This window comes from Biomphalaria glabrata, chromosome 14 (assembly GCF_947242115.1).
Source record: "Biomphalaria glabrata chromosome 14, xgBioGlab47.1, whole genome shotgun sequence".
In the NCBI taxonomy this organism is placed as follows: domain Eukaryota; kingdom Metazoa; phylum Mollusca; class Gastropoda; family Planorbidae; genus Biomphalaria; species Biomphalaria glabrata.
In genome coordinates, this window is record NC_074724.1 from 22,603,792 (window position 1) to 22,664,450 (window position 60,659).

General features: G+C 37.7%; 2 protein-coding genes across 3 annotated transcripts; both read right to left on the minus strand.

The window, feature by feature from the left end:
• Positions 1-23,222: 23,222 nt before the first annotated feature.
• On the minus strand, positions 23,223-23,834 carry LOC129922699 (protein PF3D7_1417600-like). The gene has a single exon (XM_056009632.1). The coding sequence runs from the start codon at positions 23,832-23,834 to the stop codon at positions 23,223-23,225; it is 612 nt and encodes a 203-aa protein (XP_055865607.1).
• A 10,321-nt stretch (positions 23,835-34,155) lies between these two features.
• Positions 34,156-52,866, minus strand: LOC106059695 (glutamate receptor ionotropic, kainate 2-like). 2 transcript variants are annotated; one of them, XM_056009311.1, is made up of 5 exons: positions 52,659-52,866; positions 49,554-51,327; positions 46,827-46,950; positions 42,413-42,589; positions 34,156-36,178 (listed from the first exon to the last, which is right to left on the minus strand). In XM_056009311.1, exons 2-5 carry the CDS (start codon positions 50,599-50,601, stop codon positions 35,401-35,403), a joined length of 2,127 nt encoding a protein of 708 aa, XP_055865286.1. In that variant the 5' UTR covers positions 50,602-51,327; positions 52,659-52,866; the 3' UTR covers positions 34,156-35,400. The 2 variants fall into 2 exon arrangements, with proteins under 2 accessions (XP_055865286.1, XP_055865287.1); XM_056009312.1 differs by lacking the exon at positions 52,659-52,866 and having other exon boundaries at positions 49,554-51,742.
• Positions 52,867-60,659: the final 7,793 nt, after the last annotated feature.

A 60,659-nucleotide genomic window follows, 5' to 3' on the forward strand; every position in this document is an offset into this window, starting at 1 on the left:
ACAACTGCATTTACATTCCCCAACTAATGTTAGGCACCTATTAGAGTAGGGTCCTAATTGTCCCGAAATTCAAAACCTAATTCTTGTCCTCAGGAAGGCAATGTCCACCACTCCGCCTACATGTCATCTGTAGGCCTATATCTTTGTTTATGTTCGATTGGATACGTCTGCCGAGTTGTCCTGTAATCAATGCCTTTGTTAAACATATGTAGGCCTTACCTGGCATACTTATCTAAGTTAATAGATAACCAAGTTTCAAGTACACTTTAAATATTTGATGGACTCTCTCTCTCTATCGTTAATAGCAAACAAAAAAAAAATAACTATTCGAACACGCCAGCAGGACGTTAGTCAGTGCGCATGCCATAAAAATCAATTCGTTCGCTCATTGGCTTTCTCGTAATCACATGACCAAGAAAAACAAGCACGCGCACTTCACTCATCTGACCGGTGGTGTCACAAAGCTGACAGCAGTGTCACGTTTCTGGCGGAATTGTCACAAAGCTGACACTGTCATTTGTGTATACATTTTATCTCATGAACAAGAAAGCGTCAGAAAAACAAACGTCACAGCATGAGTCATGAAACGAAAGTCATTTAGTTGAGATACTGGAAGCTTGTACAGCCATAAATTGTATATCATACGATGGGCCTCAAATTATAGGCCTACTTGTCCTCAAAATCCTAATGTTAAGTTTGATAACGTATCAATAACTGTACACTTAGAGCTATATCTTTATAAGAAATATAGGTCTTATGTTGCTTTTTCATCGCTAAGTGTGTCGGCCCTAAAAGGATGAAGCCTACTGTCTACGGATGTAGGCTATTACATTAAACCGGGAAATGTGTTAAATTAAACTAGTATTAGGACCTACAATGTTGAGTCTGTAAACGATTTTTTCTCTTACTTTTAAAAGAGAATATTATAAAACCTTTAACAATTTAATGCGTGCCATAGTGGCATTCACGAGGTCCTTTAGGTGACCATACCGGCCCATTTAGGTACCGGTCCACCTGGCTTTTGCCCGAAAGCCAATATAGCCTAAAAGCGAATCTAGAGGGCAAGCTAGACTACATAGTTACGCTATAGACTGAGACATCAAAGAGAGTGAAGACTTGACTTGGACAACATCTAGAAACAGGCAGAATTTCTAGACTTCATCCCGTTTTTGAGATTTAACACTTAATTCTCCCTCTTCCTCTCCTGCTCGTTCTCTCTTTCTCTCTCTCTCTCTCTCTCTCTTTCGTTCTCTTTGTCTCTCTTCTTGATGTATAAAGCATACACTGCTTCAATCAATCCGAAGTGATCGATGCTAGTTCTTCAATCGATCACATTACTTTTATACAACAAGGACTTGGAGAAATAAATTCCGCTTCAATTGGTTCAAAATGAAATTTCTTGAACAGAAACATGTTCAGAATTAGATTTGTGAGGGAGAATCAACAACTTCACTAAGTTTCTAACCAAAGAATCAATATTTTTACCGCACAGATGCTGAACTATCAATTTCTTTTCTGCCTCTATAGAGAACAACATAGGACAGAAAAGTTAGCCTCGTGGCCCAAACATCCTTTGTTTTAACTTGGTCCGGCAGGGCTATATATGTATCTTCATTGTATTCTCTGTCGCACAGTGTCGTTACACTGCCAAGGGGTCACAGGGGCGTCGCTACTCTACAGTTGTCCCAGGTGGAGGGTGCTATCAAAATATAGCTCCGCGAATGTCTTCCACTTCACTGGGACGACCATCCACGACACCGCCCACCTTCCTGACTTAGTCCTTCAACTCTCTACTGGCCTGCCCATGCGAGACTAATCGTTATAGAATGCTTGAACAATGACCTACAACGTCACAACCTTTAGGTAGTTTAGACCAATAGCTCATTGCCACGTCACAGGTCTCTAGGACGTCACAACGAGCTATTGGTCTAAGCTGCCCACAGGTTGTGACGTTGTCAGTGTTGAGGCCTTCTAGAACGAATGGTCTGGGTCCATCACGAAGGTCTCTTCTCGTTCTGCTGCTGCTGGGCATGGTACGTGCAGAAGTTTGATCTGATCAAATATAGACTTGATGTAGGAAACAAATGGAGTCAACTATACGAAGTTTGTATTAACCTACCTTCATATATTTTATCTTAGAACTTTGTTTCCATTATCAGCCCCCTCCCCCTCCTTTTTTCCCCTTTTCATATAACCCGTCTCCTCCCCTCCACTAAGGTCTGCTCGCCTTACATGATGACGTCACATAAGTAAACAAGAAAATCACCGATTCACCTCCCTCCTCATGTCTGACTATTCCTGCTGGATATGCCGTTCGCCATCCATCGGTGAATCTCATTTACACTCCACTGATTTACAGACCTCAAATTTACGAGCCTGCAAACGAGACACACACACACATGCACGCACACATTTACATACATGGGAAACCTGATCCGACTTCTGAGCATGCGCAGGAAACATGGAACTAAAAAAAAACAAAACAGGGGGAGGGGAGAGGAACATAATTAACGGGAGCAGACATCAAGGGCAGGTAAGTCTCAAGTGCTGAATAGCTTAGAGTTCGAGTAGTCCAAGGGAGTGAACTAATCTTTCCTCTAACGACTGGAATACATTTCTAAGCCAGCGTATCCGCGAAGTAATTGATTGTCGCTCATTGGTTCCCCATATGTCATTTCTCTTTTCCGAGATGAACATTGCTCATAGCGTGCTTTTAATGCCTTCAACTGATACTACCCACAATTCACCGGATATACGAAATGGCTCTAGAAACACGTGCGCAGAGCGGGGTTTTATTTTTTTTTCAAGTTTTCCTGATATACATTTAATATTATTTTTGTAGCGATATAAATGGAACCGTTTGAGGAGACACATTAACAGGCACACATACACACACACGTCACACACACATATACACAAGCACACACACTAGCACGGGATGTGAAGAAATCTGGCGCAATACTTTCAGTTAGCACTATTTATTAAAACAAATAGTGGTTTGAATTTTTTTTTTCTAAATTAAGTGCTCTGGTGCTGTCCAATTCCTGCGTCCAGGGCCAAATCATGAGTCCCCGTCTTACTCCAGTGTCCAGGGCCAAATCATGAGTCCCTGTCTTACTCCAGTGTCCAGGGCCAAATCATGAAACCCATCTTATTTATGTGTCCAGGGCAAAATCATGAGTCCCTGTCTTACTCCAGTGTCCAGGGCCAAATCATGAGTCCCATCTTATTCCCGTGTCCAGGGTCAAATCATGAGTCCCTGTCTTACTCCAGTGTCCAGGGCTAAATCATGAGTCCCATCTTATTCCCGTGTCCAGGGTCAAATCATGAGTCCCTGTCTTACTCCAGTGTCCAGGGCTAAATCATAAGTCCCATCTTATTCCCGTGTGCAGTTTCAAATCATGAGTCCCTGTCTTACTCCAGTGTCCAGGGCCAAATCATGAGTCCCATCTTATTCCCGTGTCCAGGGTCAAATCATGAGTCCCTGTCTAATTCTGACGTCCTTGTCGTGTCCACCAGGTCTTATTCCTACGTAACGGTACAATTTATTTATTGTGCCTTTATTTATTGAAGTTGACAAACTATTCAATCCTTGGTCAAAGCAGAACCATTATGATAACAAGGTTACAAAGACAGTGGTCCACCCAAGCAGGTAAAAAGGCAGGTTTCAATATTTTCAGAGAGAACATCAGAATGAAATTCTATCAAAGACAAATGACAGAGAAGAATGGATAAAGAAGGTTGACAGATCTTGTGTGGTGCCCCAGCGGTCCAGCAGACCAAAGGATAGGTGAAAGTGAATGTGAAGTTAGATGTGAACCTGGCCTAACTGATGTCTTATAATGAATATCTAATTAATCTAGTTGTTTTGTAAAGGGTCAATCTCTTATTCAAATCCTCAGGGAAAAAAAACATTTCCGTAATAAAAAATATAAAAAAATAGCAAAGTATACTACTACAGCGAGGGAGCACTGCAGTTCACGTAATAAAATGAAAAACTACTTATTAATTGTTGTTTTAAATTATGTCCAACTAAATAGATTTTTTCACGTAAAAAAAAATAGAAAACTTTTCTTGTGTAAATGTAGTAGTCATACACTTATATATTATATCTAGTCTGGGAAGAGTGGAAAAAAATTCTTATCCGCGATTGAGTGCTTCACAGATATATATATTATGTACGTAACTCGTTTTCAAGATCGAAGGAAAGTTGCCCCGATCCATCTTTTCTGTCTTAGAAAAGTAATAATGTTTCAAATATAGATAGAAATAACTCATGTCTGTTGATTTTAATCATATTATGTACTATTAAATATATTGATTACCTAGATCTTTCTAGATTATGTGTCTAAAAATTGAAAAATAATAATTATGAGACCAAAGTACTCTTATTTTTGATGTTCAATTACTAGATCTAGATCTAAAAACTAAATTATATGATACATAGGTTAGAGTATAAAAAAAAAAAAACAGTATTTCTTATCACTACTTTACAAAGCAACGCCTTGTTTAAACTTTTTAATTTTTTTTTTTTTTTTTACATTTTTGTAGTGTTAAAAAAATCTCCATGTCCAGTCTAGATATAGTATATATACTTCTATGGTAGTAGTTAATATGACAGAACTTACCTAACTTAGCAATACAAATGTAATAAAAAAAAATGACAAAAAATCTAAAACTATTTGCATAAATATGTAAAAAAAAAATGGTAATGGTTATCTCCCCTTCTTTAGAGCATTTCGTGTTTGTTACGATTAATAGTGAATAGTTGTAAAAGTGGTGTATTTTTATGAAAAAACTGCTTGCACTAGTGATTTTAAAAATGAGATTTTTCGCTTTCAGAAAAGAAAAAATTAGCCCTTGCATCAGAAATTTGAAAGGTCTAAATATTATGGTGTCAGATTTTCACTATCTTTTCTAGCTTATGAGATCTAAACGGGACGGACGGACAGACGGACAGACATTCAACACAAAACAAATAGCGACTTTTCCCATTTCGGGGGCCGCTAAAAAGGAACAAAGACAGCAGAAAGCGTTGCCGGTAAAAATAAAATGACAATGTCATAATACATATTACATGTCGATACACTCTAGAAATGTTAAGATGAGAGGTTTCTGACATTGCAGATTGGAATACCCTGGTCGCATACATCATCATAAAACCTTTATTGACTCAAGCTATACCCCCCCCCTTTTTGTCTTCTTTTTTTTTCTTCCAAAAAAAAAAGTGGCAAAGGCATGTTAAATTCTTTTTTAAGTTTATTTTGTCCTGACCACACTGCGCCATAGTAGACCGTTAGCCCTAGAGACTTGTATAACCTTTAAAACATCTTCAGTAAGGAAACTCGATCCTTTTCAAATGCGTTTCAGATGTTCAGTTATTTTTAAACTTCCCTCATTAGTTCCCGAATGGTGTATGATTTCTCTGGTCCTAACCCAGACATTTGAACATCATTCTGACCTCGTGTTATTATGCAACTAGCCTCACTGTGTCATATGAACAGATGGCCACATTACTTTGATATCAGCGTGAAACAGTAAGTGAAATCAAAAACAGATAAAATCCAGTCAATAGGGAAACCAGGGCAAGTTTACGGAGAAAGGCGCTAAAAGGGAGATAGGGGTGAAAGGGGGTGGGGTAGTCTATTTAAAACATATTCTGCCATATGTTCAAACTTACATTCACAACCAAGCAATAAAAAAAAAAATAAGAAACGAGAATTATCATTAATGGTTGTTCAAGTAATCAGTCAGTGGAGTTAACTACTAGTTTTTTTTTTTTTTCATCGGTTTCATTTATGTAAGTTCTCACTAGAGCTCGATGTTCACATCAGATAGTTTAGCTCTGCGTTGTAAGTGGCTACATTCAGTGTTGAATTACACCCAAAGCATAGTAAACACGTGCGCACTAGGAGCCAACTTAAATGTATCGCTCGGAAACCAGCTTAACGCCAAACTTGGACACCATTAGACGTAGTCCTGGTGTTGTCAGGATACGCTCACATCTCCGCGCCACATCTCCGCGCCACATCTTAACCCAGGTTGGAAGAAAAACAAATGAGACATTTTGTATTGGTAAAGTTTTCTGAGACTGCGAACACACGCACACACATTTAAAACTCATCGGCCAAGTGTTCAAGCAGAAGTAGCAGGCCGACGTTACGAAATAGTTTCGACACGAGTGCCAATTAATGATGTAACGTCTTGATGCACTCAGCATGATGTAGAGTTTCTAAGTTTCATTTAGAATTTCCCATTTCCCAGAGCTATTGCATTTGATGTGTACTCAAGTAGCATTGGTCAAGATAAGGAAGAGTTACTTTAACGATTTGGAGTCCTGTTCAAATTTGCTCCACTCTTGTCACATTTCCAATATTTTTCCTGGAAACCAGTCCCCGGAATCTGAGGTTTTTTTTTTTTTTTGGTTTCTTCTACAATCATTTTGTATGATTTTGTGTTCTTTTTTACCGTCTACACAATCTTATTACAGGACAACCCGAAGAGAAACTTTTATACAAGACTTCCAAATAACACAAGAGTAACTAGCGTTTTATGAATAAAACTTTACCCCTGTAAACCTCTGATGTTGAAACTTTGATGAGTCTTATACAAGACTTCCAAATAACACAAGAGTAACTAGCGTTTTATGAATAAAACTTTATTTCTTTATTTCTTATATCTCAACATGTACATCCTATTAACCAAGCTTCCTATTCTGTGACGGATTATGTCAAGGGCTGTGATTTGAACATGGACTATAGGTTAAAATAGCTGACAGGAAATGTGGTTCATGCTTCATAATGGCGTCAATCTCTTCAACTATTTTAAAGTTTTGTCTGTGACCTCATAATGGTCATTTGTGAAGGAACGTTTCAAACTGAAAAGTCAAATCTCCTGTCAGTAAAAGTCAAATCTCCTGTCAGTAAAAGTCAAATCTCCTGTCAGTAAAAGTCAAATCTCCTGTCAGTAAAAGTAAAACCTCCTGTCAGTAAAAGTCAAATCTCCAGTCAGTAAAAGTCAAATCTCCTGTCAGTAAAAGTCAAATCTCCTGTCAGTAAAAGTCAAATCTCCTGTCAGTAAAAGTCAAATCTCCTGTCAGTAAAAGTAAAACCTCCTGTCAGTAAAAGTCAAATCTCCTGTCAGTAAAAGTCAAATCTCCTGTCAGTAAAAGTCAAATCTCCTGTCAGTAAAAGTCAAATCTCCTGTCAGTAAAAGTAAAACCTCCTGTCAGTAAAAGTCAAATCTCCAGTCAGTAAAAGTCAAATCTCCTGTCAGTAAAAGTCAAATCTCCTGTCAGTAAAAGTCAAATCTCCTGTCAGTAAAAGTCAAATCTCCTGTCAGTAAAAGTAAAACCTCCTGTCAGTAAAAGTCAAATCTCCTGTCAGTAAAAGTCAAATCTCCTGTCAGTAAAAGCCAAATCTCCTGTCAGTAAAAGTCAAATCCCCTGTCAGTGTAAAAGTCAAATCTCCTGTCAGTAAAAATCAAATATCCTATCAGTAAAAGTCAAATCCCCTGTCAGTGAAAGTCAAATCTCCTGTCTGTAAAAGTCAAATCTCCTGTCAGTAAAAGTCAAATCTCCTGTCAGTAAAAGTCAAATCTCCTGTCAGTAAAAGTCAAATCTCCTGTCAGTAAAAGTCAAATCTCCAGTCAGTAAAAGTCAAATTTCCTGTCAGTAAAAGTCAAATCTCCTGTCAGTAAAAGTCAAATCTCCTGTCAGTAAAAGCCAAATCTCCTGTCAGTAAAAGTCAAATCCCCTGTCAGTGTAAAAGTCAAATCTCCCGTCAGTAAAAATCAAATATCCTATCATTAAAAGTCAAATCCCCTGTCAGTGAAAGTCAAATCTCCTGTCTGTAAAAGTCAAATCCCCTGTCAGTAAAAGTCAAATCTCCTGTCAGTAAAAATCAAATCTCCTGTCAGTAAAACTCAAATCTCTTGCTAGTAAAAGTCAAATCTCCTGTCAGTAAACGTCAAATCTCCTGTCAGAAGTTTAGTCAAGGAGCATAGATGCATTCAATGGAATTCAGACTTCTATGGGACATATTCAGGAATATATCTACCGGCGGTCAGGTGACCTGTAGGTAGTCCACTAGTAAGAGATACTGATGTCTGCTATAAGTGTGACATGAAGCACTTCAAGAAAACACAACCTAGACCCACATAGAAGGCCAACATCAAGGAGAGGTGCAGAAGTAAAAGACTGAAAAAGTTTCTGTCTCTGGTGTACAGCTTGTGACTGTCTTTGTTTCGTGGATTGGTAGAGGAAAGAAATGGTCTCTTAAAATTTATAAGAAATAGATATTCAAAGGAAACAGAGTAGAGCCTAGAGAAATACTTATAATACTTTATTTCTGAAATGTTCTGTTTATGAGCAGTTAAAAGTTAACTAGGCTGTCCATCACAAAGGCCAACCGATAGTGTTTTATTGAACAACTGACAGAATTGAGTGGACGCAGTGACCACAAAAATCCCGAATGAACGTTTCTCAGTCTTCACTCGGATTTGAACCAGGGATCCTCAATTTGGCATCGAAGCACTTAACGCATCACCAGCGTTCTTTTCAATGTTGATAAAGCTTACAGAAAAATGTTTACATAAGAACTTAGGATTTAATTCTTCCCTCTGGTCAACCATCTTCTCTAAACTTTTCCAACAACAACAACAACAACAAAACTAAAAAAAAATTTAAAAAAAAATATATTATTCAAACAAAAAAGAATGTCTGGAGACACTATGATAAGCAGATGATATCCAAACTGACAGTCACGTGACTCTATCCAGATAGTCATGGACTTTGTTTCGGTTTTTCAGAACGTGTCAGCCCATTTCCAAAGAGATGAAGTTTTTGTTTAGCTCAGCCATGCACCTCACTACCAAAGAGATGAAGTTTTTGTTTAGCTCAGTCATGCACCTCACTACCAAAGAGATAAAGTTTTTGTTTAGCTCAGCCATGCACCTCACTACCAAAGAGATGAAGTTTTTGTTTAGCTCAGTCATGCACCTCACTACCAAAGAGATGACGTTTTTGTTTAGCTCAGCCATGCACCTCACTACCAAAGAGATGAAGTTTTTGTTTAGCTCAGTCATGCACCTCACTACCAAAGAGATGAAGTTTTTGTTTAGCTCAGCCATGCACCTCACTACCAAAGAGATGAAGTTTTTGTTTAGCTCAGCCATGCACCTCACTACCAAAGAGATGAAGTTTTTGTTTAGCTCAGCCATGCACCTCACTACCAAAGAGTTGAAGTTTTTGTTTAGCTCAGCCATACACCTCACTACCAAAGAGATGAAGTTTTTGTTTAGCTCAGCCATGCACCTCACTACCAAAGAGATGAAGTTTTCGTTTAGCTCAGCCATGCACCTCACTACCAAAGAGATGAAGTTTTCGTTTAGCTCAGCCATGCACCTCACTACCAAAGAGATGACGTTTTTGTTTAGCTCAGCCATGCACCTCACTACCAAAGAGATGAAGTTTTTGTTTAGCTCAGCCATGCACCTCACTACCAAAGAGATGAAGTTTTTGTTTAGCTCAGCCATACACCTCACTACCAAAGAGATGAAGTTTTTGTTTAGCTCAGCCATGCACCTCACTACCAAAGAGATGAAGTTTTTGTTTAGCTCAGCCATGCACCTCACTACCAAAGAGATGAAGTTTTTGTTTAGCTCAGCCATGCACCTCACTACCAAAGAGTTGAAGTTTTTGTTTAGCTCAGCCATACACCTCACTACCAAAGAGATGAAGTTTTTGTTTAGCTCAGCCATGCACCTCACTACCAAAGAGATGAAGTTTTTGTTTAGCTCAGCCATGCACCTCACTACCAAAGAGATGAAGTTTTTGTTTAGCTCAGCCATGCACCTCACTACCAAAGAGATGAAGTTTTTGTTTAGCTCAGCCATACACCTCACTACCAAAGTAAATAATACTTATGTTCCTGAGCTACCCGGGGGAGTCAGTAGTGGACACTGGCTACAAAGAGACGCGGTTGATACCTGGACCAACCATTCATTGTTCCCACTCAATGGATGACATATTAATAGGAAAGGCTTTGTTTGCTGGCCGTCAGCTCTGGACCTCAATGGAAGACTCTAGGGCTCTACGTACCAGGGGTTATCTCTATGTTATGTCAATCGAGTGTTGTTTTTTCAGCCCTCTCCTGGACTCCTCGATAATTGATGTCTTTACATCAAGTGAGCAAACATGTGATTGACAAGACTCATGCTAAACATAAGTTTAGAGCCTTTATTAGCCTGAACGCTTGCAAGTTAGTCTTGAACTAATGTGTTGAAACAAATCAATTGGTCTGGCTAAATAAATACTCTAACTGAATAAAAAAAGACTTCGTTTTTTTTCCCACCTGTTATATCCAAGGCCTTTGGACTATGATGATGCTGAACATATTTCGATTGTAGCGTAGCATAGATATGTATGCTGCTGCCCTTGTGACCATAACAAACTTTCATAAGGATCGAAAAGACGTCTAGGTCTTAGTCTTATAGATAGTTAATAAATAGAAACTGAGAAATATCGACCTTCTTTCTATGGTTCCTTCAGTCTCGGAAGACAATGGATGCACCCAGATGAGTCACTGGTCTTGGTTTCGTTTTGAGATGAGGCAGAATCTGGAGTGACTGATCAAGCCAATTCTGGAGCGGCAGAGTTTGCCATGGTTTGTACATGTATATGTATCTTTCCTAGGGCTAACTGACAAGGCAGCTTTCTTTTTCTTTCTCTTGACTATGGCCGCTTCGTTTATTTGGCTCTCGGCGAGGATCGTACTAGCACGTACAGTCTGTCTCCATTCTGTTTGGTCTTGGGCTATCTCCTCCCATCTACTTTCGTTGATGCCTGTGGTTCTCAAGTCTCTCTTGCAGGCATCTCTGTAGGTTAGTCTTGGGCTATCTCCTCCCATATATTTTCGTTGATGCCTGTGGTTCTCAAGTCTCTCTTGCAGGCATCTCTGTAGGTTAGTCTTGGGCTATCTCCTCCCATACATTTTCGTTGATGCCTGTGGTTCTCAAGTCTCTCTTGCAGGCATCTCTGTAGGTTAGTCTTGGGCTATCTCCTCCCATATATTTTCGTTGATGCCTGTGGTTCTCAAGTCTCGCTTGCAGGCATCTCTGTATGTTAGTCTTGGGCTATCTCCTCCCATATATTTTCGTTGATGCCTGTGGTTCTCGTCTCTCTTGCAGGCATCTCTGTAGGTTAGTCTTGGGCTATCTCCTCCCATATATTTTCGTTGATGCCTGTGGTTCTCAAGTCTCTCTTGCAGGCATCTCTGTAGGTTAGTCTTGGGCTATCTCCTCCCATATATTTTCGTTGATGCCTGTGGTTCTCAAGTCTCTCTTGCAGGCATCTCTGTATGTTAGTCTTGGGCTATCTCCTCCCATATACTTTCGTTGATGCCTGTGGTTCTCAAGTCTCTCTTGCAGGCATCTCTGTAGGTTAGTCTTGGGCTATCTCCTCCCATATATTTTCGTTGATGCCTGTGGTTCTCAAGTCTCTCTTGCAGGCATCTCTGTAGGTTAGTCTTGGGCTATCTCCTCCCATATATTTTCGTTGATGCCTGTGGTTCTCAAGTCTCTCTTGCAGGCATCTCTATAGGTTAGTCTTGGGCTATCTCCTCCCATATACTTTCGTTGATGCCTGTGGTTCTCAAGTCTCTCTTGCAGGCATCTCTATAGGTCAGTAATTTCATTAAACAATAAAATACTAAAAGAGAGAAATAAAGAATAAGCGACCTGAAGAAATGTGGTAATGATATAACGGAAGCTAGAGAAAAATGTCGGAAAATAAAAATAGCTTAGATTACAAACATAAACATCCTTTAAATAGATTACACCAGAAGACTAAACATTGCTTACACAGCTTACAGCCCATGTCTCCTGCACATTCCTTTCCTAGTTATAATAACATTATGTAATGGTTTCTATACTAACATTTTCAACCTGTAAACTTTTCAAATGATCAGATTCCTGACATCAAAACCTGATATGAAACAGGCGTATAGAATTTGTTGTACGCTATCAAGTCAGTTCCAAACAAAAATTGTTGAAACCCTATCGATCTTGAACATTAGTCTGTCGTTACACTATTTGAGTTGAAAGTAAATAACCAATATGTCCGATGATGGAATCGATTGGTTTAAGTCAACAGATTCAAACATTAAACCATCATAATAATAGTTGTCTGGATTGTTTGACTCCATAGTCACTGAGGTCACGAGAAAATTGTATCTGCTTCAAGACTCAATTCGCCTAAAGGCATTTAAGAGTCAATGTGTAGTGCGTTAATGTTTTGTTCTGTATGTATTGGACATAGATATAAAATTATAAAGTGTTGAAGCTCATCGTAAAACACACACAAGAAGTAAATCTAAATGTCAGATTTTCATTGGCATTGATCTAGAAATGTGAACACGGGCTTCATGAGAGATTACAATGCAGTGATTTCCTTCTGTGGGATATATCATTTGTGTTACAAGACATTAATCTTAAAATTAATTTTAATATTGTGGCCTATTGCATGTACACTGTGTATAAACTGAGACATTTTCCACTCAACTAATATAGGCTGTTAAACCTTCAAAGTGTTGAGTAGTGCTGAGTATGTTAAGTAAACTATCCTAAAACTTGAAACTAGCAAGACATAAAGTTCATATAAAAATTAGTTTGATCAGTGCCGATGTATTCAATTCATCAAAGAAAAGAGAATGCCCACTATCGTCGCAGTCGCTATAAGGAAAAAAAACAACATTTAGTCAAAAAACCAATACTTCTAAATATCCCAATAGAGCTGCCAAAGACGATGCTATCTTTTCAAATAACATCTATTTCATATCTATTTCCTATTCCAGTTTTTTAATTACGTCACAGTCGCTCGTAAAGGTCACTACTAAAGACAGAAACACAAGCAAACCCACAATTTACGCGCCAAATTGAATATTATTTCTCAAAAGGATCTAGATCTATTTAGTTCAAGCTGCGAACGACTTTTTAAACCGACATTACCACAAAGTCCGTTTCTTTGTCTTCAAATATCTTAGTTAATTCCCTTTCTTTCTATCGTTTTCAGATATTAGAAAAATTTAAAATATATGTAAGTTGTGTTGTTTTTAGATTGATAAAAATACAAACAACAATTCAATCAAGTGTTTCTAATTGAAATGTTAGTTTCATTAAGTGTTCTATCCTAAAATTATTTATTATTATTATTTATTATTTACTAAAAAAAATTGTATTGCCGATTTGTATAGGAAATAACAGAAATCTGGTCATGTTTCTGAGGCTTCAATATTGCAGTTTAATTTTGACTTTGTGCATAATCAAGGGACATCTCAATTTCAACATATCATTTAATAATTATGATGACAATGTTGGATGGCCACGTCTCATCAAACAGGCGGTTAGAGTATACACAATCATCGACACACATCCAATCAATACTAAGCTTAGAAGAACTCCAGACCCAAGAATTAGTCTGGTATTGTTTCAAGATCGGACGAATCTTCAGCGGGTAATCCTCGAGCAGGAATTGTTCCGTCAAGTGGAAAACCTCATTCTGATAACCTGCAAACTTCCAGGCAATCTCTCTAATGACATCCTGGCGTCAAAATTATTGGAAGTGAGTAGTTCCTGGCACATAGAAGTAGCACTTGTCTTGAGTGAGACTTCAGAATTCGTCTCCGAAATTCTGAAAACGCTAGCCAAAGAAACACTATTCAAGTGGACTTCACTAAAGCACACAACTGAGTGGATAGTGGTCAGTTTGTCCGAAACATTAACGGACAATCTTAAAAAAGAATCGAACAAAGGTGTGGACTTCATGACATTGATATATATGTCAGAGTCGGGACACATCAAAGTTGCGCAAAAGTCTAGAAAAGAAAAATTTCATAACGTGATTGTCATCCCCCCCCGGAGATAAATTTTGCCTTGATTTCTGTGTTTCAAAATATAAAGACATAAAGAGAATCGATCATTTGGCTAAGTTTCGGAAATCTGCTTTACATTTTCTGAAAGACCAAAAGTCGGTACTTGACGGACTTGTACTTCCGGTGGCGGTACTTAAGGAGACAGAGGACAAAGTCTTCACTTATTCCAGACAAAGAAATGTTACCGAGTATGACGGATACAGCATGATCTTGCTGGACACGCTGGCCGAGTCCATGGGCTTCTGCTACACTGTGGTCACTGTGGACGATGAAGGTTACTATGGCGATGTGTTGGACAACGGAGATGTCATTGGAATCACAGGTTAAAATGTTTGAAAAATGTTTTACATGTTTCAGATGTTCCTTTAGAGTTGAAGATACTTTAATTCTTAGTCCAAACCTCCCGCAGGACGACGGGGAATGGAAGCGGGGCCATCGACATATCCGAACGACAGTCCAGCGCGCATACCGGACAACCAGGCAGCCACCCAGGCAGCCAGGTAATATGACGAGACTTCATGTGTTTAGTGTTTGTCGCCATGTCATCTTTTAAATTAGTTTAAATTTATAACTACTAGAGTTAAAGTCATTTTTATCTGACGAAAGTCAAGGTTATTTATAACTACTTTGTAGCAAAATAAACTTCTAGAGTTCAAAATTTGTCAGAGTAGGACTTAGTCTTTGTGTAGCCTAGTAGCGGCATAATGATCAAGATGTTCCCATCACGCTTTGGTTTGTTTTATTTTTACTATTTTCGAATTTTCCATCAAAATTGAAGATTATTACATCATATCCCAAGGCCGGGTTTGGCGTCCAGCAGGATTTAAACCCGAAACCATTGAGAGGACAGGCAGATACCCTGGCCACACTTTTCTCTATAACTAACAATTTGTTTGTTTTCTAAATAATAGTTGTTGTTCCTTTTTTCCACTCAACATATGCTTTGAAATAATACATAATTAAAACTCAAATGAAAGACTGTGCTGAGATAATAGAAAAAAAACAGCCTCTATCGCCAGGTCTTTTGGCCAGAAGAGAAGCAGCACTGACTACACTACCATTTAGCATAACCGAATCAAGACGTACCAAGGTTGACAATGTTTATACACCAATAATTGTGGAGAATGTCAACATTATCTACAGGTGAATAGTGTGTCTGCGCGTGAGCATAGTTATTTGGTTAAGCTGGTAAGCTATATCAGGTCCATAGCCACATCATTTATTAGCACATCATTTTTCAGAACATCATACATCTATCTAAAGCCAGTGATTCTCAAAATCTTTGTTTGTGACACGGTCAGTAACGAAACGTTAGTTCAACTTTTCACAATTTGTTCCCAGACTTCCAAGTGAGAAAGACCAACTGGATCTGACCTACTTAGACGTCATACAGGCCGAGTTCTTTCTCTACCTGATTGGACCAATGATTGCTGTTGGGATCATTGGAGCCGCCATTCACGTCTTGACCAACTCATGCTACAACCCAGGACCTGAAGAATTCAAGAAAGACAACCTGAGGTACGACCTTAGATAAGTATAGACTAGTAGTACACATCGGCAACGCCCGCTGATTTGTTCCCAGGCTTTATATTGTTTTAATATGGCCGGAACACCCCTTTCTTTTTATTTTTTATTTTAATAATTAGGACACATTTTAACTAGCATCCTAATATACTTTCTTAGCCCGTAAATGAGTGTGTCTGTTACAATTTAGAACCCACTCTCTCTTTTCTTCTCTGTATCGCTCTCTCTCTCTCCCTCTTTCTCTCTCTCTCTCTCTTTGGAGCCCCAATTATTATTTATTTTAACCTGCGCATCGTAATTTCTCCGACATAGACTTTTGACTTGATTAGGAAAGACCCGCTTCACTATTGCACCCCCGACTCATACACGCTCTCATATTTTGGACAATTTAATTTAGCACTTTCACTTATCTGCCGTGGACCCCTCCCCCCCCACTTTTTTTTTTGGTTAAGTTTACTTTTTTTTTTTTTCAATTTCCAAAGCCCACAATTGAAAGCCACATCCGGTTTCCCTTTCTACCATTTGTTTATATTTTGTTCTCTAAATGAAAAGAAATATATCTATTTGGTTTTATTTATTCAATTATTGCAATTGTTTATCTCACCCCTTTTCAAAATTATGTCTCTTTTGAATGTATCGAAATGACAATAGATCTAGATTTATCTTTTTAATGCTACCGGTATCAAGTCTAAAGGTGTTTGTATAATGTAGGCGTAATATTACAAAGTACCATATTCCTATCTCTCTATCTCTCTTTCTCTCTCTCTCTTACTTTCTCTCGGGAGAGAGAAAAAGAATCTGTCTATTTTACTAATGCTATTAGGATTTGGTTTCGTCTAGCTCTACAACGTTTAGGTGCCTACATCAATATCCGGCCAAGGTCTCTGTTTTTTTTTTTTTTTTTTTGTTTTTTTTTTTAGTTCTTATTTATTGTTCTTATAAAGCGGTGTGTACGCTAGAGAATGTCTGTATATTCTGTTAGTAAATGTATGATGTCTTAAATAGATCTGTTGTAGGATGTCAGTCCCAATTTCTAGGAATAGTCACTTTTATGGTCGAACAATGCAGTAATCGTCACCCTAATGCTGGTAGCAAAAACTTGTCTGTGCAGATCCAATGGTAAATATTATTTATTTATTTTTCAATAAGTAGGACTAGAGGCTACTTAACCAGAGTCCTGCCTACAAGTTCCTCAATGTTTTTGATAATTCTGAATGTCACCCATCCAAGAAGATCGAAGTCCGATAGTCCGAGGATTTTCTTCATATTTCTGTTATGTGACTGCCATTTTCCTTGGAAGAACTTCCAATGTGCCTTTTCTGACAGACCCCCCCCCTCTGGAACAAATTGTCTGTAAATGGGCTATCAGAGCTTTGTTTGCTTTCCCACCACTGATAGTATTGCCTTGAATTCTTTAGTTCTCAACTCCCGGAGTTCGTTGTTCGACTATCCGATTCCATTGTGGCCCAGACATCCCTTGGATTAATGGTTACCTTCAGCGAGTAGACTAACTGTTGCTAACAGACAAACTAGGTATATCATATTCAAAGCTAAGTATCCTCGGTTTAAAAAACACTCATATGATGTTTGTAATTGTTTTAAAAGCAATGACCAGAAGACATTAGACGAATGAAAAAATGCGAGCAAATTATGTTTGTATCTTTTCCAGTTTGCTGTCTTCATTCCCTGAACACATTTGCTTTCACTCTGACCGATCTTACAAAGTCCAGTCTGGACAGATCCTTCGAACATCGTGGGCTTTATTCTGGTTCATCCTCAGCTCGGCCTACTCTGCTTACTTAGTGACTAGTTACACGGTCAAACCGCCTGAACTGGTCATCAGCACGTTCCAGCAGCTTCTTGACCACAAGGAATACGCCCTGGGAATGACGAAAATGGACACTGCCCTGATATCTTATCTCAAGAGCTCCAAAGATGAAGTCCTCAGTCAAATCTGGCTCAGGTTGGTACAGCAAAACAAAACTGACCCGGCGACGTTTAATCCTAATATATCTTTTCATTGCAAAAGAGTTCTGGGAGGGTATTACGCCTACATTATACAAACACCTTTAGACTTGATGCCGGTAGAGGACTACCCTGACGTGAGAACTTATCCTCAAAAACATTTCACGTCCATCAGGGAAGTCTACATAGGCACACCCAAGAACACATTTTATCAACAAGACTTCTCTAGAGTGATGCATTCTCTGGAAGAATCTGGAATCCTGCAAAATCTTAAAGCGCAATCTTTTAACAGTCGGACAAGAGCTCCAGCCAGCAGCAAGGTAAACTCCAACAAGAGCGTCTCTTTGAGTAGAATCCTACTTTCGGTGTACTGTGCATTGTGCGGTGTGGGGTTAAGCATTGTTTCTCTTGTGTTTGAAATTGGTGTCTATAATGTAATTCTCAGGAGATACAGAACTGGAAGTTAAAAGAGGAAAATATGTTTGTGAAGAACGAAAACAATTGACCTCATTTACCAATCGTAAACAAACAACATTTAGTCACGTGATAATATTGATAAAACAATGAAAAGAACGTAAGGTATCAAGTGACAGCCTTTATGGATTAAGTAATTTGTATAGAAGAGATAGAGAATCACGTGGCTAAATGTTTGTTTACGATTGGTGAATGAGGTAAGAGCGAAACATGAAATTTTCTTTTGATCGAAACAAAAGAAGAAAACAATTGCTGGTTTAAATATATATATATATCATGGGCGTAGCCAGGATTTTTTTTCGGGGGGGGGGGTTCATAAATGTATTTGTGTGTACATAATCTTTATTGCATTCTGACCCTTCATTCTTTCGGAAGACGTTTATTGTGCCCTAGAATAGGTTCTTCCATGAGTTAGTGGAAAAAGTGTAGATTCCCCGCCAATACTAGCAAAGCACTATTTCTGATATTGAAAGCCAACAAAATGCATATTCTGAGGTATCTACAGTGCATTTTCCTGCTATTAAAAAGTTTTATTTCAAAAACCTAATGTGCTATTCTTACTGACTTAGACCCTACCGCGCCGTTCGGAGCATTAGACGTCAAGCTGTTTCCATAAAATTCTGTCACTGGTAAAGTCTGAAGCCTCTTCCCACCTGCCATGAGGACCTCCATGAATGAGTGGCGTCTAGTTGTACTAGGATATCATTGCAACTCTTCTTATGCGTAATTCATTTTGTCGGAGAACATGTCCCGCAAACCTCATTCGTTCGGCATAGGATTTCCTTGATTTAAACCCGATCTCTATTACTGACTCCTAAAATCTGTCTTAGCCATCTTTGTTGAGCCACATTTAGTGTTTTTCAATTTCGGCAGATGACTATTCACTGCAGTTTATTAAGGGAGCCCTGCCATTGGTAAAAATGTGTAACCTCTCTTGAATACGCTCTTGGAATTAAGTGACTGTAGTTTGCTTTAGATTTTATATCGAAAAGAGAAGTTTTATAGTCAAAATCATCTGTTGGGGGTTTTCCAACACAAAATCCTCAGTAGGGGGATCTTAAACTCAAAACCATCTGGAGGGGTTTTAAACTTTAAACAAACTCCATCTGTAGAAGAACCCCCGATTGGATTGGCTACGCTTAAATAATTTTAGTGTGTAATTTGCTTTTTTTTTATATTGAAGAGGTATTTTTTAGCATTAAACCCCTTTGAATGGGGGTTTAAACTCAAAACCCCTTTCGGCAAAGCTCATAGCATTTTGAGTGCGTAATTTGCTTTTTTCTTACACTGAAGATGTATTTTTTAGCCTCAAACCCCCCTAGCGGGGGGTTTAAACTCAAAACCCCTTTGGCTGCGCTCATAGATTTTAGATTGAGTAATTTGCTTTTATTTATATTGAAGAGGTACTTTTTAGCTTCAAACTCTACTGGAGGGGAGTTTAAACTTAAAACCCATTTGACTACACTCATAACATTTTGAGTGTATAATTTCCTTTGTTTTTATTATTAAAGAGGTATTTTTTACCTTCAAACCCCGCTGAAGTGGGGTTTAAACTCAAAACTATGTCAAAACCCATTTAGCTACGCTCATAACATTTTGAGTGCCTAATTAGCTTTTTTTTTATATTGAAGAGGGGGTTTATCGTAAATTTTGCAGGGGGTTTTAAAATCAAAATCTCCCTTAACTGTGCTCTTGGAATTAGGGGATTTTCGTTTGCATTTTTTTTTTGTTTTGTTTTATGTTAACATCAGTTAACAGCAAAAACCCCAAGTAAGCGGTTTAAAACTCAAAACCCCTAGTAGGGGGTTTTAAACTCAAAACTCCTGGTAGGGGTTTTTAAACTCGAACCCCCTGGTAGGGGGTTTTAAAATCAAAACCCCATTGTTTGTGCTGGGGCAAGTGATGGTTTAGTATTAAAATCTCACCTAAAATAAACAAAATCAAAGCAAAAAATCATTCACTAAATTCCGATCCCCCCCCCCCCCAAGGGAGGGGGATTTCATTTCGGGGGGGGGGTTGAACCCCAACCCCCCCCCCCTGGCTACGCCCATGATATATATTGTATTTACTTTACCAGCTGGACCTATGCAAAGTTATGTTAATACAGAAACGAAAAAATTCCAGGTCCAACAAAATATGTAGTTGCGTAGTTAAAAATAAAGGTATCAGGTAGCCAGCACAATGGCAGCAGAGCTTCGATCTTTATGTAACTGGTTCAAATAATGCCTTAAATGTAAGATACAGTCTGAAGTAATTGTATGCACATTTTTAGCTAGTTCTATCAGTTTTATTCTTGGGGAAGGGGGGGGGGGCGGATTGGTGTCCAGTTGTTACCCAATATCATTTTAAAAATACACAGTATCCATTTTCGTGTTTACTTGTAAAAATGATTGTAGGAGTCAATAGTACTTTGCTAATCTGATGGCATGCGATTTTAATTTTTAAAATAAGGTATTGCATACGCATGCATAAATTATATTTAAAACAAGATTAAGATAGCAGTAGTATTATCTAATAGTGGTACTATATATATACATTTAAATTAATTATTTTTAATTCGACATTTTCTTCTATTCCGAAGATTAAGAATAAATACAGTATTTCACTTGACCGCGCAAGGTAATTGTTATAAATGCATTTACCATTGACTGTTGTCTAAAGTAATTTGTAATTTATTTCAATAAATTTCTTCTAAATTTTTATTTTATAGCAGAAGTTCAAATTTTTTTTAGCAATGAAAATGTTAGCTATTGAGAAGGCAGATTCCTAAACTATGAAGCTACTTTAGTGACACCATGACTTTCAAACAATAATTGATGACATCATTTTTCTTAGAGATCAACTCACTAAAAAAAATATTAACTAAACGAGCAATAACGATTTTTTTAAAAAGTTGTTATCGTATGGTCTCTGGAGCAAATTTCATGCTCAGATCGATATGGTTTAATCTCAAGTTGTGGACCAGTGGGGGAGAGGGGGGGTATCTGTGTGAAGGTTACCGTGCTGGCATTATGCGCTCAGCCAACTCGAGTTGGGATTCAAACTCGAGCCCTATTGATAGGAAGCGAAGTGTGTTTAATTTGTATCATATGCCATACATTCCTAACGATCTCACGTGACACGAAACGCACTATAAGAACTAGACGTAGAAACAGGTCAGCTACGATCTAATCACTTCATTCAAGTGTAATGCCAAATTCGAGTATTTAGTTGTATATTTTAATTCAACAGGAAAGTAAAATTAACCATAACAAAATAAAATCTGCCAAGAAACAAAAAAATTAACTGATAACAAAGTTGTATTACATTAATGAGTTTCTTTTTAATAATAATAAAACCAGAAAATTCCTCAGAGGAAACAAATAAAGGGACTACAATGAATTTTGTTTCTCATTTACGAATAATAATAACGCTAACCAATAGTTATGTATCATGACAGAAAATGTGTCTTACAATTGTGCAGTTTCCAGTTGTCTAGAATAAGGCTGTCCAACTAAGCTGACCAGTGACATCAGCGCATGGAGCACACATTGGAGATGACTTACGCTCATCTGCCAGATGGTTAAATTCCTGCGGTGGACAGTGAAATACCTAGTTATGACCGCTCCTAGACGTGTGGGATGGCCCAAACAGGCTGGTTATGGGCAGCGTAGACGACACGTGGGTTGTCTTGATCGTAATTGATTGGACAGATTTATAGCAAGTCCTTGATCTTTGAGTCGAGCAAGGGTGAGAAGAGGCTTCACTGACTCGTCTTTGTTAGCTTTCATGTTGATAGGATTGTTCGTGTTGATATGATGACGTTGTTTTAATATGATTGTTTGTGAGGATTTAATTGTTTGTTTTGATGTGATTGCTTGTGTTGATATGATACTTTGTGTTGGTGTAATGTCGATGTGTTGATATGATACTTTGTGTTGGTGTAATGTCGATGTGTTGATATGATACTTTGTGTTGGTGTAATGTCGATGTGTTGATATGATACTTTGTGTTGGTGTAATGTCGATGTGTTGATATGATTGTATTGATATAGAGACGGTGTGTTGATATGATGACGTAGCGCTGATTGTTTGTGTTGATATGATTGTTTCTATTGATATAATTGAATATATTCTTATTATGTCGATATCATTGAGTTGGTATGATACGTTGATGTCATTGAGTGGATATGATACGTTGAAAATAAAAAGAAATGAGTGATGTAAATGTAGACGCCTACATGGCATAATAAAAAGGTTACACCTGGGACATTACATAATGAAAATGTTACACCTGGGACATTACATAATAAAAATGTTACACCTGGGACATTACATAATGAAAATGTTACACCTGGGACATTACATAATAAAAATGCTACACCTGGGACATTACATAATAAAAATGTTACACCTGGGACATTACATAGTAAAAATGTTACACCTGGGACATTACATAATAAAAATGCTACACCTGGGACATTACATAGTAAAAATGTTACACCTGGGAAATTACATAATAAAAATGTTACACCTGGGACATTACATAATAAAAATGTTACAACTGGGACATTACATAATAAAAATGTTACACCTGGGACATTACATAGTAAAAATGTTACACCTGGGACATTACATAATAAAAATGTTACACCTGGGACATTACATAATAAAAATGTTACACCTGGGACATTACATAATAAAAATGTTACACATGGGACATTACATAATAAAAAGGTTACACCTAGGACATTACATAATAAAAATGTTACACCTAGGACATTACATAATAAAAATGTTACACCTGGGACATTACATAATAAAGACATTACACATGGGACATTACATAATAAAAATGTTACATCTGGGACATCACACATAAAAAGTTTGTCGCTCACGTATAAAAAAAATAAAATCATGATACAATCACGTGACCAGAGCTTGATCGTGGGAGGTATTACCTTGTCAGTACGCTACTTACAGCTGCCCAAAGCAGTCTGCTAATTTGACGTTAAAATGACAGCGGAGTGTCACATGGAACTGTTAAGCTGCCAATGGTTTGGACAGCACCCAATGACACGTCCATGTAGTCACGAGACGGACTTTGTTTTTTTTTTATCTTTCCACTATCTTCTGTGCCGTGATCTTCTCTCTTCTCTCTCTCTCTCTCTTTCTCTCTTTTCTTTCACTTCACTGAATGCCGAAGATTGATAGCGGTGGTGTGGTGATGGAACAGTTGTCATGACAATAAACAGGCCAGCAAGTTGGACGAACAAGAAACAGCGTCACATTTATATTTGGTGTGGTCACACAGTGATGTCAGTGACTCTCATTTCATTTACATTTGGTGTAGTCACACAGTGATGTCAGTGACTCTCATTTCATTTATATTTGGTGTAGTCACAGTGATGTCAGTGACTCTCATTTCATTTATATTTGGTGTAGTCACAGTGATGTCAGTGACTCTCATTTCATTTATATTTGGTGTAGTCACAGTGATGTCAGTGACTCTCATTTCATTTATATTTGGTGTAGTCACAGTGATGTCAGTGACTCTCATTTCATTTATATTTGGTGTAGTGACAGTGATGTCAGTGACTCTCATTTCATTTATATTTGGTGTAGTCACAGTGATGTCAGTGACTCTCATTTCATTTATATTTGGTGTAGTCACAGTGATGTCAGTGACTCTCATTTCATTTATATTTGGTGTAGTCACAGTGATGTCAGTGACTCTCATTTCATTTATATTTGGTGTAGTCACAGTGATGTCAGTGACTCTCATTTCATTTATATTTGGTGTAGTCACAGTGATGTCAGTGACTCTCATTTCATTTATATTTGGTGTAGTCACAGTGATGTCAGTGACTCTCATTTCATTTATATTTGGTGTAGTCACAGTGATGTCAGTGACTCTCATTTCATTTATATTTGGTGTAGTCACAGTGATGTCAGTGACTCTCATTTAAAACTACATTCTCCCACCTCCCAGTTTTTAAATTTAGAAAATCCTTCTTTTGATGGTCTTCAAAGCCAGGTCCTCATAGTCAGGTCTTCACAGCAAGGTCTTCAAAGCAGGTCTTCAAAGCAAGGTCTTCAAAGCAAGGTCTTCATAGCAGGTCTTCATAGCCAGGTCTTCAAAGCCAGGTCTTCAAAGCCAGGTCTTCAAAGCAAGGTCTTCATAGCAGGTCTTCATAGCCAGGTCTTCAAAGCCAGGTCTTCAAAGCCAGGTCTTCAAAGCAAGGTCTTCATAGCAGGTCTTCATAGCCAGGTCTTCATAGCAGGTCTTCAAAGCCAGGTCTTCAAAGCCAGGTCTTCAAAGCAAGGTCTTCATAGCAGGTCTTCATAGCCAGGTCTTCATAGCAGGTCTTCAAAGCCAGGTCTTCAAAGCCAGGTCTTCAAAGCCAGGTCTTCATAGCAGGTCTTCATAGCAGGTCTTCAAAGCCAGGTCTTCAAAGCCAGGTCTTCATAGCAGGTCTTCAAAGCCAGGTCTTCATATCCAGGTCTTCATAGCCAGGTCCTCATAGTCAGGTCTTCACAGCAAGGTCCTCATAGCCAGTATTCATAGCCAGGTCTTCATAGTCAGGTGTTCATAGCCAGGTCTTCATAGTCAGGTGTTCATAACCAGGTCTTCATAGCCAGGTATTCATAGCCAGGTCTTCATAGTCAGGTGTTCATAGCCAGGTCTTCATAGCCAAGTATTTTTGACAAGTTCTGTATCAAAAACCTTTGTACTAATCGCTTTTAATTGTAACTGCTCAATAGGTACCTGATATTAATTGGGAAAAAGTAAAGACGATTGGTCGTTGTGATGGCCATATGACAACTTTTTTAACAGTGGGCCAGAAAAACAGATGACGTTTACATCATCTGCCCTATGGATCGCAAGGTCTAAAAGGGAAACTACTTTTAAACGCAACCATGTGAATGACATATATATTAGGAGCATCGGCTCATTAAATGTTGACAAAGCAATAGATCTCTTATTGTAATGAAATCAATTACTGATATGTCTTATGATACAGGATTATAGGAATTCACTTTTTCATTCTGATTCTAATATGGTTAGGCAATTAAACCATAGGGGAACACAAATAACACACTATGACATGTATGTTGTGAGAAATAGAAAACAATAGTAAAAACATGACCTATAGAGAACAATAACAGTTAGTGAACAATGACTCTCATCTCATCTGTCCCTTGACAGTTCGCGTAACCAAATCTCTCCATTATTCTCTGTCAGCAGCTGTTCTTAGTAGGCTATCAAGTGAGAGGTTGGTCCACATTGTCCAGCCAGCTTTTCTTTGGGAGACCGCTTCTTCGTGCTCCCTCCAGTGTACTTTGAAGGGCAGTGTGTCATGTTTAATAATATGACAATGATTAGCATTGATGAATTACATCATCGCGTAAAAGCGAATAACTTATTATAGTAATTCTGCTCCTACATCGACTTATGTGGTTCGTACCAGGGCGCTATTAGACACTAAACACAGAGGATTCCAATTCCCGTTTCGTCAAAGGAAAAAAATCAACTACGTCACACGGCCTAGTTAGACTGAAAAATGCCTTCATCAATACGAGCCAGTTATCGAGGGATCATAGACATTGGTGCACCGAGTAAGTTCTTTTAGCATTTCATTTAAATAACTAATTCCTTATGACGTCAAAGGAAAGAAATCCACTATGTCACACGGCTTAGTTAGACTACAAAATGGGTTCATCAATACAAGCCAGTTATCGAGGGTTCATAGACATTGGTGCATAGAGTGTTTTTTTAGCATTACATTTAAATAATTCATTCATATGACGTTAAAGGAAAACAATCCACTACGTCACAATGGGCTAGTCACAAAAAATGTTTTTATTAACACGAGAGATTTAACGATGGTGCATAGTGTGCTCTGCAATGAGTTCTAATCGCAATCATTTAAAGATATTATAAATAATATATATATATATATATATATATATATATATATATATATATATGTATATATATATATATATATATATATATATATATATATATATATATTAGGATTAAAGCCTCATTTTTTGTGCATTTTGTCTGTCAGTCTGTCTGTTCGTCATGTTAATATCGAAAAATAAAAACAACTAAAACTGTTTAAAATTTGATTAAACTTTAATTTTCCTTCCGAAAAATCGCAATAGTTTTACGTATGTATAATAGATTGTTTCTGATGTTTGTATATATAGTGAGAGAAAACGAAAATTCGAGATAAATCTAAAACCGTTAATTACATTTTTGGAATGGTCTCGTATGAAAATTAGATTTACCATAGCCTTCCGGAGAGATTTTCATACCATACTTTGGTGTTAGGAAGTTGTTTTCCTTTAAAATCGGAACATAATATTAACGATAATTAGATTTTAAAACGTTTAGCTAGAAAATTAACTGTAATGTACGACAGAAGTACGATTTGACATAAATAGAGTTAGAATGTTTTTCATAAAAATCTGGAACAACCGACATTCGTTAATGAGAAGAAGAATATTTGTTTTATTTATTAGAAGAAGGATTTCAAACAGTTGTTTGTGTTAGTAGATTTTTTATATAAAATTCGGAACAACTTTGGAGACGATTTGTTAAAAAATGTAAGCAATGTAGGTTGATTTCTTTTTCAAAATCAAATCCGGAACATTCTTTAAAGATAAAAAAAAACAAACTCTGTTATGTTTCAGCAAGAAAATGCAATGTAAAATAAGTCTAAAAAGTGTTTTTCAATAATCGCTTCTAGTAAATTACTTTCTTATTTTAAAATCCTGAACAACCTATTGTCGATATTTTTGAAAAAAAAGGGCATTTGACATAAATTTGTTTTAAGTTGAAAAAACAGAACAATTGGATATCGATAATTAGACTTTAGTGACTTATTGTCGAATAATATAAGGGTAATGTACGTCAATGTTGCTATTTCAAATAATCGTTTAACATAATTTTTTTTAAACAATATTCGGAACAACTTCATAGTTCTTCTTTCAGAGCACGGAAATTACCTGTAATATAAGTTAGAAGAGCAAATAAACATTCGTTAGCATTGATTTGTTTTTCCACAAAAACATCCGGAACAATTTATTATAGATACTGAAAACTATTGCAATGTTTTGGAAGGAACATTAAAGGTTAAATCAGATTTTCAATAGCGTTTAGTGTTGTTTTTTTTTATATATAAACGTGACGGATAGACCGACTAACAGACAAAACGCACAAAAATAAGCGACTTTTATCCTGATGGAGGCACTAAACAAAAAATAAAATCTGATTATTAAAAAATGTTTAAGGAATTAGTTTAGCACCATATCATGTAGCGGCGTTACGCTACTGCACGAAAGTCGCTGCATAAAAAGTCCATTTAAAAAATGTGATATTTACATACAAAGAGAATTCTTAGCCTTTATAAACAAACATAAATGTTTTCTTTCAATTTTAGCGACTAGTTGACCAGAAAACACCTTTAACTCTTTCTCTCCGCAATTATTTTTCCACGTTTTGAAGGAATTCTTCATTTGCTCATTACTATTTCCCTACCCCTGTTATGATTGGTCTTCAATAGCTTTGTTGTTTGTTATCAGAAAATGTTGTAATTGGTATAGAAATAAAGGGAAATGCATGCTCTTTTTATATAATTCAAAGTCAAGTTTAAAAAATTAAACATTAATTTAATTTAATGAGGTCAAAATCAACGATGCTATTGTCGATTGGGAGAGAAACAGTTAACTAATATTTACATTTGTTGTGAACATTTATTGTAAATTTTATAAATATATTTGACTTCGTGATACATCGCAATCAATCCACATCGCGTGGTGAAATAATATTTTTCATTTCTTTTCTAGTTTTCGAGATTTTAGTTTGACAGACGGACAGACTGATATTTTGCACAAACCTAATAGCGGCTTTTCCCCTTACGGAGGCCGCTTAAAAAACAATGAAAATCTCCCAAGTCTGGAGGTGATGAAGAAGCTATGCTAAAGACCTTGTTATTCTGCGTGTTTGTGATGTCCTGTCAATAAACACCTGTCTGTTTGAGCTGCCTTCTTTAAGTTCTTACAATATAGAATCTGAATCGAAACCTCTGCTGTCTGATGGATAAACTCAAAGACCAAAAAGTATTTGGATTCAACACAGAGAGAAAAAAAAATCTGGAGTCTTTGACCCTTGGGGGTCTTGTAGTACAATGTTCTAGACTCTGGCAAATCCTGCAATCCAAACTGTATCAGCTATTGCGTTCCTTTGGACTTAACAACTGCGTGGAGTGGGGTAAACCACTGTGATGTTCCGTCTGGTTTTTATAATTGAGGTCAGACAAGGCGTGGAAGCACGACCATGTCCAGACTTAGGATTGGCCACACCTACATCACACACTCTTTTGTGTGAGTACTGTTACTCTTATCTCGCCGTGGAACATATCCTTCTTGATCGCCCCAGATACAAGGACAAAAATGTTTTGGAGCGGACAACTTAAAAACACTGTTTGGTAATGTTGACCATGGGAAAAATACTGGGCTTTATCCGGGAGGTGGGGTTGACTACGAAAATTTGATTTGAGATTGGGAAAAGTAATTACAAATTTTTTGTATATACATATTTACAACAGATTTGTATCAAAATATATACATTTTTACTATTTTTACTATATGAGCTTTGAATGGATCTCATTTTTAATAACTTTACTTTCAACTCTTGAGCTATAAAGGGGAAGTAACCCTTGAGGGATTATGGGCAATACATGGCCTAAATTGTGCCGATGTGTCAAAAAACCAAAAATATCAAAAGTAATTCGAGTCTGTTTTGTTTAGATCTATACATAGGTTATATAAGCCCAACCTGCGATCGCAGCTGTGTATCAAGGATTGGCCTCTTTAGTCACACAAGAAGTTGCAAAGGGAAAAGATCGTCTCTCAAGACGTAAAATGCCACAGATACATAGGTTTTTACTCGTAGCTTAAAATGTCACTTTACTAATGAAAATGATCACGTTTATAGAAACTTTCTGTAGGACTTCGGGAAATGACGACGCTATGGGCTCGAACTAAGATCCATCGTGGCGACAGCCCAAAAGCGCATTCCTCAAGGCAAACAACCAAACTGCTGATAACCTTTTTCTTGTGTCCCTAGTTAACAGTAACGAGGACGAACTACTGTATTTGATCTACGTGAGTGCTCTAAACGTGGTCGATAACTGAACTCCCAAAGCACGTCCCTTAAAACCCCCAATTTATGTTTATAAAACCTAAAGTCTACAAACGGACATTCATCTTGCCCCCCCCCCCCAAGACAATCCTCTCAATTTTTTTGTTCCTTTTTGTTTTATCCAGTCCTTTGGTGGGTGTTGACTGGACGAACACTTTCACGTATTAAATGGCCGTAAACTCAGATTTAAATTGACACCTCGACAACCCGACCCGTGACGATTTATGGCCGACATAACGGTTGCTTTCAGTTTGGAGAGAGAGAGAGAGAGAGAGAGATAGGGATTTAAGAAAAGGGGAGGGGTGAACGAGGCGTGACAAGGGGGGGGGAAGCTTACGGTTTGTTAGAACGACAAAGATAAACAGCCGATAACTTTGAAGCGTCCGGCTAGAGCCCTTGTCGAGTGTTTTATCACCATTGCTAGATCCTAGTGTGATCCTGGTGTCTGAAAGAATAGAGGCAGCTGCTGCGGAATCCAAAAACAAAATAAGGATTAATACAAAGGCGAACTTCCTGTTTGAATAAGATCAAAAGAAAGACACTGGGCACGTGACATAAGACTGCTAATGACGAAACAGAGAAGACAAAAAAACAACAACCTATTATGTTTGTGTGAGGTGGGTGTAGAGCTATACAATTGGTAAACAATATAAACTCAATAAGTAGCAATGGACTTGTAGCTAAGTAACTATAAAAAATTGCACAAGAAACGTATTTTTTTTTGTCCCAAAACTTTGTACACTTTCGTTTGTAAACGAGTTTCCTGGTATGTAAACATAAATTGACGTTCTTGATTTTCTTGGAGATCAAAAAAAAATTTGTTTAACAACTATCCTTAGTGTTTAACACGAGGTCAACAACTATCTTCAGTGTTTAACACGTGGTCAACAACTATCTTCAGTGTTTAACACGTGGTCAACAACTATCTTCAGTGTTTAACACGTGGTCAACAACTATCTTCAGTGTTTAACACATGGTCAACAGCTATCCTTAGTGTTTAACACGTGGTCAACAACTATCTTCAGTGTTTAACACGTGGTCAACAACTATCTTCAGTGTTTAACACGTGGTCAACAACTATCTTCAGTGTTTAACACGTGGTCAACAGCTATCCTAGTGTTTAACACGTGGTCAACAACTATCTTCAGTGTTTAACACGTGGTCAACAACTATCTTCAGTGTTTAACACGTGGTCAACAACTATCCTTAGTGTTTAACACGTGGTCAACAACTATCTTCAGTGTTTAACACGTGGTCAACAACTATCTTCAGTGTTTAACACGTGGTCAACAACTATCCTTAGTGTTTAACACGTGGTCAACAACTATCATTAGTGTTTAACACGTGGTCAGCAAGTATCTCCAGTGTTTAACACGTGGTCAACAACTATCCTTAGTGTTTAACACGTGGTCAACAACTATCCTTAGTGTTTAACACGTGGTCAGCAAGTATCTCCAGTGTTTAACACGTGGTCAACAACTATCTTCAGTGTTTAACACGTGGTCAACAACTATCCTTAGTGTTTAACACGTAGTCAACAGCTATCTCCAGTGTTTAACACGTGGTCAGCAACTATCTCCAGTGTTTAACACGTGGTCAGCAACTATTTCCAGTTTAACACGTGGTCAACAACTATCTCCAGTGTTTAACACGTGATCAACAACTATCTTCAGTGTTTAACACGTGGTCAGCAACTATCTTCAGTGTTTAACACGTGGTCAGCAAGTATCTCCAGTGTTTAATACGTGGTCAACAAGTATCTCCAGTGTTCAACCCGTGGTCAACAACTATCTCCTGTGTTTAACCCGTGGTCAACAACTATCTCCAGTGTTTAACACGTGGTCAGAAAGTATCTCTATAACCTTTTTTTTTCTTTGGGTCTCGACCTGGCAACGCTTCTTAGCCTAAACCAGGTCGTCAGAGGAAGCAGAACAAGACCCACTTTGGGGTGGCTGAGAAATAAAATTATTTGCGAGTCTCAACAATCATGTCACAATTCACACACCGATCCTAACGGAGGCAAGGACGCTGTGGTAAGCATCTAGCCCTGAGTGTCTTGGGATATGAACCATGGTGAATAAGGATTGAACATATTTACATCTGCTTTCGTCTTTTCAAGACAGAAGAAATGTTCAATCAAGCTGGCGGAGGGGAAGCTTCTGTTGGTCTAAGAGTTTGAAGAGACCTAGACTCGACTCCTAGGACAATTACAAATTTGGTGACCTTATGATGAAAGACCTTCTTGTGGTGCACGACCATCTGCTTGTGGTCCAGGGTCATTTTTGTGTGACCTTATGACCTTTTGATGAAAGACCTTCTTGTGGTGCACGACCATCAGAAATGGTCCACGGTCATTTTCTTGGTTGCCCTTGAATCCAATAAATCGTTATGTTATTATCTCTAGAAAAATGTTTGTAATAATGATATGCAAGAAGAAAGAAAATGTGTAGCTAAATTAAAATACAATCTTTTTAAAAATGAATTTAACAAAAATTCGTCTATCTTTGTAGCTCTACCCACCGACCACCCGACCATTACCTCACAACTAACACAATCTTTTTGTCGGTATTAACATATGAGACTCATATAAAAGACAGGTTGATATTTAATATAAAGCAGTAGCAACAGAAGGCAGAAGGAAGTGAAAAGTAGCTTATATAGAGCTTATAACTTTTAGTATAGAGCTCATAGAGAGTTTATACATGTTACTATAGAGCTGATATAGAGCTTATAACTTTTAGTATAGAGCTCATATAGAGTTTATACATGTTACTATAGAGCTGATATAGAGCTTATAACGTTTAGTATAGAGCTCACATACAGTTTATACATGTTACTATAGAGCTGATATAGAGCTTATAACGTTTAGTATAGAGCTCATATAGAGTTTATACATGTTACTATAGAGCCGATATAGAGCTAATAACGTTTAGTATAGAGCTCATATAGAGTTTATACATGTTACTATAGAGCTGATATAGAGCTTATAACGTTTAGTATAGAGCTCATATGGAGTTTATAAATGTTAGTATAGAGCTGATATAGAGCTTATAACGTTTAGTATAGAGCTCATATAGAGTTTATACATGTTACTATAGAGCCGATATAGAGCTAATAACGTTTAGTATAGAGCTCATATAGAGTTTATACATGTTACTATAGAGCTGATATAGAGCTTATAACGTTTAGTATTGAGCTCATATGGAGTTTATAAATGTTAGTATAGAGCTGATATAGAGCTTATAACGTTTACTATAGAGCTCATATAGAGTTTATACATGTTACTATAGAGCTGATATAGAGCTTATAACGTTTAGTATAGAGCTCATATGGAGTTTATACATGTTACTATAGAGCCTATAAAGAGCTAATAACGTTTAGTATAGAGCTCATATAGAGTTTATACATGTTACTATAGAGCTGATATAGAGCTTATAACTTTTAGTATAGAGCTCATATGGAGTTTATACATGTTACTATAGAGCTGATATAGAGCTTATAACTGTTTACGGAATAAAAGAGTTTAGAAGGCAGTCTTCTTCTTTCTTCTTGCCAATAGCTAGTAGAGACAACAATCCTTGTCAATCTTCTCAATGTTTTCCCAATACCCAAACCAGCAGTATGAACAAGAAAGAAGCCAAAATTCCTGGAAATTCTATTAGGTAATATCTTGCGGCGATGGGTGCCGAAATTGCCTTCTCAGCACAGGCGAAGGGGGGCGGACTGTGGCGAGAGGAAGATCTCTACATTGAAACTAAACGCGGTGAAATGGATTTAACACGAGGTAAGGAGGGGGAGGGGGGCAATCTTTCTTTTTTTTTTCTGGAGGAAGGAGAGAAGGGTGAGCCAAATGGCATATGTTTCAGCACTTCGGCGACTCATTATGGTGGAGAGGAACCAACACTCAGTTTCGTGTTATGTTCTTGACTCGGCGCGACACCATCAGGGCAACTATTACAAGTGTAACTGACAATCTCGATGCTATATATAGAATCTGAAGTGATCCCCCCTGTTTTAAACATTTTTTTTTCAAATAACGACGACTTTGATACTAATTAGAGTCCAGTATATGTTATTACTGGAGTTGTTTGTTTTTTTTTTGTTTGTTTTTGTAAAATTGTTGTTTGAAATTATGTCCGAGGGTATCATTTTTATTACAAAGCTTAGAGCAACTGATTCTGTCTGTCACGTACAACATTTTGAACAGTTATTTCTCCCACGCCCATTCTCGGATCAAGTTGAAACTTTAAACAATTATTTATTTTACCTAACAAAACATTAATCAAAAAAAAAATTATTTAGGCAATTAATTACTGGTAATTAATTATTTTGTTTGATACTAAAAAGGGAAATTGATCCTTCTGTATTAAGAAATATAATTCTTCCCCTTAGATAAGCTTTGCTTTTCGTTACGCAGTTGTGAGAAACCATTTCGATTCCTTGCAAATTCTTTTTCTCTTGTACAGAGAGTCGATTATATTCTGAGTCCGTAGTGCATAAACATTGGGGATTCAATGGAGTTAGTAGTTCAATGTGTCCCTTTTACAAGTGACGCCACACTGAATGAAAACATTTATTAGTGAGGCCCCACTGAATGAAAACTTTTACTAGTGACGTTTTAAATTGATTCAGTGACAGAAGCCTTTCTTAGCTCGAGTTAAATTGATAATTAAAAGTCCTAGTCTTCTTTCGGGATTCGAACTAGGGCCTATGGGAGTTAGGTAACCAAGCGGTTTAGACCACTCCATAACACATCCTTGTATTGAAGGCTTAGGACTATGAGAGATCGGCCCAACCATATCCCCTCTTTATTCTTTTAGAGTTAAGCTCTTTCTATTTAGAACAAGAAGTGAGAGGGTAATATTCATTTTCTTCAAGGGAGTCCAAAACAGACAAATAGATTGAACAATTTCAAATTACACATATTCATTTAGCGTACACTTATATTTTTTAAAATAATAATAATTAACCTTATCCATACATTCAAAATTAATAACATGTAACATGTAATAAAGAGAAACTAAAAAAGATTTATTCAAAATAAGATAAATTGGCAATATGAAAACATTCTAGACTTATCTTAGTTCGGTAGTGAGATAGATAGAAATGACTTGAAAGACTTGGAGTAGGTCCACCAGGAGCAGACATTCCCCTCGCAAAATAAAAATTAAGATTTTCATTGTCATTTGTCATACAAACTAGGCATATATAGATCCAGATAAGATCTTGACCTAGTTTTAGATCTAAATCTAGAAATTCAAGATCTAAGTCTAGTCTAGAATTAGATCTAAGCCTATATCTATATCTAAGTGTAGATCTAATTCTAGATCTAGATCTAGAATCTTGATATCGAATCCACTATATCTAGACTAGAACTATTATGAATTTACTCGTTTAAACTTGAAGTTACTAGACCTAGGCAAATGTTATTGTTATGATCATGAATAGTAGGCCTTTTGTTACCGGGTAATGCCATTACTAATGGTGTACTATGCTGTTCGGGGGCCGATTTTCAGTTTGTGTTACCACACAGTCTTAGTTACCTTGTTTTGTTTTAATGTTTTTGTTTAGTTTTTAACTTTCTCAATGCACTATTATTCTAACACTTCTCTGGACCAGTTGTGAAAGGGGGAGGGAAGAAGGGGGTATCTTGGTGAATGAGTACATGATCGTTTTTATAAATGCATTTAAAAAAATGGAAAAAAAATGAACTCAAAGAGTCCTCAAGGGTACTAATTCAACTTATACCACCAGATCTGTCAAATATGATCTCTTTCCCTTGTTTAAGTTCCCAAACATAATAATTAATTACTAATAGTTACTCAACTAATTAGTAATATTTCTTTTTTTTTATTGATTCTTGCTTTATCAATTAAAAGAAATAATTGTGCAAAATTTCGGCTTAATCCGAGATTAGGTGTGGGAGAAATAACGTGTACCAACTTTTGACCATACCGACAGACAGAGTTAATATAAGCTTTGTAAAACTACCCTTTCAAGATATAGTAGAGGGAGCACGCTTAGAGAGTCGTTCAAAGAAGATCTGGCTTTGTGATAAGCTCAAAGAATGAATTGGACTCTCTCTCTCTCTCCCTTTCTCTCTCTCTCTCTCTTTCTCTCTCTTAATGTCCTGCTAAGAACAGCTGTTGTCATAGAAGAGTGGAAGGATTTGATTACTCGAGCCGTCACTAGATCTCGAAAATCAAGAGACTGATAATGATGATGACGAGTAACCAATTCGTATCTGATAATATATGTTTCAAAAATCTGCGGATGAAATGAAGGACTTTTAATATTGTTTCATATATAGTATTCAAATATCTACAGCTTTCATGGATTGACTGACATTGTAGGTCCTGTGGAGTAGTTTATAAAGTATTAGTTCTGTGGCAAGTGACAGGAGACCAAGCGCCATACCACACAGTGCAAAGTACACAGGAAGCTGAATTCTGAACAAAGTGACGCTATCGTTGGAGCTCACCTTGCTGCTTGGGGCATTGCTCGTTTGTGTAGACAGGTAGGTGCTCTTCAGTTTGTCCAGAATGCCGGACTCTTCAAGAGAGCGAAGAACGTTGGAAAGATCCATGAAATAGAAAGTATTTTGAGGAATGCCGATGTAGGCGTGGTTAATGGACTCAAAGCCTCGTTGTGGGTACGTCCTTACATCCGGGTAATCTGGAAACATGTTTAAAGCTGACTGGGCGATCAAAGCGTAACCACCTTTCAAGACACGATTAGAATGATGGTTAGAATCTGGGCTGAACGTGGAAGAGTCGGTTTTGTTTTGCTGCAGCAGCTTCATCCAGACTTGGTGGAGGACGTTGTCCTGAGATAGCCTGAGAAATGTCTGCAGTGCCGTGTCATGTCGGTTCATGCCCAAGCTAAACTCCGGGTGCTCCATCAGCTGTTTAAAAGTTTTAAACGCAAGTTCAGGGGGTTTGACAGTAAATGTGGTCACGAGATACGCTGAGTAGGCGGAGCTTATGATGAACCAGAAGAGGGCCCACGATGTGCGAAGAATGAGGCCAGACTGGACTCTGTAGGTCCTCTCTGTGTGGAAACAAATGTGGTCTGGAAATGATGCCAGTAACCTGTGATAAAACAAAACAAGTATTTTCAAAATTGGAAGGTTTTTTAATTTGATTTGATTTGTTTGATTTGAGGCACATCGGCACAATTTAGGCCATGTCGTGCCTGCAGTCCCTTAAGGACTACTCTCTCTCTAAACAACAGGGCCAGATTCTATACAGTCATATCATTAAAATAAGGTCTATTCACAGTTAAAATAGTCAAGGTAGTAAAAATTTAAATATTTGGTAAAAATCTAATGTAAATAGTGCATGTTCACAAATTCATAAATATCTTCGTAGATAGCCCCACTTCCCGGATAAAGCCCAATACCTTCACAGGGTCGACATTATTAAATAGTGTATTTAAATTAGTGGCTCTAAAATATTTCGCCCTGACATCCTGGTATCTGGGGCAAGCAACGAGGATATGTTCCACGGTGAGGCGAGAGTCACAGTACTCACAAAGTGGGGGCTCCTCTTTCTTCAGTACAAAAGAGTGCGTGATGTAGGTGTGGCCAATCCTAAGTCTGGACATGGTCGTGCTACCACGCCTTGTCAGACCCTTAGATGTGGGCCGCCACCTGACATCCGCCACAATCTGCCGGAGTTTACTGTGAGTCTCAGCCTCCCATCGGTTCTGCCACTCTCGATAGGTGGCAGAGGCAATACTTTGTCTCAGGTCCGAGTAGGGAATTTGGGTTCCTGACACCGCATGATTTAGGGCTCTCTTTGCTTCTCTGTCTGCGGCTTCGTTTCCCTCAATGCCAACATGTGAGGGGACCCAGATGAAGGTGACATCCCTACGGTCGGCTGTTATTTGGTCCAAAAGCTTCAGGCTCTTATGTACCAATGGGATGTCAGTCTTCATCCGCCCCAAAGCTTGCAATGCAGATTTGGAGTCGGAGCAGATTATAAATTTCCTCCTTTCTGATGCTTTTACGGCCAGAAGTGCAAGAAATATTGCGTGCAATTCGGCCGTAAAGATGGAGCAGCCATCGGGGAGTCTACGGGAGATTGTTTTGTTCCGAAAGGAGCAGGCACACGCGACCTTTCCCTCCATTTTGGATCCGTCTGTGTAGATGGTGCCACAATCTCTGTAGCTCTCCTGCAGTTCCCTAAAGTGGACTTGTAGTATGCTTGGGTCTGTATTTTCTTTTTTGAAATTGAGGAGGGATAAATTTAATTTTGGTTTATTCATTAGCCAAGGAGGGTTCTGAGGGGTTTCTATTTTAGAGATTTGGTCAATGGGTGGGGTTAAATTTTGGATGGGTTCTCTCATTCGAAGGCCCAACGGCTGTATGACGTTAGGCCTTCGATTGTATAATTCTACCTCTGTGGGGTTAAATATGGAGTCAAAAGCAGGGTTCGTGGGGTTGGATTTTAGCTTGACTATATACTGCATTGCAAGCTTTTTCATTCTTATATCCATGGGGAGTTCTCCAGCCTCCACATGGAGACTTGGGATAGGTGATGTACGAAACGCGCCGAGACAGAGACGCAGGGCAGCATTTTGTATTGGTCCCAGTATTTTTAGGTACGACTTCCTTGCTGCTCCATATATTATGGATCCGTAGTCTAGCTTGGATCGAATTAGACTCCGATAGAGCAGCAGCAATGTATCTCTGTCAGCTCCCCAGTCCGTATGGCTGAGTACTCTTAGTATGTTTAATGACTTTTGGCATTTCTTCTTAAGTTCCTTAATGTGGAGGAGAAAATTAAATTTGGAATCTAAGGTGAGGCCTAAAAATTTTGTAGTTTTCACGACAGGGATCTTCTTTTTGTGTATAAATAGTTCAGGGTCTGGGTGGAGTCCCCTTAGATTACAAAAATGCATACTAACTGTTTTGGAGTCTGAGAATTTGAAACCATTATAGTTTGCCCAACCCTGAATTTTGTTTAAACATAACTGTAATTTTCTTTCTAAGGTGTTCATGTTTTTCCCATAAGTGAGAATGACAAAGTCATCAACATACAAAAAGCACTCTATGCCAGGGGACAGCGCATTTATGATGCTATTTATTTTAATGTTGAACAGAGTGACTGACAGAATGCTGCCCTGGGGTACACCCATTTCCTGGTCATGAGTGTCAGAAGCGGAGTTGCCCACTCGAACCTGAAATTTTCGATCTTTCAGGAATTCCTCCACAAAACGGGGGAGGTGTCCCTTAAGCCCCATAAGCGCCAGGTCACGTAGAATGCCATGTTTCCAGGTTGTGTCATAGGCCTTTTCTATATCGAAGAATACAGCTACTAGATGTTCTCTTCTGAGTAATGCATTTCTAATATAAGCTTCCAGCCTTACCAGGTGGTCAGTTGTTGTCCGCCCCTGCCGGAATCCGCACTGGTAGTTTGAGATCACTTTATTCCTTTCCAGGTACCAGACCAGCCTACTGTTAATCATTCTTTCCATGGTTTTGCAGATGCAGCTTGTTAGTGCTATTGGTCGATAGTTAGCTGGGTCAGAGCCGTCACTTCCCGGTTTAGGTATCGGTATAACTGTGGCTTTCCTCCAGCTGTTTGGGAAAGCGCCTGTTTGCCACACACAGTTATAGACCCCTAGCAGGGTTCGGGAAGGTGCTTGAGGAACTGGTAATGGATTTCGTCTTCTCCAGGCGCTGTGTCATGTGACTTGTCCAGCGATTCCCTCAGTTCCTCAAGCGAGAACGGTTTGTTGTAGTCTTCATTGTTCTCTGACCTGAAATCAATGGGGTGTCTTTCCTCCCTGGTTTTGACTTTTTGGAACTCTGGCGTGTAGTGTGCAGTGGATGATTTTTCTGCTATTGAGGATGCAAGGCAGTCAGCTATTTCTCTGGGGGACGTGACAGTTCGTCCTTGGTTTTTCAAATGCCCTATTGCATTTTATTCTTTCCCTTTGATTCGCCTTACTGCCTTCCAAACCGCTCTAGCAGAAGTTTTGGCATCCAGACTGCCGACAAAACTTCTCCAGGAATTCCTTTTGGCTGACCGTATGGTTTGTCTAGCCTTTGCTCTAGCTATCCTGAATAGCTTTAGGTTTTCCTGGGAATGATTCTTTATAAATGCAGCCAGTCGTTTTTTCCTATCGCCGATAGCACTTTTGCAAGCTGTATCAAACCATGGTTTGCTAGGCCGTTTTGGATTTGCAGAGGTTAGGGGTATAACTTTCCTGGCTATACTTAGTAGCTTGCTAGCAAAGGTATCAGCTGGGTTCTGTTCATCGAGGATATTTTCTGTGATATCCTCGGAGCATCTTTTTTGGAATTGTTCCCAATCGGCCTTATTCAGTTTCCACCGCTGAGGTCGTCATAATGAAGGGAGATTATTAGTAATGATGATTGGGAAGTGATCACTTCCCCGTAGATCATTGCTAACTGACCATTTAAAGTCGTCCAGAAGTCCGGGGACGCATACGGTGAGGTCAATGCATGTGAGTGAACCAGTACCTGGGTGCAAGTAGGTCGGTGATGCATCATTAAGTATGCATAAATCATGTTGGAGGAAGATATCCTCCAGCATACGACCTCTTGTGTCGGTATTGTTGAATCCCCACATGGTGTTATGGGCTTTGAAATCCCCAAGGATTAAATAAGGCCGGGGGAGTTGTTTCAATAGGTCCTCCATGTCTGTTCGGTTTAATGGAGCGCCTGGTGGTAGATACAGGCTGCAGCAAGTGATAACCTTGTGAAGGGTTATCCTAGCTGCTACGGCCTGTAGTGTGGTCTGTAGTTCTACCCTCTCATGGGGGATGCTATCCTTCACAAGGATACAGACTCCACCTGATGCTCTCTCTGCATCCTCAACATTCTTGCTGTAAGCACGGTAGCTTCGGAAGCTGATGCAATCTTTCAGAAATGTTTCCTGTAAGCAGACAGCTACAGGAGTCTCAGAGTCCATCAGTAATTTCCTCGTAATTGGCCTTGAGGCCTCTACAATTCCACTGTACAATTCTGGAATCCATTGCTTATTCTAGATGACCTACTTGGAGCTATTTGGCCTTGGGAGGCCCCCGGAGGGGTTTCCCTTTATTCCAGTGACCTTGGTATTTTTATTCTTGGGTTTGGATGGAGAGGAGGACAACCCCCTTTTGGGGGAAGTCTTTCTCTCTGGAGAGGGGAGATCCCTCTGGTTAGAGCGGAGGTTATTTCCTCCTCTCTCACCTCGGGCATCCTCTCCGCTTTGATTTCTCCCCTTAGGGAGTTGGTCAACCTCTAACTCGGTAGAGGTTGGGGTGTCTGGCTGGGTTCTCTGAGGAGAACCTGTGTCAGACATGATGTCTCCGGGTTCTCCCGGAGTATTGGTTTTGACATGCTGCTCAGTCTCCATGCTCTCATCAGCGAGCACAGAGAACCTGTTCTTTAGCATGACAACAGGGCTTTCTTGTTTCTTCAGAGGTGTGTTCTTTGGCGGTGTTTTCTTCTGAGTTGGAGGAGGAGGAGGGGGTGGTGGGGTCAATGTGTCCGTCTGTGTGGCTATGGATCTTCCTTTCTTAGCAACAGCCTGGGCGTAGGTCTTTGTCAAGCCGAATTGGCCCTTGGGTAGTGCCAGTACAGCCGATTTCGCCTGGCTAAAGGTACATCCGTTTCTTGCCTTGTACTCCTGCACGGCAACCTCCTGTTTCCACACAGGGCAGTCCTTGGAGTAGGCTGAGTGGCCAGCTTGACAGTTTGGGCATTTGAACTGGGCTGTGCAGCCCTTATCCTCATGACCCTCTTTAGCACATCTGGCACACACAGTGTTCCTCTTGCAGACTGCCGCGCCGTGTCCATAACCCTGGCACTTGAAGCACCTCATGGGGTTAGGTATGTAGGGCCTCACTGGAACTCGTAGGTATCCTGCCTTCACATACTCTGGCGGTGTCCTAGTTCCGAATGTGAGGATAATAGTGGCGGTTTTGACCTCCTCACCCTCCCTGCGCCTGGTAATGCGCCGGGCATGGATGACTCCTTCAATGCCCTCCACTATTTCTTTCTCGGAACATTCCAGTAGGTCCCTAGAGCTGATTACACCTCTGCTGGTGTTCAGACTCTTGTGTGGCATGACTTCCACTTGGAGATCACAGAGTCTTCTGCATCTTAAAAGCCCATCAGAGTGTGTCTTGCTGTCTACTTCTACAAGGAGTTCCATTGATTTGTGTAGCTTAGACACACTCTTGGGCTCTCCCACTACTGACTTGAGTCCCTTATAGATAATAAAAGGGCTCAACTTTGTCAGGTTTTTACCCTCCTCTGTGCACCTAACCACCAGAAATGATGGCCAGGTGGCACAGCTTTTTGGGACCTCCTCTTTTTTATCATCAATTCGACGTTTCTTGCCCAGACATAGGTCTGGGGCAAGTAGTTTTGTGTGTGTTTTTTTGTTCATATATATTTTTGGTTAATTCGGCACCTGTGCTCCCCACCCGCCATCGAGTCCTACAAGGGGACGGGCCATTCGGATGTCCAGAATGAGCCCGCCAGGGCTACACAGGTGCTATACTCAGTCAGCTGCTACATCGGACATGTGTCCGATACAGCAGCTCCCTGATTGACCCTCCAGCCACCGCCCTCCAGCATAGGTCGACGACCTATGCTGGTAGCTCGGCATGACCAGCCGGTTGACCCAGAGCGGGCCATCTGGGTCTCAGGTCTAGGGGAACTTGGAGCCAAAGTATTGTGTTGTTGTGGTTTATCCTTAGATAGCCACCACTCAAACACCAGGATCTCTTTATCCCCCCTTACCCGTCGCAGTCCACGGCAAACGGACTGTTCTAGGACGTAGTGAGAATTTAAAGTTAAGGAGACAGTGTGATGATCAATGAAGGCAGACTTAGGAAAAGAGGAGGCAGACACAATGATAGAAAAGAAGTAGGGCACTTTTGAGCTCCAAAAGTGCTAAGGAAAGAGGAGCGCAGTTTAACTTCATGTCTCGGGACGAGGAAGTTTGTTTTTTTTTAAAATAATATAGTTATAAGTAGACTGGTCTTTTTAATTATTATTTTAAACTAATTTTAATTAGGTGTAATTGCTTCACCTAAGTCACTGAAGTTCCTTTTTTTAAAAGATTCTTTTGACATTTCTTAATATGGACTTTTAGTTATATTACTAAGAAGCATGGACTGATTAGCATAGTTGATTAGCATAGTTGATTAGCATAGTTGATTAGCATCCTAAAATTGGATCAGAGACAATATTAGTCAATATTGTCATTTGTCAGATCAGCAACTTAAAACGACAGCTACAGTTTCGCTCTGACATATCTCATTGGAACATACACAGGCCGTTTTAATAAAAGTAGCACCTCAAGTTGTCTTTCTTGAATTCTTCGGGCCCTGGGCTGTAACATGAGTTGGTCAAGACGTGAATGACTGCCCCAATGACCCCGACAACAATGATTGGACCGATCAGGTACAGAAAGAACTCGGGCTGAATGATGTCTAAGTAGGTCAGGTCCAAATGGTCTTTTTGAGTTGGAATCCTTTGAAAAAGTAATGATCAATACAATATAAATAATAATAATAACTTATTCTAAAGTTGGCCACCTACACCGCTCTATAACAGTGTACGTTTTATAATGACACTATACTACAAACAGAGAAAACATTGGAAACTTCTTTTATTTAAAAAAAAAATATAACCCCTTTATACAGCTTATGGAGTAATTATTTTACTCTTAATAACTATTGAATTCCTTAAGTTCTTCTTGTTTCAATCTAACATTCATTAGTTATTAGGTGTTGCATAGAACTACGCTCTAAAAGTTTCAAAAAAAATGAATTATGTTGTTTTTTTTAATTATATTTTGTTTTTCTTGTTTAAATAAAATAGTTTAGCTTTTAATTTTTAACATCTTATTTAAATAGTTTAATTGTCTTCAAGAAATGTAGGCAGTACAATATTGGTTATTTGAAATTTGGTTTTAATCTTTCTTAGTCAAAAAGCCTATGTGTCTGTCACAAAGTTTGAAGTAATGACGTTATGAAAACATTTAAAGGCTGGAACATAATTTGAACGAAATAAATAGAGATTTGAAGTACTTTCCAACACTTAAGGATAAAGTTCAGAAAAGAGCCACTGTGAACAAAATGTTCAGCTCAACATGACAAAGAAAAGAGTTTTGTGTCCGCCTCTTACAAGATCACTTTTAAACAACTCACACCATGGGCCAAACATTTGTCAGCCATTAAAAATTTCAAAAAACTGTTTTGCGCAAAAAAGAATTCCTGTAAGCATTAATACAGTTCAAAAGCGTAGTGGTGAAATGAGTTATAACATTGCAAATAACATATCTATATTATAAAGTAGAATGTGTGGTGTATGTATGTATGTTACTTATAGACATCAAAACCGCTTGACCAATCTTGATAAAACTAGGCAGGAATGTTCCTTGGGTACCAACTTAGACCTTAGTGAATGTATTGTAGCCCTAAAACAAATGTAAGACCCTCAAAAAAAATAAAGTTGTCCGACTCTATTACAGCTATAGTATTTTATGGATCTAGGCCATGTCTACAATGTTGACATAAGAAAAGATAGAAAGGATTTAGACCTAGATCTAATTTTAAGAAATACACTTTGCGCAGATAGTTTTTTACTTTGACACGTGAAAATACAAAAGAAGATTCATTGATTTCATTATATAATAAAATTAACCTTCAATTTTGTGTTTCAAAAGCATTTTTTACATTAATTAGTTCCTTATATCTGTGATTACAGATTTCCTGACGAACATTCTTTCATTAGACAATACCGTAATGAATCGCGTACTAAATATTAATTCGTTTAATTGTTTACTTTATAATCCCATCCCTAGATCTAAAACTCTAATTCAACTCTAAGATGATAAAACTTCTCTTCGCACAGATAGTTTTATACTTTAACACATAAACATATTAATTAAAGTCCATTCATTTCATATTTTGATCAAATAAAAATTCAAATTTGGTTTTCTAAAGCTACATTCGTTTACGATAGCTGCGAAGCCGAGTTAAAGGCCTAGATCTATATTCATTCATTAATCGCGTAGGCCTACTAAAAATTATTTCGTTTAATTGTTACGTTATAATCCCATCCCTAGATCTAAAACTCTAATTCAACTCTAAGATGATAAAACTTCTCTTCGCACAGATAGTTTTATACTTTAACACATAAACATATTAATTAAAGTCCATTCACTTCATATTTTTATCAAATAAACATTCAAATTTGTTTTTCTAAAGCTACATTCGATTATGAAAGCTGCGAAGCCGAGTTGAGATAGGCCTAGATCTATATTCATTCATGAATCGCGTACTAAATATTATTTCGTTTACTTTATAATCCCATTCATTTAACAAAGCTATCGCTCTTTTCGTTTTTAATAGATAAGAATGTATCGACTTCGGGTAAACCATTTTCGCAAAACTAATTTTATTTTCGTAGCGAAAGAGAAATAACGTGAAAGGATCATTAGTTAAGTTTAACATACATCTAAATCCAATCCACTAGATTATTCAAAAGCATTTTTTACATAAATTAGTACTTTATATCTGTGACTACAGATTTCCTGGCGAACAATCTTTCATTAGACATTACTATTACCAAATGGTTACACATTAACACATCTCTCTACTGAGTCTATTCCTACGTCTAGGTCAGGTCTAAAACTCTTATTGAACTCTAAGATGATAAAACTTCTTTTCGCAAAGATAGTTTTATGCTTTAACACATAAACATACTAATTATTGTCCATTCATTTCATATTTTAATCAAATTAACATTCAAATGTGTTTTTCTAAAGCATTTTTAATACATTCGTTCGCTGTTCGCTAAAGCTGCGTGGCCGTGTTGAGATAGGCCTATATTCATTCATGAAAAAAGGTCACGCATACGCAACACAGAATGAACTCTATAAAAGCCAATTATTTAACTCTAGATTAGTGTAGATTTAGATCTATGTCTACCTCAAGATCTACTTTATACTTTATACACATGAACTTACAAAATTTAGTCTATTCATCTCAAATTTTAATCAAATATATGTAGGCCTACAAGCAAATGTTTTAATTTGAATAAAAATGGATTTAAGCCTATTAGCTATTTTGATTTGATAGCTTCATTCACACTATTTTTACATTGACACATTCGCTTTACTTATTACATTATTATTTCGTTTAATTGTTTACAAAACACTCTCAGTGACTATGTCGAAAGTAATGCGCAAATAAAGACCCGCGGGTCGCGGGTAACATATGTCTAGTCTTTCTATAAAGCTGTATGAGATAATCTTGCCCAGTTATGTCCTATGTTCATTTTATTATAAATCAAGAAATGCACGAATAACTGTTCTTTGCTGCTATCTTTTATCAATTGCTCCTTCACACTGAATTACTAGTGTTGTCGAAAGGCTTAGGTTTGATCATATTTATTTCTTATTTTTAACACTGTTTCTGAGTTCTTGGATGCTAAAGACACCATTTTAAAACAAAAATATAAATCCTATGGAAATCGAACACAGACTATTGAACCAACCAATGAGATTAACTTGCAGCTACAAAGTGATCACCTAATTTTGTTAAAAACGAAGTCCATAATCCCAGAGTTTCTTTTTAGGCATGAAATTAATGAAACAAAACATTGGACAAGACGAAGTTTCCCTTTTTCCAAATAACAGTTGAACATCATCTGACCGAGAAGTGTTCATTACAACTAGCTACCTGTATAGAACGTTGATATTTAAACTTGATATACCTGTATAGAATGTTGATATTTAAACTTAATCTACCTGTATAGAATGTTGATATTTAAACTTAATCTACCTGTATATAATGTTGATAATTAAACTTAATCTACCTGTATATAATGTTGATAATTAAACTTGATCTACCTGTATATAATGTTGATAATAAAACTTGATCTACCTGTATATAATGTTGATAATTAAACTTGATCTACCTGTATATAATGTTTATAATTAAACTTGATCTACCTGTATATAATGTTGATAATTAAACTTGATCTACCTGTATATAATGTGGATAATTAAACTTGATCTACCTGTATATAATGTGGATAATTAAACTTGATCTACCTGTATATAATGTTTATAATTAAACTTGATCTACCTGTATATAATGTTTATAATTAAACTTGATCTACCTGTATATAATGTTTATAATTAAACTTGATCTACCTGTATATAATGTTGATAATTAAACTTGATCTACCTGTATATAATGTTGATAATTAAACTTGATCTACCTGTATATAATGTTGATAATTAAACTTGATCTACCTGTATATAATGTTGATAATTAAACTTGATCTACCTGTATATAATGTTTATAATTAAACTTGATCTACCTGTATATAATGTTTATAATTAAACTTGATCTACCTGTATATAATGTTTATAATTAAACTTGATCTACCTGTATATAATGTTGATAATTAAACTTGATCTACCTGTATATAATGTTGATAATTAAACTTGATCTACCTGTATATAATGTTGATAATTAAACTTGATCTACCTGTATATAATGTTGATAATTAAACTTGATCTACCTGTATATAATGTTGATAATTAAACTTGATCTACCTGTATATAATGTGGATATATAAACTTGATCTACCTGTATAGAATGTTGATAATTAAACTTGATCTACCTGTATATAATGTTGATAATTAAACTTGATCTACCTGTATATAATGTTTATAATTAAACTTGATCTACCTGTATATAATGTTGATATTCTCTACCACTGTTGGTGTTAGGATGTACTCTATCTTTGTACGTCTTGTTTCAGTTATACTCAGTGGCAGAGTGGTCAGTGCTGCTTCTCTTCTGGCCAGTTGACCTGACGAGACATTCAAACCAGAGTTTTCATTCAGTGTGGGGAAATGGAGATGAAACAAAGTCGCACTACAACTAAAGGAGACCAACAACAACAACAAAGAAAAGAAAACGTAAGAATGGGAGAGGGGAGAGTTGTATCTTTTTCTATGCAAAGTGCTTTCCAAATATTTACTTTGTAGTCCCCATGATATTCAAGTATATAAACATTGGTATAACTGGGTTGAGGAAGAGGATAGGGGTAACAGCTGACACAAATAAACAAGGCCGGCGCTAGGCGAGCGGTAAAAAAGCGACGAGTGGCGAAACTGCGACGCTTCAAGAAAGATCTGTGTCGTGATCACTAATCAGGCCATTCACGTCCGCGAAAAGTTCATGTGATTGGATAGAACGGACTGATGAGGTTTCGAGAAGACCTTCGGAGACCCTATATAAAAAGCGAAGGTGTGAAAGTCAAGTCTATTCACAGCGACACACGTTTCAAGATCTAGTTCAGTCCAGCGAGTCCAGTGTGAAGTCTATCCGAAGCAGTTGAATTCAGTTCGAGTAAGAGACGAGGCAGCCAGTAGAGTTTGGTACAGTAGTACAGACTTTCTACGGAAGTACGTTAAAACATTTGTACAGTCAATGTTACGTGTCGCTAATAGTAGTTTTGGCTGTTGATTTATTAAACATTAAAGAGTTACATAATTTGAAAACTTGAGCTATTAGTTATTTGAGTTGGTTGTGTTGTGTGCAGTGTTTGCATAAAGCCTGGATAGAAAGAGTCGTTACAATATGTACGGGCCTGTGTGAATATATAGACTAATGATGAGCGAACTACGGCCTGCGGGTCAACTGCGGCCCCGCATTGGAATGAGCATTTCAGCCACGTACAAATAATCAAAAACAAAAAATAAACCATTGAAATAATCTAGCGAATTATAATTTCTATGGTGTTCCATTAGTAAAGTTTCATGACTAGACTAAACTAAACTTTAATGTACGTTTTAGGACGTCCTTGTAGATTAATTCGGAAAAAAAGTTAAGGCGATTGGTCATTCTGCTGGCCACATGACATCCCTGTTAACAGTGGGTCAAAAAAAAAAAAACAACAGATGATCTTTACATCATCTATACCACAAAGTCTGATTGGGCAACTTTATATTGAAACATGTTTATGAAACATTTCAACTATTAAAGGGTATCGTGCGATCCTCACAGGGAGCAACAAAAGTCTTAGAAAGTTCTTACATCAAGAATATGCATTATTACGATAGAGGAAGACTCTTATTATTATTTTTTATTTTGGTTGGGATTTTCAATCAAAACTATTATGAAGACAGCTTGAAGCAAGGTAACTGTGGGTTGAAAAGGAGATTTCAAATGTCAGTGCATTTTGAAAGATTTAGATATTTTCCGTTTGTTTTTTAATGTGGATTAAGTAGTAGTAGTTTAACCAGACTTGGGACATGAAATAATTGAACTGCTATCCAATAATCATCTCAATCATTTCGAAATGTTTTTCCAAAAACAATATTTCATGCTCAAAGATGATGTGTAATGTTGATATCAAAATGTTTTATAAGCAGTTTAGAATAACGGATGTCAGAAACAGATGGACGAATGAATGCACTGACTTTTAATAATTATTAAGCCTGAAACTGAACCAAATAAAGAAGAACCGTCATCAAAACACGTAAATATTCAGCGTTAGTTAAATCTTAATATCATGAAATCCAACACTCTATCGTCTTAATGTGGCCTACTAAACTTTTTCCCTTCATTTTTTTGGCCCGTTCCTGCAAAAGTCTGCCTCTCATTGATCCAGACTCTAGAAATGAAAGAATGAAGACGCATTAGAAAACCTGCTTTATATGCAGAGTTTAGTGCAGACATTTGAAATAGACGAACTACATTGCCACAATTATATTTGTGCGTGACAAAGTCGTTATTTGTTTACAGACTATTGGTTCTCAGGGTAATGAATCAATTAATAGGTGGACTCATTGGTAAGCGAACCACTTGCTGTACACGAACTGTCGTTCAATCAGTCTGTGAACTGTTAGTCGTGATCCCATCTAATCTAGGTGTCTGCAAGTAAACGTTACAGACGGACCCTGGTCGCTCTTACTGTGGGACACATGGCAGCTGGAGCTCACGGAAGAAGAGACAAGCTTTGGCGCTATATTGCAGTGATAGGAACTCATCAACTGCGGTAGAATCTATCGATTGGACCTTTGTGTTTGTTTAAACGTCATATCACCCTATGGCGTAATCTCAAGTGTTCTCTATCGACAATAACAGTTTCTTTTTGCTGCTACAAAAAAAGAGCCATTTTTCATTTAGCAACAACAGACATTGGTGCCTAGGTGATGGGAGTAAAGACAACTGCATCTTCATGACTCTGAGCTGTGGTCATTGAAAAGTAGGTTGTGTATGTCGGGAAATGAATTGAAAGATAAGATTATAATAAAAGAAGTAAATGCGCAAGTCAATCAATCTTATAACTTATTGTCTTTCCGTACAAGTTGGCGTGTTGCGTTCGCTTTGCTTGTTTAATTTCCCACTAAGACCCTCTCCCTAAAGAATATCAAAACACCGCACTAATGGAGAAGTCATTGTTACCTGTGATTCCGAAGACATCTCCGTTGTCCATCACGTCACCATAGTAACTTCCGTCGTCCACGGCGACCAACGTGTAGGTGAAGCCCATGGAGTTGGCTAGTGTGTCCAGCAAGGCTATGCTGTATCCATCGTACACTGTCCGGTTTTCTTTGATAACATAAGTATAGAATTTGTCTTCAATCGTTGGAATCACAGCCACCGGCAGCACAAGACCCTCTAATGAAGATTTTTGGCTTTTCAGAAAGTGAAGAGCTGATTTCCTCAGTTGACCAAAGTAGTCCATCTGACAACATGCATCCATTTCGGAATCCGAGGATTTTTTGAATGCGTCTTTCAAACGAGACACAAAGACATCGATGCACCTAACATCTTCTGGATCAACGACAAGCACCTCATGAAAGTCTTGTCTTCTAGACTTCTGAACGACAGTCATATGATCTGACTTTGACTCGTAGATCAAAGTCATGAAGTCTATGCCATCTGCAGGCTCCTCTCGAAGACTGTCCATTAAGGATTCGTAACGACTGACCACTATCCACTCTGTGGTGTGTTTCAGCGATGTCCACTTAAATCTTGTTTCTTTGGCGACTGTCGTTAAAATTTTGGTGACCAGCACTGACGTGTCGCTCAGGACGAGCACCACCTCTATGTTCCAGGAGCTGCTCATTTCTGATAATTGTTGTGCCACGTCATCGTTTGTGAAACTTGGCGGTAGTTTGCAGGTGATGAGCATGAGCTGAGTGTTTTGTGACGTCAGCTCCTGTTCGAGAAGCTGCAGTGCATGCTGGGTTTCCTCTTGGTACACGACGAAGACTATGTTGCATCCAGATTTCAATGTCGTCTTGTCCATGTCTACGTGAAAGTTTAGAATGGTGTATGTGTGTATTGTCAGTCTTACCAGCGAGGTCCATTGCGAAACATTGTGAGCAAAAGAGTTTGAAATACGAGATAACTGATACACATTGGTATAAATGTCTGAAAAATTACCAGTAAGCATGCATATGTGTAAAATAATCCAGGTGTGTAATGAACTGGTCAGTTCAAGCATGGTGAATATTTATTCGACTTCCTTTCATTTTAGTTCAATCCAGATAGACCCTCACTTCATACAGTAATTCAACACCAGACAACACTTTAGCCAGACAGAAGTTACATATCAGGCAATAATCGAAATCCAATCTAAAGTCTTAATCCAGTCAGAAGTGTCATAGAATATATAGGTATTTAGAGCCCTCAAACCAGACCGAAATATATAGAATAATCTCATATCATGAGAGGCATCAATTATGAGTCTTCAATCTAGAATTCTAGATCTAAGTCTCAATCTCGGTGAAGTCTCAATTGAAACTAAAGCCTCAATTTGGAAATGTCACAATCCTATCAGGTCTCAAATTAAACAGAAACCAAAATAATTGAAGACTTGGACCCATGAAATAAATCGATACAAAGATTGTGAAACACCTTGCCTTGAAGAGCATTATCTAATAGAATGATCTTGATCAGGACTTAGATGAATCAGACCGTGTAATCCATTAAAGCAAATGTTGGAAACTAAAAAAAAACATCACCAGGTATATGCATTGATGTAGGTTAGACTAGAACTCTGGTGAGTTCATGGCCCGTGACCTTATACAGTGTAGAATAGATACTAAGGTTTATAAAGAAATCGCTCCAAAAGTTGATCTCGGGTGAAATATTCTTGACACCTTCTCAGGGTCTGGCGACTGCACACGTACAAATATAGTCATGGAACTGATACAATCAGATATTTTCACTGCCGCGAAAGAAACATGCGTCATTTTATGACAAAAAAAAAATTAACGTCATGTCTATCAACGCCGTTCATGATACCGACCGACAATTAGCAAATGTAAACTTTAAAGGCAACCTGACCTATTTAATTACAAGTTTAATAGTGTTTGAACTACGTGAATTACATGCCTTGTTATAGTGAGCAGACGACAGTAAACCTGGGACAATTAGTTCTAGCTGTGGTAGTCGTAAAATAGAGTCACAATCACCGACTTCCTAGCCTCCCCTTACATAAAACATCTTCACCAATCTCTGGAAATCTGTTGTCAGTATCTAAGTTACTGTAACAACGAATTCTATAAGATATTTTTAAAGTAACAAAAGCTATAGAACGTAAAGTATTCCTCTTTTACATGTGTCTAACCTACCAATACCCTTATGAATTCCAACATGGGATTTCCAGCATTTGAATTGTATAAAACGAAAATGATTGGATACTAGCGCCCTAATTGAACTTTCTTGAACTTATTGCTTTCATTTTATTGGCTATTTTTTTTACAAGGTAATTATTGCGCACGGAACAATGGCAATCGAAATACTTGACTATTGAAAAGAATGTATGGTCAAATGAAAGGTTTAGGAATAAGTCGATATTTTATTTAGGACTTAATTTTTGCATTGATCTATGAACTATTCATTGCCTTGATTCCTGAACAAATTATTATGTTAATCTATGGACACATTATTGCGTTGATCAATAAACTAATTATTGAGTTGATCGACGAACTAATTATTGAGTTGATCGACGAACTAATTATTGAGTTGATCGACGAACTAATTCTTGAGTTGATCGACGAACTAATTCTTGAGTTGATCGACGAACTAATTATTGAGTTGATCGACGAACTAATTATTGAGTTGATCGACGAACTAATTATTGAGTTGATCGACGAACTAATATTTGAGTTGATCGAGGAACTAATATTTGAGTTGATCGACGAACTAATTATTGAGTTGATCGACGAACTAATTATTGAGTTGATCGACGAACTAATTATTGAGTTGATCGACGAACTAATTATTGAGTTGATCGACGAACTAATTATTGAGTTGATCGACGAACTAATTATTGAGTTGATCGACGAACTAATTATTGAGTTGATCGACGAACTAATTATTGAGTTGATCGAGGAACCAATAATTGAGTTTGATCGAGGAACTAATAATTGAGTTGATCGAGGAACTAACGTTTTCGTTGCTCAATGAACGAATGATTGCGTCGATCAGTGAACACTATTAATGCTGCTCCAAAAACCCATCAACAAAACGTCAGCAAGGAACAACATAACTGACCAAACATTGTCGTCTTTGAATTGAACTTTTCCATGAACAGAACAAAAAACAAATGAACGTATCTAATGAACAAAGAAGAGACTACGTTGTCGCCAACACTGAACGTTTGTAGAAACGTTTAAATCATCTTTCTCTTGGCGCTAAATACTAGAAACAAATAAGAAAACATTGTACACAGCTATCTCTTCTATTCGACAACTAGCTCGTGTTATTGTGCTCAGGAACTAATCAATGCAGGCTCTGTGTTAGCCCATCAATAATTAGCTGTATTGCATGGTTTCGTCCTCCAGCCAAACGCAGACCGCTTGACAAGATCAACACTGTCTTTGACCTGGTGAACTGAACACAACGAATGTACTTTATACAATGGGTTTAGGGGCTGACCTTGAGCAGTCCTAGCAAGGTCATCGGGGTTGACCATATTGTCTTGTCTATATAAGTTTCTCTCCATCCAACAGTTCCAAATAATTCAAATTAAATTGGCAAGAAAGCCTACCCAACTATTCAGGGGCGGACTGGGTATCAAAATCGGCCCGGGCATTACCATATAAACCGGCCCACAAATGGCATGTCATATATTTTCGGTGTGGGGGGATGATTTTAACCCCCCTACACAATTTATATATATATATATATATATATATATATATATATATATATATATATATATATATATATATATATATATATATTAGTTTGTGTATATGTAATTAATCTTCATTACATTCTTATCTTTCATTCTTTTAAACGTTTTTTCTACCCTAGAATACTCTCTTCCTATAATTAGTGAAAGGCAGTACACACCGCCAAGGGACAGCTAGGGAGTCTGGGGCAGCGCTCTAAGCCCCGGATCCAAGCATTATTTCCGTTATTTTAAGCTTTAAAAAAAAAGCATATTTTGAGGTATCTACAGTGCAATTAGCCTGCTACTCTTCCGCTAAAAAATCAAAAACTAAATCTGCTATTCACTGGAGTCAGCGACTGGTAGAAAATGGTAAAATGCTTTAGTTTTGTATTGGGGGGGGGGGGGGGTAGAGGGAAACCACAAAACCCCTTTTGGCTACGTTCATGAAATTTGGTGACTGTAGTTTGCTTAAGTTGGCTGCATTGAGGAAGTAAGTAAAGTTTCCCTTTCAGACAAAGAGATCTGAGGCCAGTGATGGTTTGAACTCCTCCCCTCTCGTCTACGCCCATGTGTTTTATTTATCATAGATGTAAGCCTAATTCTATTCAAAACATAAAGTTTGATAAGACATCAAAACTGAATGTATACTTTCGTAGGCTTATATTATGTATTCTATTTATACATGTATGTAGTCTGAAAACTATAAACACTACAATAGCAGCCTTAGTGAGTTTCAAACTTTTTGGTATTACTTATAGATTACAGACGTTTCTTCAAAAAAAAAAAAATAATAATTAGGTCCTACGCATTTCACGTGTCAATCTTAGTCATGCATGTTGATCTGTGACTTAAAATATGCTAAATCATTGGTTTTCCTGGCTGACTCAGGCAACCCATTCTTTTAAAGTGGTATCACCACAAATACAAAACTAGGGGTCTATCGAGCCGTCATCCTCCCTACATTGCTCTATGCCTCAGAAACATGGATAGTGTACAGTTAACATGCAAAGAAACTGAATCACTTCCACATGACATGTCTGTGAAAAATACTAAATGTCAAATGGCAAGACAAAATACCAGATAATGAAGTCCTTCAAAGAGCGGGTCTGCAAAGCATCCACACAATCCTGATGCAGTCCCAGCTGCGATGGGCAGGACACGTAAGCAGAATGAAAGACCACCGCATCCCTAAACGACTCTTGTATGGCCAACTAAGCGAAGGAAAGGGCTAGCAAGGTGGTCAAAGAAAGCGCTTCAGTGACACCCTCAAAGATTCTCTGGAGGCGTTCAGCATAGACCCATCCACCTGGGAGACAGAGGCACATGGCAGAGCATCATGACGTCGCGCTGTGAAAACCGGCGCACATGTTGCTGAGGAAAAGAGAACAACGCTGGTAGAAGAAAAACGCCAGAGAAGAAAAGCAAGGCCAATGACACTAGCTCCAGCTGGAATAACCTGCCCAGTGTGCGGCCAAACATTCCGGGCTCACATGGGTCTCACCAGCCACACGAGGAGACATAAAACCCCAGTGTAAAGCTCTCAGCCTCCTGGATGACAAAGTGGTCATCATCGAACCACGATGGACAAACTATATATATATATATTAGATAGATATATAGATCTATATATATTCCTTTACAAGATAAGAGAAAGCAGAACGGTTAGAGAGGCACTTCTAAATGTGAAAAGCCCTTGCTTCCTCCTAGTACATTCTCAAAAACGCGATTTGTATATGAATATATTATTTAAAATATAAATTATTCAAAATCTCCTGTCATTAAATATCAGATGTGACAGCGCTATATAAATTATTTTAATTATTGTAATAATTTTCATTATTAATGACTTCATACTAAGCATAAGTTTGCCATTAATCATAATCTCATAGCTGTGCTATTTTTTTTGTAAGCCTTAAGTGGCTTAAGTGTAGTATTTTTAGATCTATGTTATTACAAATAGACAAAAGTAGTTATCCTTTATCTTTTCAAATCGCAGAAAATATAACTTTATACCCATATTGAGTATGAATAAGTTGGGTGGTTTGCAATTTCGCGGCTGTGTGTATTTGTTTAAGTTAACTTCTATTAAGGTTTTGTTAAAGAGCTAATTGTCTCCCTTTTGCCGCGTTATATCAATGTTTTCTAACGTAACCTCTCCTATCCCTCTTTTTCGTTAACTTTCATTGGAACCACCAAAAGACGGGGGAGGGAAGGAGCAAAACAAAAATAGGAGTGCCATCAAAGGCCCATGCCGACCAGCAAAATGATCAGGCCAAACACAGTCTCGAAGACATCAAAGTAGTGTTGAAGGCCATGCCGCTCATGTATAGCAGAAAGTACGGTCTAACGTTTTACAAATGACAATACGTACAGTGTATAGTGTAATTCTTAAAATTATATTCTTGTTGAATTTCAAACAAAATTAATTGTAATAATAATTTACAACAAAAAAAACCACAACAACAAGAAAACATGTTCGGGCCTTTGTGTCTTGCTGCTGTCACTTTTGTTTTTAAGTTGTCTGCGTTGAGTTGTTTTTTTTCTTTGGTCGCGACCAGACCGGCCCATTTGGTAGCGGCCCATCGGGCATTAGCCCGTTTGCCCATATAGCCAGTCCGCCCCTGCAACTATTTCAAATCAATATTATTTTACTAATGTCAAAGTAGGCTATATTATATCTAGTGTATAAAGTAGAATGTTTGGCGTATGTATGTATGTATGTCCCTGTATAGAAATAAAAACCGCTTGACCAATCTTGATAAAACTTGGACAGAAATGTTCCTTGGGTACCAACTTAGACCGTAGTGTACGTATTGTGGCCCTAAAACAAACTTAAGAACCACAACAAAAAAAAGACCAACTCTAATACAGCTATAGTATTTTATGGATCAATGTTGACATGAGCTAAGATCGAAAGGATTTAGATCTAGATCTAATTTTAAGAACTAAACTTTGCACTTATAGTTTTTTTTTGACACATGAAAATACAAAATATAGTTTATAGATTTCATTATTTAATAAAATTAACCTTCAAATTTGTGTTTCAAAAGCGTTTTTACATTAATTCATTATTTATATCTGCGAATTTAGATATCCCGATGCACATTCTTTTATTAGAAATTACCGAATGGTTACACATTAACACATTTCTCCACTGAGTCTATTGCTAGGTCTAAAACTCTTATTGAACTCTAAGATGATAAAACTTCTTATTATAGTCCATTCATTTCATATTTTAATCAAATTAACATTCAAATTTGTTTTTCTAAAGCATTTTAATACATTCGTTCGCTGTTCGCTAAAGCTGCGTAGCCGTGTTGAGATAGGCCTATATTCATTCATGAAAAAAGGTCACACATGCGCAGAGCAAAGCCTTCACGCAGCACAGAATAAACTCTATAAAAGCCAATTTTTAACTCTAGATTAGTCTAGATCTATGTCTACCTCAAGATCTACTTTATACTTTAACTCATGAGCATACAAAATTAAGTCTATTCATTTCAAATTTTAATCAAATATATGAAGGCCTACAAGCAAATGTTTTAATTTGAAAAAATTGATTTAAGTAGATTAGCTATTTTGATTTGAAGGCTTCATTCATAATATTTTACATTTACACATTCGCTTTTTTTTATTACATTATTATTTCGTTTAAATGTTTAAAAACACTCTCAGTGTCTATATCGACAGTAATACGCAAATAAAGACCCGCGGGTCTCGGGTAAAATATGTCTAGTGTATATATATATATAATATATATGTGTGTGTGTGTGCGTGTGCGTGTGTGTAGAATGGTGGAAATATTACATACTAGTCGACCCACGGCGTAGCATACGCCGTTATTTTGCAGGGCAGGCCTTCGGCCAATGCAACCTATGTGACCGCAGTGGGCCCCGCACTTTTAAAGGACCCGCACTAATTCTAGAAGTAAATTATTAAATTAAACCATTTTATAACTTATAACAGATTTTCCACGGCCGCCTGATTTACCTGGAGGTCCTGGAAATCTCCTGAAATTGCGAAATATACGAAAAAGTCACTGAAATCTCCTGAAATTATTAAAAATCTTCTGAAAACTCATACAAATCTTATGAAATATATAGAAAAAATTTGGGGTGTCATCCAATATGGAAAACACCAATCCTACGCGCGATAAATAAAAACTTCATTAGTCAATACCTGTAATTGTGGAATTTGGTGAAAGAAGCTTCTCGGGCCTCAAACTAATGAAGAATTACTTGAGGTCAATAATTCTCGAAGATAGATTGAAACATTTGGTAAATCTTGCTATTGAGCGTGATCTATGTAGGAAATACAATTTTTATGATATACTGTATAACTTCGCTACATGCAAGGCTCGTAAAGTAATTCTGTGCGTAATAAAGAATGAATAAAATGCAAAGACGAATTTATTTTCTAATACAAACTCTTCAATTTCACTTATCCGTATCCGTACCCAAACTTGGCCCCGCGAAATCCGTTTCGCATAGGGCCCCACAATGGTTGAGTCCGGCCCTGCTATTTAGTGACGGGTGAATACAGAGTAGATTACTTATTCTCCTCCCCCCCCCCCTTTTTTTTTCGCCGCTAAAACTACGTGGGGTAGAAATAAAAAAAGAGTGATCTTTCCATGACTTCTTGGTCACAACGGTTATTTTGTGACGGGTGAATACAGCTTGTTCCTACCCCTCTTTGCTATTTCCTTTACTTCTTGTCTAAACTCTTGAGCCATGAAGAGAATTATATATATAGATGGTTTATTTGAAACCTTTACGTACCTTGCCTGGACAGAACGTGACTGGATGAGGCCAAAAGAGTCACGCGTAAAGACTGAATGTCAACCTAGTGTGTCACTCATGACGATTAGCAAATAGTGTCACCCAATATCCCCTTTGCAAAATAAAAAAGTTCCCAAATATATTCTATTTTAAGTGGATTTTACTTTCTTCTTAGACATGCCCCCCCCCCACCAACTTGCTTTAACTGACATAGAAGAAAGCACCTGGTAGCAGACGGCTGGAGATTTCTTACACGTGTGAGACTAAAAGAAAAGAAAATTCACTGCCGAGGACAGACGTAGACGGCGAAAAAAGAACCGAAATCGATCAGCTGCGTACAACAGCTATGTCTGCTCTGGGGGTAGCAAAATATGTAGGTCGTCGCTGTATTTGCATAACCACGTGAAATAATACACTCCTCAATAATCTACATATTCAAAAACAACACTTACAATTCTGTTTGTTAGGAAATAAAACAAAAGTCACTTGCAGTCAGAGATAAGTACACAAAGGTAAGCCTACAATGTGCGTAGATTCTTGTCTTTTTGTAAGTTCGTTTTTTCTTCACAGAGGCGCCATGGCTGAGTGGTAAAAAGCTTGGCTTCTCGACCGATGCGTCGGGGATCGAATCCTGGTGAAGACTGGGATTTTTAATTTCGGTATCTTTAGGGCGCCTCTGAGTTCACCCAGCTCTAATGAGTACCTGACATTAGTTAAGGAAAAATAAAGGCAGTTGGTCGTTGTGCTGGTCACATGACACCCTCGTCAACCGTTGGCCACAGAAACAGATGAACTTTATATCATCTGCCCGATAGATCGCAAAGTCTGAATGGGGAACTTTATTACAACCTTCTGCTAGCGATACTGTTTTAATTTAAAGTTTAATCGTATTCAATATTTGCTCCAGTCCCTAAACGCCCCTCCCACCTCATCCCTGTCTCCCATACTTTTCAATCTCTCTAGTTGCTTCTTTGTCCACCAACATTCAGTCATTAAGCTTCCTTGTCAGCCCCACCTCCTGCCCGGCTAATTCGTTGAAAAAAAAAGTCACTTTGCTAAGTCCAGCATGAGATCTACTAGACCTTGACGCGTCACACTCCTTGAAGTGTCCGCCGTGTCTATCCTGGTCCATTGTGTCCACGAATGACGTCACATCCGGGGATCTCCAGTGCGACGGATCCATTAGCATAATACCCTAGCAGGACCGTAATGGGAGGCAATGCAACAACAACATAAAAAAAAAACTTGCAAGGAAAGAGTAGCCGAACTTTAGATAAAGGCAAGACAATAGTAGAGTAATATGACTTCACTGATAACTTAATAAAAATGACTTTATGAACATGCGTAGATAAATATTTTCCAATTAGATCTTACAATTTTTTTTACATTTTCGATATTATCGAGGACGCCTAAGCCCCGCTGTTGTGTAAAGGATATTTGTTATAGATTAAATTCAAAGCTTTGTACTTTCTTACACGTAACATAGCTTGTTCTTACATGTCAGACGACGAGGCTGTAATTCGTAAAAATTGTCTTTTATTTAAGTTTTACTAGGTTTTTATTTTTCAAAGAATTGAGTGGGTTAGCAGAGAGCAGAGGCGCCCAATAGGAACCAGTCCAGTCAAACCCTTCCACAAAGAAGCTTGCAAGTAAGTGGCGTAGTAACCATGGTGCGAATTGGGTGCATTGCTCCCAGGCCCAGGACCAATAGCCGGGCCCAACTGGTTCTTTTAAGAGAAATAATGTGTTGATTCGAAGAATTTAAATGTTTCAAATGATTTCATTATTTTACATAAATGATTGCATATTTATAGTTACAAAGCTTATATCAACTCACTCTGTCTGTCTGTCTCTCTGTCTGTCAGGTAAAAAGTTTGAACATGTTTTTTCTCCCATTTCCCATTCTCGAATCAAGTTAAGACTTTGCACAATTATTCATTAAACTAAACAAGACATGAATCATTTACAAAATTTAACCAATTAGTTAATTAATTATTGGTGATTTATTATTTTTATATCGAAATAAAGGAAACAAATGCTACTTAATTAGAAATGTGGATGTATATATGGATTTAATACTCCTTATTCGTTCTGACTTTTGACACGTGTTAGTGTGGTATGACATCCGCTAAGGACAGTAGCTCTTTAATTGTCTGTACAACGTATCATTCAATTCTTACGTGTTCAGATTGTTCATAATAAAAAAAATAACAATAACAATTTTTAAACAATATGAAAGTGCAATATAAGATAAATTATGTTTGTGTTGTATCTTTGTGTTTTTAAGATTAATTATAATTAATTATAATTAATAATGTCTGAAAACACAAGGCTACATCCGCAATTAGACAATGACTCATCCATTTAGTCAAAGTAAGTTGTCCTTGAAAACTGAGCTCGAGACTTTGAGGACCTCGTTCTTTAATCCATGTGGAGCATGCGCACTTGCTGTGTTGTCTGTCCTAAATGTTGTTTTCTTGGATGTGTACTTGGTGTGTTGTCTGTCCTAAATGTTGTTTTCTTGGATATGCACTTGGTGTGTTGTCTGTCCTAAATCTTGTTTTCTTGGATGTGTACTTGCTGTGTTGTCTGTCCTAA

Bases quoted from the DNA above. Each gene is read 5' to 3' on its own strand.
- LOC129922699 (XM_056009632.1), bottom strand. From the start codon at position 23,834: ATGAGAGTCACTGACATCACTGTGACTACACCAAATATAAATGAAATG.
- LOC106059695 (XM_056009311.1), bottom strand. From the start codon at position 50,601: ATGCTTGAACTGACCAGTTCATTACACACCTGGATTATTTTACACATA. The intron at 42,590-46,826 runs GTAGATCAAGTT...ACTTTTTCAAAG, and splicing joins AATATCAACATTATATACAG to GATTCCAACTCAAAAAGACC. The intron at 36,179-42,412 runs GTGCTACTTTTA...GTTTTATCACAG, and splicing joins TTCAAGAAAGACAACTTGAG to GTTACTGGCATCATTTCCAG.